The sequence below is a fragment of the Cannabis sativa genome, chromosome 5 (genome assembly GCF_029168945.1).
Source record: "Cannabis sativa cultivar Pink pepper isolate KNU-18-1 chromosome 5, ASM2916894v1, whole genome shotgun sequence".
Lineage (NCBI taxonomy): Eukaryota > Viridiplantae > Streptophyta > Magnoliopsida > Rosales > Cannabaceae > Cannabis > Cannabis sativa.
In genome coordinates this window covers 41,133,810-41,205,898 of record NC_083605.1, presented here as the reverse complement: position 1 = coordinate 41,205,898, position 72,089 = coordinate 41,133,810, and the positions used below count along the sequence as shown (strand labels likewise).

The 72,089-nt window shown below is 35.7% G+C and overlaps 2 protein-coding genes, 2 long non-coding RNA genes and 1 other non-coding gene across 5 annotated transcripts; 2 read left to right on the top strand and 3 right to left on the bottom strand.

Annotated features, from left to right (window-relative positions):
- Positions 1–13,490: 13,490 nt before the first annotated feature.
- Positions 13,491–14,579, top strand: LOC133038591 (uncharacterized). Its single transcript, XR_009688089.1, has 2 exons — positions 13,491–14,192; positions 14,311–14,579. It is a non-coding gene; the product is annotated as an uncharacterized LOC133038591 (long non-coding RNA).
- Positions 14,580–31,055: 16,476 nt separating this feature from the next.
- LOC115717189 (protein PARALOG OF AIPP2) lies at positions 31,056–32,325 on the bottom strand. The gene is made up of 2 exons (XM_030646149.2): positions 32,028–32,325; positions 31,056–31,584 (listed from the first exon to the last, which is right to left on the bottom strand). Exons 1-2 carry the CDS (start codon positions 32,123–32,125, stop codon positions 31,302–31,304), a joined length of 381 nt encoding a protein of 126 aa, XP_030502009.1. The 5' UTR covers positions 32,126–32,325; the 3' UTR covers positions 31,056–31,301.
- Positions 32,326–34,511: 2,186 nt separating this feature from the next.
- On the top strand, positions 34,512–34,640 carry LOC115718280 (U11 spliceosomal RNA). Its single transcript, XR_004011862.1, has one exon. It is a non-coding gene; the product is annotated as a U11 spliceosomal RNA (small nuclear RNA).
- A 449-nt stretch (positions 34,641–35,089) lies between these two features.
- LOC115724722 (uncharacterized) lies at positions 35,090–35,864 on the bottom strand. Its single transcript, XR_009688088.1, has 2 exons — positions 35,558–35,864; positions 35,090–35,372 (listed from the first exon to the last, which is right to left on the bottom strand). It is a non-coding gene; the product is annotated as an uncharacterized LOC115724722 (long non-coding RNA).
- A 10,221-nt stretch (positions 35,865–46,085) lies between these two features.
- LOC115716964 (uncharacterized) lies at positions 46,086–47,194 on the bottom strand. The gene is made up of 3 exons (XM_061116458.1): positions 46,542–47,194; positions 46,341–46,434; positions 46,086–46,249 (listed from the first exon to the last, which is right to left on the bottom strand). The coding sequence occupies exons 1-3, from the start codon at positions 46,662–46,664 to the stop codon at positions 46,086–46,088; spliced, it is 381 nt and encodes a 126-aa protein (XP_060972441.1). The 5' UTR covers positions 46,665–47,194.
- Between the last annotated feature and the right edge of the window lie 24,895 nt (positions 47,195–72,089).

The window sequence follows — 72,089 nt, the reverse complement described above, 5'->3', positions numbered from 1 at the left end:
CCAGACCTCTGCACTCACCCAGATGGTGCCTTTTACAACTGGGGCACTCTGGGTACGAAAACCGGGTCTCAGCACCACCCTGACGGCTACCTCTACTCTGGTTCCCCCGGAACCTCTTGTTCTACCCTGAGCCACCGGATGCAGTGGATGTTCTCTTCTTTTGGTCCATCGCCGAACCACTACCTCCCCTGCTAAATCGTGATGCAGGAGGGGTAGGAGCCCTGCAACTACCTGGAGTACTAGCCGACTCCGACATACATCCAACTGCGCCCTCAGCTCGCAGTGCCTTCTCCACCATCTCAGCATAGGTGGTCTTGTCTTCGGTGGTGATCATAAGGTCATGTCGAACCTTTGGATTTAATCCGTCCAGATACTTTTCCTTCTTGCTGAAATCAGTTGGCACTATTCCCGGGGCCAACCTCGCCAACCGATTGAACTTGGTGGTATACTCAGTCACGCTCATATTTTCCCGCTGGGTTAGGTGGGTGAACTCTTTCCTCTTGGCACTTCTAACTGCCTCGTTATAATACTTCGCGTTGAAGAGTTCCCGGAACCTTTCCCAGGTCATGGTGGTGACATCATGAATCTGAGACACCATGTCCCACAAGACTAGAACGTCCTCTTGAAACTGAAAGGAGTCACACACCACCCTGTCATTTCCGGTGACACCCATAAAGTTCAGTATCTTGATGATCACCGTTAGCCACTGTTCGGCTTTCATGACATCCGGACCTCCCAGAAAAACTTGAGGTGCTTGCTTCCGGAACCTTTCATACAGGGGTTCCATTCTGTTCGTCGCCACCATTATCTCGGCCTAAGCAGCAGGGGCAGGTGCCACAGGAACTTCTGGCACCGGCACCGCAGGAGCACCCTGCTGCCTCAATCTCTGAATCTCTAGATCTTGCTCCTCTATCCTGGCTTGCATTTCAGCAAACCTAGTTTCGCAATTTCGGGCTTCCTGATCGGCTTGGGCAGCCTGTGGCGGGTTATCATCGCCCCGACCACGGGCCCTGCCCCTGGAACCTCTACCACGACCCCTAGCATGCGGGGGAAACTAGGCTCCCTGACCCTGATTTGACCCTACTGATTTGCCCTGGCTCCTGGTATTCCGCCTGGCGTCCATCTAGTCTGAACAGCCTGCGAAACCAAGAGTTGGCACATCAGGTCATGATCAAAGAGAGCTTACTAATGCCGCTTAATTTGAAAATTAAAAACAAAGCATGCGCCTATTCTACTATCAGGCTTTTCTTATTTCAAAATAAATAATAAGCTACTAAAGCAATAAAAGCTTACTGAACCGTAGAACAAGCTAACTGCTGATGATGATTGTACATGTCGTGACGATCTTCGGAAGACAACCTGGCGGCTCTGATACCAAATTGTAACACCCTAACTAGCATAGGCGTATTACGTGATTTTTAAACAAACTGTGCAGCTCGTTGCTAATCAACGAGGTTTATGGAAATCGTGATTAATTAAAATTTTTACCTTTTAATTAAACTTATAAAATATTTATACAAAAATACTCGGGATCCCGATTACAAAACACTTTAGAAAAGTTTATTGACTAAACAAAAAACTTGTCGCCTAGCGACTAATTACGAAAAGCACCGTTGTCCCGAGGATCGTACGCTCCAGGCCTAACCGCCCCGACATGTACAATCTTCACCGGCTCGCTCTCACGGTCCTTCAGCTTTAGCCTTGCCTTTACCTACACATAAACATAGCAATGTGAGTCGATAGACTTAGTAAGAAAAGCATAAATCATAAAAATACATAAATCCCGGGTTATGATCAGACGCCCATACCCCTGACCATAACCCTAACTGTCGTGTCCCACACGATACTGAGTCCCGAACGTTCATAAGACGGTACTATTTACAAGTAACAGCCTATACTTGGTACAATTTTCATACTCCAGCTGCTAGTCATACTCTAGCCCGTACCGATGTGTTACAGTATTAGCCTATACTCGGTTCACTGATCACACTCCAGCTGCTAGTCATACTCTAGCCTAACCGATGTGATACGGTCACATAGCACTGTACCACCAACCCTAGTATCAACCTATACTCGGTATACTGGTCATACTCCAGTTGCTAGTCATACTCTAGCCTACCCGATGTGATATGGTCAGATGGTACGAAGCCAACATACATATATAATGTAATCTAACAGGCTTCCTAACATGCACGCTAAACATGTAATACATATGCATACTGTTATACTAATCTTACCTCAATTCCAAATTCAGGTGTGCCGATCAACCTGACTGGAACGAACTGCACGGCGGTTAACAGGCTCCTAAACCATAACAATCACAACACTGATAAGTGATACGCTAAATCACTTCCCAGGGACTTAAACTAGAAACTAAAAGTTTCCCTATGGATAAAAAAAATGGCAATACCCCAAATAACATAAAAACGAGAAAATCTAGGGTTCCTGAAAATTTCCCATCCGGCAGACCGGTTGCACAACCGGAATTCCGGTTCTGGAAAATCCTGAACCCCATCTGGAATTCCAGATGCACAACAGGAATTCTGGTTCCTCGCAGGAAACTTTCAAAAATTCATACTTTGCTCAAATCAATTCCAAACCATAGCAAAACTTCCAGACCTGTTCTAAATACCCCTAAGAACAAATCTAAAGCAACAAAACCAAGCTTCAATCACAGAAACTCCATTCACCATTGGAGGTTCAAGATTGAGTTCAAAAACTCAAAACTTGACTAATCCTCCAAACAGCAACTAAATCATGCATAACTCAACATATTCCAACATCATTTAACACCAGAAAACACTACTCAACCATAGCAGCAACCACAGCAACGAAAATCAAGAATTTGCTTTGAAAACCATAGCTTTTGTACTAAAATTTCACAAACTTAAACAAGGGTAACAGGCATGCATTACAACCTATCTAATCCATTCAATTCAAGCATTTTAAACATAGAAACAACAACAACAACTAACAACAGCAACAACATCAAAAACCATACATGCGTTACTCATTTTTTCATCATTTTCAACAAACTTAAAGAGGAAATGATTAGAAGCTAACCTAGCTTGATTAGAACACCAAAAAGAGTTGAAATCACAAGAAAAAATCCAAGAACGCTTGCTGCACAATGAGGCGAAAAGAGAGAGAGAGGCTAGAGAGAAAATGGTTGATTTTTTTCTTTTTCTAAATTTTTCTAAGTTTTGAAAATATAATAAAATAAGCATGAATCCCTTATATTCAGCCAACATAAAATAAATTAACATTTAAATTTCCAATTTCTAAGTCCACTAAAGGACAAAACATAAACGGGGCAAAATGACCATTTTGCCCCTTCACACTAAAATAACATAAAGAGCACTATAGGGGTATTTTGGGAAAACTCTGAATTCCCGGCCAAACCCGACATCCCCAAAGTCTAATAAACCATCCCACAATACTAACATATTAAGTTGTGATTTTACTGAGCCAAACACCGAGTTCCATGTTACCGGGCACCGGAAATGCAAACTTATGAAAATCACTATATGACATAAAATGGATTTCAGAATTCAATAATAACAGTATAAATAATTATTTAAATATCTATAAATAATTTTCCTTAATTAAACATAAATAACTGCTAATTTCCAAATTAAACTAAGCGGTCTTTACAATTTATAGGTGGCTAAGTGTTTTAAGAATAAAATACATTGAAGGGTGTAATGGTAGATTAATCCCTATACAATGTAGATCATCCATAGAGCATTATTAATTATTTGGATTATGATAACTAATAGCGTATCTATATTTTGGAACATATAGAGCGTTCTATATAACTGAGAGTGCAATTCCAAGTTCTATGGTGGATGCAAAGAGGAATTAATAAGTTAGTAAGTTTACTTGGTAAATTCTAGATCTGCTTATTCGAAACTCAGATATATAGGCCCATGGTCCCCATACTAGTTGATACAATACTACTTGTAAGACTCAGTTAATTGATTTTAATTAATCAATTATAATTCTATAACTAGACTATGTCTAGTTTATGAATTTTCACTAAGCTAGAGCTTAATTGTGAAGATAAGAGATTCTAGGATTTTATTTGTTAATTAAGAGACTTTGTTAAGTCTAATTAATAAATATATTAAATGGCAATATTATTTAATAATTAATTGTAGTTATTAAATAATTAGAATTGGCATTTAAGTGGTTAAATTAGAAAAATGGCATTTTTGAGAAAATATGATGGAAAATTTGAAAAATGACAAAATTGTAAAGTGGGGCCTAATATCAATCCATGGCCGCCCACTCCATAGTAATTTACCATTTAATATTTTCATTATTTTAATGCCAAATAAATCTAACCTAACCCTAGGTTGTTTCCTATAAATAGGTAGTGATGGCTTCAAAGAAAAAGATAATGCAACACTTTCCTTCAGTAAAATTTTAAGCATTCTTTCCTATACAAAAATCGAACCTCTCTCTCTCTCTCTCTCTCTCTCTCTCTCTCTCTCTCTCTCTCTCTCTCTCTCTCTCTCTCTCTCTCTCTCTCTCTCTCTCTCTCTCTTCCTCTCTTCAAATCAAACCCTAGAGTGATTAGAGTAACTGCCCACACACATCAAGCGGTACTCAATCATAGTGTGTAAGGTTGTGAAGAATCCAGTTTCACGAGAAGGAGATTCGGGCTCAGATTTTGGTGATACTCTGCTACAGAAACGATACAAGGGTTAGAGATCTGAGTGAAAAGAGACATTATATTCTGCTGCCAGTACTACAAATAACATCTTTTATGTCCATTTTTCTAGTCCAACAAAAATAGTGTTGGACATGAAAACTTTTTAGGAAGATTTCAAGTCTAGTAATAATGGACTAGAAAAAAATTGTATGATGTCTTTTAATGTTGGACTAAAAAGAATAGATGGACGTTATAAGTTTAAAGATATAATTAAATAATTATTATTTTTAATTTTGGATCCACTTTTTCGTCCAAGGTGCTATGCTGGACGTGAGTTTTAATTTAATTTTTTTTTTCTAGAAAAAAATCTACTTTCTGGCTTGGAAATGAACAAAAAAGGTAAGTTTTTTTTAATTACTATATTAATATTATAATTATAATTACATATCTTTTCAAAAGAAAAATTATTTTAGTCAACCTAAAAAACCGTGTATCAATAAATTCTCATAGTTATATATTAACTTTTATTATTATTATTAAAACTTTCTCTCTCTTCCATTTAAAAAGGGAAATTTGACAATACATGCTTAAAAATAGCATGTGTTGTTTTAATATGCTAGCCAAAAAATAGTTCAAAAAATAACCTCCAATTAAGATTAATCCCAATAATACCCTCCCCATTTCAAATTACCACTCTCTCTCTAACTCTCTCTTTTCTCTCTCTCTCTCTCGTTCTCACACAACCCAAACGACACCCACCCTCCCCTAACCGGACCACCACCTTAAGTCACCGGACCACCAATGACAACCCACCAAGCTGGCTACGAAACCCCACCCGACCCCAACAAAACCACCACCTCCAGACGAAATCGCGAAATCGCGAAACCCACCACCTCCAGACGACATCGCGACATCGCGAAAACTTTGAAGACCAAATCGTGGAAGCCCGTTACATATCGTGAAACCCAAAGAGACGAGCACCAGACCACCGGAGACGATATCGTGAAACCCCAAACTCGCGACACCCCCTACACAAAACCCAGATCCGAAACAGTAAAAAAGGTATTTGTCTAAACTTTTTTATTGTTTTGATTAGTTTTTAATTGTTTGTGCTTCATTTTAAAGAAATGTATTTACTTTATTTTAAAAAAAAATTGATTTCGTTTGAATTTCATTGATGTCGATCTGTGTTCTGGTTTTTGCACAATTTGCGACGTGTCGCGACTATGTTCACGACATAGCGCGACATCGTCTTGGAGAAGTTCAAAATTTATTAGAAACCGTCTGTTTATCAACATTTTAGCGATACATTAGCGACCCACTTCGCGATATATAGTGTTGAGTGCGTAGGTTTCATGATTTTATCGACTTGTATGTGTTTGGCGACATGTTTGCGATGATAGGCGATTCGGTTAGCGATATATGACAGTCGTACCTAGGATTCATGTTTTTTATCGTCCTGTTTGTTGTTAGCGATATGGTAGCGACATATTAGCGACATAATTGGCGATATGATTAGCAGCAACCAGGATTATGTTTCACGATAATTAGCGACATACTGCGACATCTTTCGCGACATACTTCTAACAAATTTGTTGACAATTTTGCAGATGGCACCTGAACTTAAACTTCCAATTTCCTCTCATTTCACGGGATGTCTTACCTATCGGGGTACAGATAGGTTCAGATATATCAAGGCCAAGTTTACTGAGATGGATTTGGTTGAGACAGTGAAGGCTAGTCCTTTCGGACACTTTTGGGAAGCTAGAGAGTTGACTTTCTCCGGCGCGTTGGTCCACAGCCTCCTCTTAAGAAAAATGAAAGTGGACACAGAAAAGGAGGATGAGGTTTGGTTTCATGTAGGGAGAAATGACATGAGATTCGGACGGATAGAGTTTGGACTCATTACTGGCTTACCTATGGGTAGTGCCCCTACAGACGAGGAAATACACGCCAAGTCCAACGACCATCTAGTTCGGACTTATTTTGAAGGGAAGAGTTCTGTTCAGTTGGACTCCCTTATGCTCGAACTTGAGAGGTGCGAAGATAAAGATGATGCCTACAAGCTTGGACTGATCGCTTTCATTGAAGGTGTATTAGTATCAAAGGAGGGCAATGTCCAACTTTGGCCTGAGATGTTGAATTTTGTTAACGATCTCGAATTCTTCTTTAAGTATCCGTGGGGCGAGCGCGCTTTTCGTAAGCTGATGGAGACATTAGGAAAGAATATGCAACATTACAAGGATAATGTTGACAAGAAGAAGGGGAAGAAGATTGCTCAGGAGGCAAAGTACACTGTTAGTGGCTATGTGCCTGCCTTTCAGTACTAGGCATACGAAGCAATTGAGAAGTTGGGGAAGAAGTATGCCCACTGCAACGGGACTAAGTTCCCCAGAATGTTGAGCTGGAAAACACCGGAGGGCCAGCGGAAACAAGATGTCAAGGCAACCGACATTGCACTGTTATTCAACAGTCGGGTATCTTTCTTTACTGTTCAGTATTTTATTTAAATTTATTGAAAATGAACATTCGCGACATTGTTCGCGATGTGTTAGCGACATTATGCGATGTCGCAAAAGAAATTGCTGCATCGCTTATCGCGACATATGTCGCGACATGTTATCAACATTTAGCGACATTGTGCTGCTTGTTTACAATTATCATAATTTTTGACTTCTTCTCACAGTTTTTAATTATTCTGTGTTTTCTTTTTTGTTTCAGTTGGTGGTGAAGAAGTGCTTGTTACCCCGACCCAGTGAAGAGGCATACTTCAAGAGTATTAATGAGGGTAAAGCCCCTCTTTGCTTTGAGATGGACGTAGAACAAACGGTGGACGTTGATGGTACACAGGAGTCTGTGTTTGAAACTCAAGCGAAGACCATCAACGAGGCCGTGACAAAGGCAAATTTAGTTCCACCACCACCGGCACCTGAAGTACACGAGCCATCTACTTCAGCAGGTCCTTCTGCTCCAACCAGAACAACTGTGGAAACTGACCTTGTAAAGAGGTTGGATAGCATTGAGGCCCGGCTGGAGAAGCTTGAGTCCCAGCAGGAAGCCGTCATGTTGGCACAGACGGGGCTAGTAAATAGCCATCTCAGCATGAGGCGGTCCTTCACAGATAGTTTGAAAGATCTGAAGGAGACTCTACTGGCTAAGATGGACGAGTTGATGGCTATGGTAAAAGAGGTGGTTGATTGGAGACATTCCCAATGCCCGACCTAGGAATGTGCACACCGGTGTTGGCGATGTCAAGTTCTTCACAACTTTGTTTCTTAGGTCGGAGTGGCTTCACGATGATGTAAGTATTTAATCATTAATTAGTTTTTTTTTTTGCAACATATATGTTATTGTCGATGTGTTGGCGACAATGTCGCGACATTTTCGCGACATTGCTGCTGATACAGATGTTTTTTCTTTCTGTTTTATTTGTGACATGTCGCGACATTGTCACGACATTCTCGCGACATGGGCACTTTTTTTTGTGCGTTCTGTTTAACGACATGTCGCGACATTGTCACGACATTGTCGCGACATTCGGCAAATTTTTCTGGCGACATTGTTCGCGACGTTTCGCGACTTTATTTACGACATTGATTAATCTTCTCTTTTTTTTATGCAGCACATAGATGCCATATTACACTTCATGAGGAGGAGACGCCATCATTTTCCAGAGTTGTACCCTCAGCCAGGTGTGATTTTGGACACAACACTTCCACAATTCCTCATAGGCATTTGGAGCTGCCAGACTGGTGACAGAAGTACGTTCGAATGGCCAGATGCAGTGAACCAGTACTATCTGGGTATGGAGAGCCGTTACATGCCATGTTGGAAGGATTTGAACTTCATATACTTCGTCCTGTACTTCGATCATCAAAAACATTGGGTTGCTGTTGAGGTAGATATTGATATGTGGCAGATTCGGGTGTACGATAATGATTTATCATGCACCACCGACGCACAGTTTGATGCCATCATGCTACCTTGGACTGAGTTGTTTCCACATCTGCTGAGGTCTACTGGCTATTATGATCAAGTCAACAACAACATTCTGAATGTGGACTTAGGGGACAGTAGCCAACTCAGATCAATGAATGCTAGACGCATGCCAAGTGAGGTGGTTCCCCAAAGTAAAACAAGGTATTTGTTAATATAGTATATTATTATTTCATTTGCCATTACTCTTTAAATGCAGTTCAGTCTCTAAATGTGTTTGTTGTTAATTTTTCAGTGGTGATTGCGGGGTGTATGCACTTGAGTACATCGAACACCTAATGCTGAATCGGTCCTTGGACAACATTACAGACGATAGCATGAGAATGTTCAGAGATCAGTGGTGTGTAGACTTGTTTTATCAGAACTTAACTTGGTGAAATATAATTTAAAAGGGTTGTAATTTTTTTGTATTATAGACGATAGTTGTTTTTAGTACTGTACAGTTTTTATATATGGAAAAGTGTTCAAATTTAAAACTTTTACTTACATGTTGCTACAAAATCGTTAACATGTCGTTTAATGTCAAAAATTTTTAGTTTCTGAGTGTTTGGTTTCATATCGCTAAAGCACCGCGAACATGTCGTTAAAATTTCGATAGTAAAATCATGTTTTGACTCTTCAGTTGATGTCGTTAACATGTCGCAATTATGTCGCGAAAAGTCGATACAAAAGACGTTTCCACATTAAATGGTAATTAATGTGACATTTATTATCCCGCCTAACCAACTACTTGACTATGTCGATAACATGTCGCGACATGTCGCGAAAATTGCCCAGATTGCTTTGTGCATGACAAACATGTGTACAATTGTGTAATTCAATTTTTACATTTACTATCCCACCTTCCCAACTACTAGTTTTCTCTATAAAAGCCAATTGTCTATCTCATAAGTTACATATTTTCTTAATTTTTTCCCTCTTAAGATAATTTTCTTAGCAATGTCTACTAGAAGGAACAAGGGTAAATATCCGATTCGTACTCCTGAAGAGATCAAGCAGGAGCCTGATTGTGGGGAAATTACGCCTCAAATGCAAAAAGTGCTTGACGACATGAATCGTTTTGAAGATGAACGGCTTATGAAAGAGTGGAGGTTTCTAAAACTTGAAAAAAAAATTAACAAAACATGTGTATGGCCGGCTCCACCACCAGGGTTCCCCGAAGGCTGCCGTCACTGCAAGTTAGATTATTTAAATGGTAAACAGGTGAAGCCTGGATCTCTATGCAAATATTGCAAGGCTACATGTCGCTTCATGTCGCAAATGTAATCGTTAAACGTCGCTAAATATCGACTTTTCACTGAATAAATAAAAGTTCCATTAATGTCGCAAAATGTCGCTAACATAATCGTGAAACGTCGCTATTTTTAAATTTTTCCAGAATTGATAAAAGTTCTTCCTACATCGCACCATGTCGCTAGTGTAATCGTGGAAAGTCGCAGTTTTTAAATTTTTCCATAATTGATAAAAGTTCTTCCTATATCGCGACATGTCGCTAGTGTAGTCGTGGAAAGTCGCATTTTCAGGACCTTATCCAGAATAAAATAAATTTCCAATAATGTCGTGAAAGTGTCGCTACATATCGCAAAATGTCGTGAAATACACAATTATATACAAAAATCTGAGATAGTGAGAGTAAACAACCACATACACAGAAAATAATGTCGATAAAACATAGTCATACATAAAAAAATACAAGTAACATGTCATAAACCATAATAATAATAATGCATGCAATTTCAAAACGAAAATGCTGCTCAAACCCTGGCCTTGCAAGTAGCTTTGTTGTGTCCCAATGCGCCACAGTTTGAACATTTGCGTGGTTCCTTGACTTTTTGACCGTTCGATGGAAATCGGTTAGTCCGTAGTCTTCCTGCATTGCTCTTTCTTGGACGACCTACAGGTTTCTTCTCCACTGGTACACCGATTCTCATGTTCTGCATGTGTTCTGGAAGCACCCATTCATCCTCCTCGCCCACAACATTAATTGTTGCATCGTAAGTATTCTTCCAAGTCTCCTTTGTGTAATAGGGGGATGACAGAGCGTAGACACTGACATTCTGAGTAAGCGCTGCGGCACATGCATGGGGACAAGGAATTTTCAACAATTGGAACATGCCGCAAGTGCAAGTTCTCTCAACTAAGTTCACATCTCCGCCTTTTTCAAAGTCAGAACCGTCAGCACCTCTTCCAACATTAAGCAATTGTGCACCGTTACGTAGGACACTTCTACGTCTACCATCCTCGTGTTGCTTTATCAAATCTTCCTCAAAATGAGTTGCCAAAGGGGTAACACACTTACTTGCCTTCTCCAGACGGTTAGCAAACCAATTTTGTAGTGTGAACCTTATGAACTCAACTAGAGTAGTTATTGGATATGCCCGGAATTCTTCAGTCACGTTGTTAAGGCTTTCTGCAGCGTTGTTTGTCATTATGTTGTACCTGTCTCCTAGACAATAAGGACGAGCCCATTTTTCTAATCCTATATTGTCAACATAAGCAGCGATGGGAGGATCCATCTGTCGGAGCACCTGCAAATGTCTATCACATTCCCTCTTCGACCATGCGTAAGCGGCCAACCATATTTGCGTGTTACATACATCAGTCTTGAACTTGTGGGTGACATTCATAGAAATATGTTTGTAGCATGCACAGTGGCATGCTTTGGGGAAAATAACCTCGACAGCATGTTCAATGCTTTGATGCCTATCCGATACAAACACTAAGTTTTCAACCTCCCCAATCGCTTCCTTTAACTTCTGCAAGAAATACTTCCAAGAGTCATGATTCTCGCTGTCAACAATTGCAAAGGCAATCGGAAACAGTTGGTTATTTGCATCGTACGCTACAGCAACTAGCACTGTGCCCCCAAACCTTGTCTTCAAGAACGTGCCGTCGATACTAATCACAGGACGACAAAACTTAAATCCCCTCCTACAAGCAACAAAGGACTGTAAACAAAAGATTTCTGAACCTGTTATCCTCTGTGATAATGTTTGTAATAGTACCTGGATTCTTTTGTTCCAGCACGTAAAAGTAACCAGGTAACTCACTATAAGCTGCTGCTGGCGTACCCATCGAATACATAAGTCCCTTCTCTCGGCACCTCCAAGCCTTCTCATAGCTCATCTTGATCCCATACGCCTGAAACATATCCCTTTGTATGTCTTTAGCTTTGTACTTAGTTCCATCCGATTTGAACTTGTTCTTAATGAGGTGGCCAACAACCCACGGTGCTGCTTGACGGTTATCAGCATGTCTAGAATCCAGGCTACATGTGTGTTCGTTGTGGAATACAGTAACCTCAAACATGTCACAACGTGCCCTCTTCCTCCCCCTCACTCTCCATTTGCAATCTGAACCCCTGCAAGTTCCATAAAAAACATCGGTCCCAGACTTCTTCACCATGAACTCAAAATTCATTTTCAATGCAAACCTTCCAACCACATTTTTCAATTCAGTCTTATTTGTATACAGCTTGCCAACATATATTTCCCCTGAATGTGTACCAGTAAAAGAAGTTGTATAAACATTATTTTCCTCTATGTCTTCCCTTGTCCAGACAATAGGTTTGAATTTTGTACAAACTTCAAAATCAGATGGTACAGTACTACGAGGAGGACCTGGGCGGCTGCTACTGGTGCCTGGTGTTTCGTGATTTTCACTCCGAGGGGTTCTTCTTTCTTGGTCTTTCCTTTGCTCCCTTGGACGTGGTGGAGATGGTGGAGGTAGTTCTAACCTTAAAGAAGGTACTTCTATAGGTTCATGAACTTCCAACTCCGCATCACCATCCTCGTTCAAATCTACTATAGGATCATTGTTGTAAAATGCACCATCAAACTCATTGAACTGGTCAAATCCATAGTCAACCCTATTATCCTCCTATATATTAGTAGGGGCCTGCTCATTCATCCCTACGGTTGGATCTGTTTCTGGGAAAAAACTCCCAACAACACTTCTTGGGAGGACAGTTGGCGGAGTAGGCCCCAAAAGCGCATGCCTTTTAACCTTAGTCACAAACAGTGGCAGCAAGTTCTCCACACTCATTTTTGCCTTCATTATTAAGAACAATCTTACTTGACTATCTTTCACTAAAACTTCTGGCGGTATCATATTGCCTTTCATGTACATATAACACACCTCTATTTTCAGTTCATACACAATAGGGTCTATATCCAACTCTTCATACAAAATATCATTCATCTTTTCTAAAGTAGTGTCAACCTCAAACATTAACATCTTACTTTTTGGATTATTGAATATCCAGTTGAAACCTTCAACTGCCCAAGCCCCATTATATAGTACAACTACAAACACATTTGAATCTGCAAACCAAAATGACCACAAATTATAACAAACCAATATGTCGCAAGATATCGCGAACCTATCGCTACTTATCGCGAAATAATTACAAAAAACAGTAAGTCGACAAACGTCGCGAACTTGTCGAGAAAAATAAAAATTTCCACAATATAACACAATAATTCTATGTGTCGCGACTTGTGTCGCGACATGTCGATACATGTCGCTAAATGTCATCCCTAACCTCTTGTCAGCTCGTAATCGCTAAATGTCGCTAACCATGTGGAAAAATATCGCTAAAATTGCAAAAAAAAAAACAAGTAAACTCGCAGACTTGCTGCATTTCGTGTTTCATTGACAAAGGGTGTCAAAAGGGTACATAAAAACCACGGATATGTGTAGATCTATTACTTTCAACATAAATACATCTAAATCAAACAATAATTACTAAAGAAATTACATACCCATTATTGTTTAAAGGAATGACTTTCTTAGGGCTTTGGTTGGGTTTCAAGTTCCCTTTGAGTAAGGCGGCCGAACACTAGCTCCGGTGGTGGCAATGTGTGTATTGTAGAGAGAGAGAGAGAGAGAGAGAGAGAGAGAGAGAGAGAGAGAGAGAGAGAGAGAGAGAGAGAGAGAGAGAGAGAGAAATCCGAGAGATAGAGAGAGAGAAAGTGTTATGAATATTTTTTATTTGTTTTAGGGGTAAAATTGTAAGGGAAAAATGTTTTAAGTATAGTTTCCATAATGTAAAAAATGCTAGCATAGTTTTAGTGTATTATTTATTTTTAAGCATATATTGTCAAATTTCCCTTTAAAAATAACAAACCTAATAGATAATATTTTATTCTACATCATCAGCCAGCCGCACCCCATTTTATTTAGCAAAAAACAAATCACAGATCTCTCTCTTTCACTCTCGATTCTTAGGTGGTGGTTTGCAGTGAACCACGAAACAGACAGCCACGGGTTCGGGTGGTTCACGGCAAGGGGTGGGGTTAAAGGTTCGCGGTGAACCTCATATCTTGTTCGCTCCATCTCCTTCGGGGCTCAAATCTCCAGCAATCTCTCTAGCTCTTCAGTTCTTTCTATCCCCGACTTTATTTCTCATGCGGATTTGGTGTGCACGACATTGACAATGCCAGTAGCACCGAAGTTTTTGTCGAGAAGTGGCGTGTCGATTTCCAGGTGGCAGAGATGGCGGAGGTGGTCATGATAGTTTTGGGTATTGGATTTCTCGGTGCGTAATCAGATTAGAAATCATGGGGCTAGACTTAGATTATAATAATGAAACCCACCCATTTTGTATTTAGCTTTTTCAAGTTTTGGATAATAATTAGTTTTTGCTTTTTTCTTAGGCTAGAGCTCAAGAGGGATATTCTTCAAGGAAAGAAGCTGAGTCGCTTGTTGATGAGGAAAATTATCAAGAGGAAGTTTATGATAATAATAATAATAAGCATATTATTTTTAATGATCAAGTTGTGCAGAGATTTCCTGTTTGTAAAACTTTTATTATATTAAAATATTTTAATCTGTTATTATTTTTTTAACTTGGAATGTAATAATAATGGATTATTAATTTTTTTTTATTTCTATATAATTGTTGATATGTATTGAATCTCAAATTGGTATTTATTAATTATGTGGTTGAATCTAAATTGGTATTATTAATTATATTAATTATCATAGTAAATTTTAAATTTGAAAATAATTTTATATTTATTAATTTATATAAAAACTATTTAATATTAAAAAAAAAGGTGTGTTTTATGTCTAGTATTGTTGGACTAAGAAAAGACCCTTTTTATGTCCCAGGCTATTATGTCCAACACAAAAGGGACTCGAAAGATTTATCTAGTCCAATGTTGATGGACTTAAAATGGGGTTTTTCTAGTAGTGTGCAACCACTGTAAGATTCCTGAAACTTTATATGTGTTTATTTCATATCGTTTTAGAAGTTCATGTTTAGGATGTTAATAACATACTTGTTAGTAAATCTACATCCTAGTAAAATAATTCCAACAGTCATCTATAGAGGATCCTTGACTATTAGGATTGTAACAATGGATAATCATAACGTATCTATATCATGGTATATATAGAGCGTTCTATATAACTGAGAGTGTATTCAATTCCAAGTTCTATAGTGGTTCAATGAGGAATTAATAAGTTGAGAATTTGCTTGGTAAATTCTAGATCTGCTTATTGGAAGCTCAATTATATAGTTTCATGGTCCCCTCACAAGTTGAGATAATACTGCTTCTTGACTCAGTCAATTGATTTTAATTAATCAATTATAATTCTAAAATTAAACTATGTCTTATTTAAGAATTTTCACTAAGCAAGGGCTTAATTGTGAAGAAAAGAGGTTTTGGGGTCAATTTGTTAATTAAGAGACTTTGTATGGTCTAATTAATAAATTACATAAATGACAATTTTATTTAGTAATTAATTATAATTATTGAATAAATAGTTTTGGCATTTAAAGGTTTTAATTAGAAAATATGGTATTATTGAAAAGAAGAATAAGTGGTTGAAAAAAGTTGAAAAATTGTAACTAGAGATTGGCCTCTAAAGTGTACGGCCAACAAGTGATTTTTTACCCAATTTTTTATTCTTTTTTAAGGCTCTGCTATAGAAAGGAATGATGGGCTAGAGATCTTGAACGGAAGGAGTCATTATATTTTGCTGCAACCAATGTAAGGTTTTCTTAAACCCTTATGTGTTTATTTCATTATTTTAGAGAATTCATACTTAGGATGTTGATTCAACATACTTGTTACTAAATCTAGATCCTGGTAAAATATTCACAATAACTTCATCTTCTTCTTCTTCTTCTAATTTCGAAATCATATAGCCATCTTCACAAACTAAATTCTAGCCTTAATGATTGAGTGCATGCCCACACATAACAAGTGAGTCCTCAATCATATTGTGTGAGACTGTGAAGAATCCAATTCAAGTGAAGGAGAATCAGGCTCAAATCTGAGCGATTTGAGCGAAAGGAGTCATTTAATTCTGCTCCACACAATGTAAGGTTTCTCAAACTTTATATGTGTTTAAATTACATTGTTCTAGAAATTTATATTTAGGATGTTAAATAACATACGTGGTAGTAAATCTAGATCCTGGTCTCAGAGCCATGGTAATGATTTACTTTCATGAAATATGGATGTAAAACAATGTTTGTGTTGATTTGGATTGTTTCATGGTCGTTTATGTGCATGTTTGATGATTGTATGGAAATCACAATGTATACTGTAAAATATTTTTTGTTTTGTTTTGGAAATATTTTTACTGGAAAGTAAACAAAAAATTTATGAATTTAGGCTTTTAGAGAACCTAATTTTGATATTTTATGAATTAGTTATGATTTTTTAAATTTGGATGAAAATATTTGGTTTTGGGTTACACACTTGCACCACTATAGATTTGGAATTCCACTCTCAGTTGTATAGAACGCTCTATATGTTCCATGATATAGATACGCTATAAATTATCCATTTGTTATAATCCTAAAAATCAATGATCCTCTATAGATGATTTACATTGAGTAAGGACAAATTTACCGTTACACCCTTCAATGTATTGTATCCTTAAAACACTTAGCTACATATAAATGATATTTCAATTAACTAAAATAATCACTGTAATATGAGTACTCAATCATTTATCTCTATTAAACAAAGCTCGAAGGAAATCATCGTTTCACTTCTATGTCCAGATAGAAGCTATAGATTCTAAATCTATGATTAGCGCTCCCACTCAATTGAACTGCCATGTCTTTTATCTATATGTTACGAGAAGAACCATTGGTCGACTTTAACGAACAGAATGAAGAACACAAATAATACAATTGAACTAGAACCTAACCATCTCAGGATTAAGATCATTTGCTCTAAGATCAACTAGGTGATATTGAATTGAATGGATATTACAGTAAGTTTATTATATATCTGATCCAAGTTCAATATCGGTCCCTTTCAATGCATACTCCATACATCTAACTCAAGCTTACTTTAACCAATGCCCTGGAAAGGACATGGCACTTATTCAAGGTGCAAGTAAATTACATTGTAGATTATCCCATCAGTTAAACCATGTGTATTGATAAATCATAGGAATACATTTTATCACACAATCTTGATTACTTACAACTATGCTGACAACACAATAACCAAGAATACTAATGCGATAAGGGTTTGGATAAATTTATAATTAAAATAAACAAATAAATGATGACATGAACCAAATAACACATTAAATAAGTAATGAAAACAAATTTATTTCTTTATTGATAATTGAATAGAAAAGATTACATTGAAATAGAGTTTAATTTAGGGCACAAAGTCCAACTGTTCTGCAGGTTGAGGTCTGGTCGGCCATGCTCATGCTAAGACCTGGCAGGTCATGTGCCTACCAAGATCATGCAGGTCATTGTAGCTCTACCAAGATAAGGCCATCTTTAGAATGTGGAAGCTAGCCTTTGGCAAGTGGAAGATAACTTTGTACACTGTTTCCTTGTAGAGGTCAGTTTCCCTTAGTCGAACGAAAGCTCCCTTAGTCTGAAAGTCACCTTTTCGCTGGCCAGCTTGTGCCCAGATCCTAGCCTGCCATACAACCTCACTCTTGACGGCCTATAGGCTTCTCTTGGCTAGCCAGACATGTTGGTACAGCCCTTTGATGGCTCGCTTCACTCTTTTCAATTACTGCTTTATAGTTTTGCCATGTCTTGTATGGATGCCATGTCTTGCCTTTGGCAAGGTTGTACTCCACCTGTACTTTGTCATGGCTTATGTGGACATGAGGAGAATAGGTATGCCTTACCCACATGTCTGCTATAAATACCTCCATTTTTTATGTAGAGGGGGTGAACAATTTTTACTTACAAAAGCTCTGCTGAAATGTTGAAAATATTTTACCAGGATCTAGGTTTACTACCAAGTATGTTTCATTAACATCCTAATATGAATTCTAAAACAATGAAATAAACACATATAAAGTTTAGTAAACCTTACATTGGGTGCAGCGGAATATAATGACTCCTTCCATTAAGATCTCGAGCCCATGATTCCTTTCTGTAGCAGAGCATTATCAAGATCTGAATCTGGATCTCTTTCTCTCCTTCCTTTGATGTTGATTCTCCTTCTTGTTGTTTGGATTCTTCACAGTCTTACACACTATGTGTAAAGACCGCTTAGTTTAATTTGGAAATTAGCAGTTAATCACGTTTAATTATGAAATTATTTATAGCTATTTAAATAATTATTTATACTGTTATTATTGAATTCAGAGATGCATTTTTATGTCATTCAGTAGTTTTCATAATTTTGCATTTTCGGTGCCCGGTATTTTGGAACTCGGTGTTTGGCTCAGTAAAATCACAACTTAGTATGTTAGTAGTTTGGGACGGGTTATTAGACATTGGGAATGTCGGGAAGGGCCGAGAATTTAGAATTTCCCAAAAATACCCCTTTAGTGTTAATTATGTTATTTTAGTGTGGAGGGGCAAAATGGTCTTTTTACCCCAATGATATTTTGTCCTTTAGTAGGCTTTATTTAATTGAATTAAGTGTTTTATTTTGTATGTGTTGGCTGAAATAATAAGGGATTTAATGGTTATTTCATTTTAATTCAAAAGTTTCAAAAATTAGAAAGAAAAGCAAAACTTTTTCTCTCAAAGCTCTCTCTCTTTTCGGCCCTCCTTGAGCAGCAAGGAAGTGGAGTTTTTCTTGGTGATTCAAGCTCATTCTGACCAGATTTAGTGATCTCTAATTGTTGGTAAAGTTTCTTCATCTTTCTCTTATGTTTCTTGAAAGTTTTTAAAGAGAAATGGTAGGTTGCATGCTAGTTTTGGGGTGGCTGTTGTTGCTGTGTTTATATGTTGTTTTCAGGGATTTAAGCATGTTAAATTAAGGATATTTGAGCTGTTTGTGAAGCATGATAGTTAGGTTGAGTAAAGCTAAAGTTTTTCTATGCAAAAGTTTGGTTTTCAACATGAAATTGTGTGTTTTGTTGCTGTGTTTGTTGAGGTCGAATTCTTGTGTTTTCAGAAGCTTTTATATGCATGATTAAGTAGGTTTAATCTGATCTGGATGCATGTTAGTTGATTTTAACCAAGTTTGAGTTTTGGAACTCAAAGCTTGGGCTTTAATGGCACTTTTCATTTCTGTACATTCTGGGTGGATTTAATGCTTTAGAAATGTTATTTGGGTTATATGGAATAGGTCTGGAAGGTTTGAGGTGATTTGGGTTGGATTTGTTTGAGTGGTGAATTTTTGAAAAATTCCTGCGAGGAACCGGAATTCCGGTTGTGCAACCGGAATTCCGGATGAGGGTCCAGGAATTCTCAGAACCGGAATTCCGGTTGCAGAACCGGTCTACCGGTTGGGGAATTTTCTGAAACCCTAGTTTCCTTGTTTTTATGTTATTTGGGGTATTTCCATGCTTTTTTATCGATAGGGAAACTTTTAGTTCCTAGTTTAAGTCCCCGGGAAGTGATTTAGCGTATCACTTATAGTGTTGTGATTTTTATGGTTTAGGAGCCTGTAATCCGCCGCGCAGATAGTTCCAGTCAGGTTGACCGGCACACCTGAATTCGGAATCCAGGTAAGATTAGTATAACAGTATGCATATGTAGATTACATGTTTAGCGTGCATGTAGGAAGCCTGTTAGATTACATTAGATATGTATGTTGGCTTCGAACCATCCAACTGTGTCACGTCGGTACAGGCTGGAGTATGACCAGCAGCCGGAGTATGACCGGTTCGACCGATTAGGCTGACACTGTATCACGTCGGTACAGGCTGGAGTATGACCAGCAGCCGGAGTATGACCGGTTCGACCGATTAGGCTGATACTTAGGTTGGTGGTTCCGTACTATTTGACGTATCACGTCGGTACAGGCTGGAGTATGACCAGCAGCCGGAGTATGACCAGTTCGACCGATCAGGCTGATACTGTAACACGTCGGTACAGGCTGGAGTATGACCAGCAGCCGGAGTATGACCGGTTCGACCGATCAGGCTGTTACTTGTCAATAGTACCGTCCCTATGAACGTTCAGAACTCAGTACCGTGTTGGACACGGCAGTTAGGGGGACTCAGTATCGTGTTGGACACGGCAGTTAGGGTTATGATCAGGGGTATGGGCGTCTGATCATGACCGGGATTTATGTATGAGTATTATTATGCTTTTCTTACTGAGTCTGTCGACTCACAGTGCTATGTTTATGTGTAGGTAAAGGCAAGGCTAGAGCTGATGGACCGTGAACGAGCCTATGAAGATTGTACATGTCGGGGCGGTTAGGCCTGGAGCGTACGATCCTCGGGACAGCAAGGCTATTTTTGTAATTAGTCGCTAGGCGACAAGTATTTTATATAGACAGTAAACTTTTGTAAATGATTTTGTAATCGGGATCCCGAGTCTTTTGTATAAATATTTTATAAGTTTAATTAAAAAGCAAAAATTTTAATTAATCACGTTTTCCATAAACCTCGTTGATTAGCAACGAGCTGCACAGCATGTTTAAAAATCACGTAATACGCCTATGTTAGTTAGGGTGTTACACTATGATTGAGATACCACTTGATGTGTGTGGGCACTACTCTATCACTCAAAGGAATTTCGAAATTTGAAGAGAAGAAAAGAGAGAGAGGGGCGGCTATGGCTTTTTCTGAAAGAAACAAAATGCAAGTCATAGTTTCCTGAAGCCAACACTTTTTATTTATAGAATGCCAACTAGGTTTAGGTAAGAATTGTATGTCATTAAAATAATAGAAAAATAAATGGTAAAAGGCTTGCATAGTGGCCGGCCATATAAGGAAATTGGGCCTCACTTTGCAACTTTCCCATTTTGTTATTTTTCAATCCCATTTTCTCAAAAAAGTCAATTTTCCAATTTAACCATTTAAATGCCAATTCTAATTATTTAATAACTAAAAATTAATTATTAAATAATATTATCATTTAATATATTTATTAATTTAGACATATAAAGTCTCTTAATTAATAAATAAACCTAGAATCTCTTTTCTTTACAATTTCACCCTTGCTTAGTGAAAATTCATAAACTAGACATAGTCTAACTTTAGAATTATAATTGATTAATTAAAATCAATTAAATGAGTCTTACAAGCAGTATGGTCTGAACTAGTATGGTAACCATGGGCCTATATTAACCGAGCTTCTAATAAGTCGAACCAAATTTACCAAGTAAATTCCCTAACTTATTAATTCCTTATTGAATCCACACTTAGAACTTGGAATTGCACTCTCAGTCATATAGAACGATCTATATGTTCCACGATATAGATACGCTATTAGTTATCCATTGTTATAATCCTAATTTGATGAATGACCCTCTAATAGATGATCTACATTGAATAGGAACTAAATTACCGTTACACCTTCAATGTATTTTATCCTTAAAACACTTAGCTCTGTATAAATGATATTTCAGCGAAGTGAAATGAGATCTTTACCATTTATCTCTGTTTAGCCAAGCTCGAAGGATATCATCGTTTCACTTCTAACTTCCTATAGAAGTTATAGACTCCATATTTATGTTAGCGCTCCAACTCAATTATACTATCATGTTCCCAAAATGTACGTATCACCCTGACCAAAAAGTAGGCTTAACTAACAAATCAAAGAACATGTATAGTACTCTTGAGATCGAACCTAATCATATCAGGATTAAGATCATTTGATCTAGGATCAACGAGTGATATTGAATTGAATAGATATTACGGTAAATTTTAATATATCTAATCAAAGTTCAATATCGGTCTCTTCCGATGTATACTCCATACATCCGATACTGGTAAACTTTGCCAATGCCCTGGAAAGGACATAATACTTATCCAAGGTGTAAGAATACCTATTGCTGATTATCATGTCAGTCTAAATCTAGTGAACTGACAAATTAGGGAATAAACTTTCGAACATATAATTAAGATTATATTCCACTGTCCTAACAACAATATAATCATTAACAAATTCATATGTTCTGGACTTAAATAGAATTCATACATAATATATATATAATCATGAAATAAATCATGTGAACCATGCAACATAAAATGTTATTTTTGATCTTTATTAATAAGTAAATCTGATTATATTGAAATGGGTTTTATTTGGGGCACAAAACCCAACATGAAATTCCTGAGAACTTTCTTCTTAGAGAGAAACAAAAGGAATATAGAGATTATCATTGTAAACACTTTTAGTACGCAAACATTTTCCAAAGAAGGATAATACTACAGACTCGTGGACTAAGGATCATTAACGCCTCAACCACGTAAAAAATCTATTTATCTATTATTTAATATTTTTCATTTCCTTAAGCTCCTATTAATCAATTTCCGAAAATCTCGGTAAACAAATAGTGATTCCTGTACAGCTCACCGTACAGGAATTAGTATAAAAAAGCTAAGTTTCCACCACTCTTTAGTGGTGGCCCTTGTTCGGTATGTCGTGCAGGGGTAGCCAAAATGACGAATGAAAGCAGACTTTCTAACTATAAGCTTTTATTATCAAAAAATGTACATTGTACAACAACAACACATATTTAAGACCAATAAATGGATAAAAGAGTTTATCTTTCCAAATTGTGTCAAACAACTTGCTAACAAGATAACTTCTTAAAATCGATATTTACTTTTAGTTCAACATGCATACAAATAGGTCCCTCCAAGAAAATACATAGGCAAAGGTCTATGGTATTTTTTGAGTTTCAAGTGACCAAGAGACCATAAGTCTACTCAATCACTTGAGGGGCACCCTCACTATACAGCATCAAACAAGCACCGCTAAACTTAAGCAAAATGTAAAGCTTTGTTAAGCGAAAAATTGAAAGCTCAGTAAGTGCAAATGGCATACTTCAGATTAGACATAAAAAACATAAGTCTGGATTAAAAGCTATCCATTAAGCTACATGTTTAGCAAGAGAAGTTAAAGCGAAGATTAAAGATTGTCTTGTTAGTCGTCTGTTCAAAAGTAAAAGGCACTAAGGCCATACACAAACATTATTCAAAAGTAAAGGTTCATAAGGCCATACAAGAACAAACATATCATCTGTCCAAAAGTAAAAGGCCTAAAGGCCATACAAGAAAAAAAAAATAAAGTATGTGAAATAAAAGCATAAGAACAAACCACAAAGTCATCAAAGGTCTTTAAAATAACAACTGGAATCAGCGGGTTCAAAGTTGTATCAGAAGGATAAGTTTTCTAGACTAAGTAATTCTTCATCAATCTGGTTATCACCACCCCAAAAGTCGTTCCAGTTCATTTATGTAAAAGGTAGTGGGAGGTGAACAATCGGAGAACTGTTGGGAATATTTTACAAGGATCTAAATTTCTTAACAAGTGTGTTGATTTAACATCCTAAATATAAATTCTCTAAAATAATGAAATAAAAACATAAGGGTTTAAGAAAACCTTACATTGATTGTAGCAAAATATAATAACTTCTTCTGTTCAAGATCTCTAGCACTTGAATCCTTTGTGTAGCAGAGCATTATCAAGATCTGAACTTGGATCTCTTTCTCTCCTTTAGGTTTGATTACAACTGTCTTACTCACTATGATTAAGTACTTGACTTGCTATGTGGGGGCATAGAACTCATTCACCATGGGTTTTGAACAATGAAGGAGATGAAATCACTATGCAAGGAACTCTCTCATCTAGGTTAGTTGAATAGTCAAGTTGACATTAGTTGAAAAGTTGTCAAGAGGATGAGTGAGAGTATCATGTTCCTTTTATAGTGTTTCAACTAGGGCTTAGGGCTGAATTATATGGATTAAAAAAGAATAAAATATTGAGAAAAAATCTACATCATGGCGGTACACTATATGACCAATTTCTAGTTAGATTTTTGCCACTTTATTTCAACCACTTATTCTTCTTTTCAATAATACCATATTTTCTAATTCAATCCTACAAATGCCAAAATAATTTATTTAATAATGATAATTAATTACTAAATAAAATTGTCATTTATATAATTTATTAATTAGACCATGCAAAGTCTCTTAATTAACAAATGGACCCTAAAACCTCTTTTCTTAACAATTAAGCCCTTGCTTAGTGAAAATTCTTAAATAAGACATAGTCTAATTTTAGAATTATAATTGATTAAGCAATATTATCTCAACTAGTGAAGGGACCTTAAGCCTATATAACTAAGCTTTCAATAAGCAGATTTAGAATTCACTAAGTAAATTCTCAACTTATTAATTCTACCTTGCACCAATATAGATTTGGAATTGAATAGCACTCTCAATTATATAGAACGCTCTACATGTACCACGATTTGTATACGTGATGATTATCCATTGTTAAAATCCTAATAGTCAAAGATCCTCTATAGATGATCTACAATGAATAGGGACAAATTTACCGTTCTACCCTTCAATGTATTTTATCCTTAAAACACTTAGCTACCTATAAATGATATTTCAGTAAATTAATATAATTAGTGAAATGAGATCTCAATCATTTATCTCTATTCTGTCAAGCTCGAAGAAAATCATTGTTTCACTTCTAAAAACTTATAAAAGCTATAGATTCCATATCTATGATCAGCGCTCCCACTCAATTGAACTACCATGTCCTTAATCTGTATGTCACGAGAAGATCTAATTTGTCGACTTTAACAAACAAATTGAAGAACATAAATAATACAACTATGTTGAACCTAATCGTATCAGAATTAAGATCCATAGAACTAAGATCAACCATTGATATTGACTTAGAAAGATATTATGGTAAGTTAATGATATTTTATCTAAGATCAATATCCTTCTCTTCCAATGTATACTCCATACATCCAATACTGGTAACTTTGTCAATGTCCTGGAAAGGACATAACACTTATCGAAGGTGTAAGTTTACCTTATCGCTGATTATTATGCCAGTCTAAATACAGTGAACTAACAAATCATGGGAATTAAACTTTTGAACATATAATCATGATTGTATTCCACTGTGCTGACGATACTATAATCATGAACAAATATATATACATATTTATATATGTTCTGGACTTAATAGAATTTATACATTAAATATAATCATGAAATAAATCATGTGAACCATGCAACGTAAAAGTGATTTCTGATCTTTTATTAATTAGTAAATCTGATTATATGGAAATGAGTTTTATTTAGGGCGCAAAATCCAACAAGAACATCAAAAGACTTAGACAAAAATGGGTTAAGCGGCCAAAATCAAAGAGTATTAACCAGAAATCCTTGAAATACAAAGTCAATAATCTACAAAGTACAAAATCAAGACTCATGAACCGGACAGAGCACCTAAAAGGGGCTAAGTATCGGAAAGGGGTCTACAATGGGCTCAAGTGTTGGACAGAGTTCTTAGACAAGATCTAAGTGCTGGACAAAGTTCCCAAGCATGATCTAAGTAATGGATAGAGCTCCTAGACAGGAGCTAAGTACCAGACACAGTTTCTAGACAAAATCTAAGACTCGGACGGGGTCTCTAACAGACCTAAGGTACATGTCCAAGACTTGATTTTGTTCATGTTAAAGTCATACCTTATGCATCATACAGCTATCGAGCAGATTCTATTGTAGAAAGACTAATCTAAAATGTGGGAACCAAAAAGTTATTAAAAGCTTTAAAAAGCTTGAAACTCATCAATGATAGACTCAAAGAAAAAGAGAAATGTCAAAGAAGAGAAGATGAGGAAAGTAAAGGCATACATGGGAGAGAGAAAATTAGAAGTTCACATATGGGAAAACCCTTATATAATGATTGGAAATAAAGTCATTATTTCTCATAAAAATAAGTCATCTGAAGAGTCCAATAGCTAGCGAGACAAGGCTGCCCGGTAAAGGCTCCTATAGTCAAAATAAGAGCTAAAAAGCCTTTATCCGTATAGACGTCGCAACAGGGACTTGGGTGGCAAATGTTATCCTATTTTTTGCCCATCCAACGTGGCATGTATACATAGTCAAAACAGAAGACATGTAGAATACAACCTATCAACAACATCCCATACATTCCGTGACGCTTCCAAGTTAAGAACATTGCAAGTCATTAGACACTAGCCTGCCAAGGAAAGTTGTCCGACCAAGGAAGGCTTGCCAACAAAGGTAGGATGGCCGACCAAGGAAGGCTATCCAACCAGGAAAGCTATTCGACCAAGGAAGGCTATATGGCCAAGGAAGGTTGTCCGACCAAGGAAGGTTGTCCGACCAAGGAAGGTTATCTGACCAAGGAAGGTTGTTCGACCAACGAGGTCTGTCCGACAAAGGAGGCCCTACACTATTTAAAAGGCATTAGATCACATGAAAAAAGACTCCAATTCTAAGTATGACACACTTATATTTCTCTCTCTTTCAAACCTCACATGCCTCTTAATGCCTCCTAGACATTAGGTCAAGTTTCTTCATAAGTTCTTCATAAGATCTCACCAGTTCTTTATCTGTAACACATTGTTCTCACAATTGTAATATTGAAGAAAGTCATAGATAGAAATCATTAAGTTTTAACATGTGATTTGTATGGTATCATCTCAAGAGTGAATACAACTAAAAGAGGAGTAGGTAGTCATTATTCGTTCCACAAGGGGGTCGAACCTCTATAAATTCCTGTGTTATTTTTACTATTTTTTATTCTTATTTACACTTGGTGATTATCAACAATTAATAAGGCTCCGTTGTCAGTTGGCTAAATCTCAAGTCAACACCAACTTTCTAAAAGTTATTACGCTACTAAAATACTTGTAGCTTTCTGGAGAATATCAAGAACCTCACCTCTCGGGACTTTTGCTCTCTCATTAGTAATACAACAGAAAAGAGAGTAATACTTGTGTTGTTATTGTTTTATTATTTTAATAATTTTATAAGTAGATCATTTAATTTTATCGCTTTAAAAAGTCAATATCGTTCGTAAAAAGCAAGGTCAACAAAGACAAAGTGCAGCAAGCTATGTTGCTATAATAACATGAATTAATTTAATTAAATTAATGTCTACACATTCGTGAGTAAATTAAATTCATTTATCTTAACAATGCAAAAAAAGATCACGCATGTGCTTTAAATGAACTAATTAATAAGGTTTTTGAAGATGCTAATTAATAAACTATACAAACGATTAGTGATCCAAAAATCAAAGATATATCGAAGGGACATGCAAAGAGACACGTGATAATGCTATTATATTGCATGTGATTGTGTTGGATGTTACACTCACTACAAAAAGACGTTGCTTGTAAGTTGGATGACAATTAAAAAATGTTCAGGGATATGAAGCTCAAGTAACCATGTGAGTCACCTTCATGATACCTTGATAATAAAGGAAACTCTATATATACAAATATTTATTATGTAAGTGGACCTTATGAAGAGGAGACCCACTTATGGGTCATGATGTCTCATTTATAGTACTCAGTTTTCTTAAGCCTCAGCAAACTCGGTTTCACATGAGACGGTTCGACAGGAAATAAAGAGTCACAGAAACTGTACAAGTAGAGCTACATAGATTGAAATATCTCAACAGAGAGTGCTAACTGGCTAGCTAGCTAGCTAGAGATAGAGAGAGTAATGAAAAATATCTATTACTTCTAATAATAATAAAATATTTAGTTATTTGTTTGTATTATATATAATACGGGTACGTCTTTGGGGCCGTTCCAAACTAGTACTGTTGCAAAAGAAATAGATAAACTGAGCAGATAAAAAACAAAATGACGACTTTAGGTGAATATATATATATATATATATATATATATATAGCGAGAGAGGCTTAATTGGACTGAATTATTGTGTGGAGCAAGAGTCTAAGGCGTTCCTTTGATTGTTTCTCATTAATGGTCAAAACAAATACAGTAGTACTGAAGTGTATACTAATATCATCCTATCAGATCAGCTATGTACTTTGGTGATATTTCATAGAATGGGTCGACATGAACGCTGTACAACCAAGCATTACATGATGTAAAATAAAATATCAACAATATTTTTAATCAATTAAATGAATGGCCAAGAATTAACATCAGCCATTATGAACAATGAAAGCAGCTACCACTCTTACTTTATATTTTATAATCTGTCCTTGAATGTTAGGTCTGTCTCTTTGATAATTTGGTTTTTCTTTTTCTTTTTGTTAATTTGAATGAAAAAGGAAAAATTGTAAAGAATCATATCAAGAAATTATAGCCAGTATTACATGGTTAAGCCATATTTTAGCTGCACATAGATTCTGTCATTTAAAGTGAATTTTCTAATTTTGCTCTTACTTTTTTTTTTTAAAAAAATAAAGAATATATACCCACGTGGCCACGTCCCTATAAATAACACAAATATACAATTGAGGTTTCGTTAGTTTTATTTAAAAAATTAATTTTACTTTTTGTAACAGTTTAAATTTCGACTGTTAACATTAATGAAAAAAAAGTATTAAAAATCCATTAAACTAACCATTTCCCTTAAAATATAGGTAGTCACACTTTATATATATTAAAAACATTATAATTCAAGATTTCAAATAAAAAATTCAATTTATTATAACAAAATATACTTAAAAAAAATAAAAGAATATTCTGTTAAATTTAACGATTACATTTGATATCCCGTTAATAAATAAACTCAATAATTAAACCAAAAAATTAAACAATCTTTTAAATATTAATAATCTCTTTTTAAATTAAAAAAATCATCTTACCCCATCTCTCTCTAACAAACCTATCTTGGGAGAATATTAATAATTTTTTTTATTTATCTTTTAAAAAAGAAAAATATAGATAAAAAATCTAGAGAAGATAATATAAATGTGAGATTGTATATGAGTATTTATCTTATATGTTTGTGCTTATTTTTAGTTTTATTTTTAATTTTACCACCAAGAGGAGAAGGTTGAAAAATATTAGAATATGAAAATATTATTGGTGCTTATTAGTAATTTGCAAAGAATGTGAAAGTCTATAAATATATAGTTGTGTAGCTATTATTAGATATGAAATGAGATAATAGAACTTTTTTCAATTAGAAGATTAATGTACATTTTACTATTAATAACATACATTATTATAACACAACTATGTTTTACTTACTAAATATACTGACACATATTTTATTTTTATAAAACAAATTGTTCAAATAATTATACTATTTTAATTATTAATTAAAATAAAAAACTAAAATATTAAATAAAACTAACACTACGTGGCTTGGCACGTAACAATCACCTAGTATATATATATATAAATATATATAATGATCAACAAAGCTGAATTAACATGCCATTAAGAATTATATATAAATATTTATAGATTAAGGTTTTTTTTTACAAATATACATATAATTAAGTTAATAAATGTAAATATAAAAATATTATATGTAAATAAAAAATTATAATTTAAATTAAATTTTAAAAAAATTTATTTACACCTCAAAAATTTCTAAACACACCTCATTTTAATAATTCTTATTTTATATAAAATTTATATGTTTAATTGTAGTAAATTTTTTTAACTTTTTTCTTCTAATTAATATTCTAAAAAAATATACCTATAAAAAAAATAAACTATATTTTAAATATTATGACAAAAAACTTAAAATAAAAAATTATATGAATTTTCTTAGAAAAAAATAAAAATATATATACAAGAGTTAGAAAAAATTATAGAAATGAAATCAAAATAAGTATTAAAATTATTAACATAAAATAATGTGATAAAGAAATTTTAAAAAATATATTAAGAGTAATTTTTAAAAATTATTTAAGTTTATATTTTTTTAATAATGGGGTGTATTTATGATTTTATGGGGTACAAATAAAACCTTAATTTTAATTTGTAAATATTATATCTTCAAGTTAAAAAATTTACTATTTTTTTTAATAAATATATAGGCTATGATATGTGTTTGACATCTTGATATAACGAATATGAAAAAAAAAATATTTTACTAAAAGTTTTATGAATTTTTTTTTATTAAATTTCCAAATGTACCTAATTAATATACATAAAAATTACTACACCCAATAATAAAATAAATTTTTCTTGAATAAATCACTTTATTAAAAAAACAATTAATTAGATTATAATAATAAATTAAATTATATGATTATTTATTGAATCACTTTATTATTTTTAATCACATCATATTGTGTTTCTTATTTATGAAAATAAGACTATCAAAAGTTATAAATAAGATACTTAGATGTGTTGTTTATTTATTTAAAAAGTAATTTACATAAATTCAAACTGATAATACTATGTTCAATAAAGAAATTTCTGTTAAAACTGATAATTTATTAAACCAAGAGTTGTTAGATAGAAACTTTTAATATATAGAAATATGCATATTTAGTGTCCATATATTGGTCCGTTTTTATGTCATTTACGGGTGTAGTTCCACTCTTTCTTTTTTGAAGTTGTAGTTCCACTCTTATTGTGGTCATTCCTTTTTATTCTCAAGTAATTTACTAATTTCCTCTAATGTTAAAACAATTTAGAAATAGCATTATATTAATGTTACAATACACCAGTCCAGTACTACATCAGCATCTTTTTCATATACATGTATTCTAAGTTTATTCGGATTTATGTTATCGTTGCTTAATGTGAACTATTAGTTTTTTCCCATGGGGAACGACGAATAGGGGACCTAGCTATTAAAGGCCTTTCAATGAATCTGCAAAAGTTAGCAGGCTTTAGTCCTTTGAATTGTTTGGCCGAAGACCAAATGCATTCAATTCGATCTTCTTAATTAAGACACTCAACTAAGTTATATACTGTGACTCCAGAATCCAACAGATAACTTCTCTAAAGCACTCGATCACAACCACGTTTACCTACCAACAAGCCCTCAGGGCCCAAATACATCACCGGACAAAAAAAAAACTAATGTTTAAACCACTAAATTATGAGTTATTTATATATGCATCTTTAGTACCATAAAACAGTTTAAAGTATATGTTGGTAATTTTAAGCTTTTATTTCTTGAATTGATGAAAAATCCAGACTATTCGTGTTTCATTCTAAATAATAATGATTGATGACACCATACATAAATAATAATACTTTTCTCTTATATTTAATTGTTGCGAAAAAAGGGGGATCAATATATATAGAGCCTGATCATTATCCTGCTATTTATAATCTGGGTAAACAAAACACGCGTAAATTACATTATTTGTAAACAATTTACTGAGAAAAGTGAAATTCCATTAGGTAGATGGATAGACATTAGAGACCCATAAAAAGAAACGAGAACAAAAGAAGGAAAAATATTAAGCACTCAAATATAGAATTAAGGAAACTCCTACTATATAATTAGATTAATAATATTTCTACCTACAACTAAATATAATCTTTTAACACATAACATCCTTGAGAAGCTTGTACCTGCGAGTGGCTGGTCTTGGTGACGGAGCGCCACTGGTGCTCCTTCCGGCGCTATCATCGCGGTCGTGTTGCTTGATTTTATCCCCGTTGTACTCGGACCTGCTTGAAACTCTCGATTCGTTTGCCGCTGTGGCCGTAGCCACCGTCGACTTTTTAGAAGAACCACCATATCTTGTGCTTTTCGCTTCACTTTGGCACCAATCGCACACTTCCGTCGCCTCAGCGTATTCGCTGTAGTAGTTACTGCAGTACCTATATATAAATAAATAATTCATTATTAGTTAATGAAAAAAAGTATTATTATCCTAAAAAATTGTTTAGATAATATATATGATTTAATTACCATGTGGGTCGAAGTAAAAAATTAGATAAAATATCAATTAGCTTGATAATATGTGTTGATGACTCACGTATACGCTTGATATAATGATGCCGTGTGTGTTGGGTATGTGCCAATATTATATAGGTTGGTTGGTTGTTTGCTTCAGAGCGATTTAGTTTTCATTATATGATAGATCAGTTAAATGTAACTATCGATGGAGATGATGATACGTTTTGTATATGCATACATAAATTATACATGTATACATATATATGTACATACTTGTAGTACTCATACATATTAAAAGTGCTTTATGAATTTGTGTGCGCATGTCTACATATGATGATGATGATGAGGATGAAGAAATCCATACGAGTGTTGGAAGCGGTGGCGGCATTTGTTGCAGCGGAAAAGCTTGTCAGGGAAACCCACATCACCGCACATGCAGCATACCGTCTGTATATCCACCATTGCTGACCGATAAAAGAATCCCCTAAATCTCCTTCAAAAAGTTTTATTTAACAACTTATACTGGTATAAATATCTATTCTACTCATGAAATAACACAAAGAAACTAAGAGAAAGAGGAGAGAGGTGACTAGAGTTAGCTAGGGAGGAGGAAAGGGAAAATAGGGAGAGGCAGACTTAAATATAAAGAGTAATGGTTTGAGTCGGTGTACAAATTCCAAATTTATCTTATTTTATTGAAATAATTTATTATTATAATTTTTATTATATTATTGTATATTCATTTCGGATATATACACAGGTAGACCCACAGGTTGCTTGCAGTCGTTTTCAGTTAGGGCAGAGTGAGAGATATGAACCTTAAAAAATGAGGGAGTGTAAATTACATTTATATCCTTGCATTCATTTTTTTTTTTTTGATGGAACTCCTAACTCTCTTTTAATTAATTTATTTATTGCATTTTTCTTTATGCCTTTCCATGTCCTTTTCTTGGCTTGGTCTGGCCTCTACAATCTTGTATAATTGGCAAAGTTAATACGTTACACCACACCACTACGCGATGCGAACCACGCTCCGAATTCTCTAGAAAGAATAATTTGTCACTCTCATTAATTATTCTTTTTTTTTTATATATATATATATAACTCTTATTAATGAACTCACTATATACTATAATAAGGATTTTGATGATTTAAAAAAATAATAATAAGAATTTTGAAATAGGGCGAATAATTATAATAATTAGTTAATTATCTTTTTTATATATAAAACTTAGTAAGTATCTCACGCGACGGATATATAAAATATAAATTGTGTATTGTAATTAATAATAATTACTTAATAAAATTATATTAAAATTTTAACTTTACTATTAAAAAATTTGTAAGATAAATACTTAAAATATTAAATTTGTTACTTATAAATACCGAAATTCGAAAAATAGTAACATAAATCCTCATTTATGGTTTTACTAGATAACTAATTAGCCGCCTTTCGTGCGGCGAATTAAATAAAAAATAAAACTTTAATATAATAAAAAAGAGAAGAAAGTTTTATTAATACAAATTATCTTAAAAATAATAATTTTAATTTATAAAATTTTGAAATAAGATTTTTTTTTTAGTACAAAATCAATTTATCTAATTATATATTATTATTGATTATTGATTTAGCTTTTTTCAATAAAATAAAATAAAATTGTATACCAAAGAAATAGAAGAACTAATAAAATCAATTAATTAGTATCGTACTATTATTCTATTCACATAAATATATATTCAATAGATTAATTTATTGTATATATGACATTTAACATTTATATTTGAATTTTATAATATATTAATTATTAATATAGATATTTTTGTTTAAACTTAATTTGAAAACTTAATCATAAAACCTTTATTCATTGTTGCTACCACATTACATTATCATATATACAATGTTATTATTTTTTTACACAAAATCACACCAAACATAATATTTATCAAATTTCTAAAATCTTGTCATCATAGGTTAAAAATAATAAAAATTAGATATTTCTATGAGATTATCATGGGGTAACCTACAAAATAAGAATGAAAAATACTAAAATTTAAAAAAATTGTAAAGAAACTCATGGAAAGAGAAATCTATAGAAAACTTACCATGGAATGTTGGATCTGATGAAATTCATAAAAGAAAAAGAAACTAATCACTATACAATGTTATATCTACAAAAGAAAAAGAGATATAGTATAATGATTAATAAAAATTGAGAACTTTGTAATGAATTCATAAAAAGAGAGTTCTATAAAAATGTATAATAAAATATGCAAAGAAAATATATACCCAATAGAAAATTGAGATCTTGATGTTGTCTATTGATGTCATTGTTATGCTCATTATGATATTTTAAACAACAAAAGAAAAAACATTAAAAAAAAACATATAAGATTAGAGAATGAGAAAGATGAAGAATGTATGCTCTAAAAGACTAAAGAAACGAAAAAATAAAAAAATTAAAAAGAAAAGAAAGAAAGAGCAGCCAAATTAATAAAACATATATAGCTTTAGGGTTATTAATTAGTAGTGTTGCTTAATTAATAGAAAAAGAATATTTTAAGAATTTTGATATGAAAAACACAAATTTCGTGATGTACTATTGATTTATTATATGTATATAGACTAATTAGAAATTACGTGCCGAGGCACGTAAATATTAGTTTCATTTAAAGTTTAGTTCTTTATTTTTATTTAGATTTTTATAACTAAAGGTATGATTATGCGAATGATTTGTTGTATTAAAGTAATATTTGTGTTATTATATTTAGTTAGTAAAATATAATTGTGTATATATAAGTCATAACAAAATAATATTTATTATTTACTTATAGAAAATTTAGAGGAACAAAAAAGGGTCAGTTGGCTAAATATGCCACGCTCACCCTAGTTTTGGTGAGTGTTGTATGGCTATCAAGACATATGGCTGACATAATTTGTGTAAACTTATACGGTAGGCTCGCTGCCGACCCTCCATTAAAAAAATTTTTTAGAAGAACAAGATATAGGTTTTGCAAAATTTAAAGCAAACATTATGTAACAAAAATTAAAGAAAATGTGCATGACACATATACTTAGTTTTATTTTAAGTTATTTATAAAAGAAATGATAAGTTAAAAATAAATAATATATCCCCATCCAAGGACATAATAGCCATCTTTCTAAACTAACATTTTTAAGCAATAAAAGTGCACACTACCATTCCAAACGAGCATGTTTAGTTTAGTATAATGGAGATTGTATTGGAATCATTATTACCATTACATTGTTTGCTTTCATTTTTAAAGTTATCACCACATAATTTCTTTGAAATAACACTGAATTTGATTCTATTGAAACACGGCACCTCTTTGCAAATTCAGTTGGAAGTATGTCAACAGATGAACATATGAAACCACTAGAGTATGAGTTGTTACGAGGATCATATCTTAGGAGAAACATGATTGCAAAAACATAGTTTATCGTACTATTCTCTCTTAAATATACCATAATTGATAAAATAGTGTAACTTGAATTATGTCACAGAATAATAACTAAACCTGAAAAAAGGTGAGTCAATGGAAGTTGTTTGATTGACACATTCTAGTGAACCGCCTATGTCACAAGTTATATCACACAGTCTAACCAGAGAGCATCCTTTCCTCATTAACTCCTGAAGCTGTTCATTACTTAACCATCGAGGAAATCTTTACTCCCAGTACATGCAATTCACTGCCCAAGAAAACATACAATTTGACTTTAAGAACAAAATGAACATCCCAAACCAAACATATATCAATATAGATGATATATGGATACTAAAACCAACCTTCCAAGATTAACAGCAAAAGCAATCAACATGAACATGAAATGTGCTAGAACCTAATCAGGATTGAAGGTGGAAATCAAGGGCGTACCAATTACAGACGCATACAGGGCGATTCTTTCATGAAAAATAGGGTTGTAGTGTTCCAAATGTGCATAGTAGTCAGCTTGACATACAATAATATACAACAACTTTGAGGCTAGTGAATGTTGAGTTATTAGACTGTTTCAACTTGCAATGCTTACATATTCAAATCATTTCAAAGTGTGCAATAGATAGAATATATGTAGAATTTGTCTTTATCTTAATACTTTTAAGTTTTCATTTGGAAACAGAGAAAATGTACTAACACAATACTTCTCAAGTAAATTAATGCACTACATATTTATACTGTCAACATGAGGATTGTTGGGAATTATTTTACCAGGATCTTAGATCTACTCACAAGTATGTTTATTAACATCCTAAATATGAACTTTCTAAAACGATAAAATAAACACATATAAAGTTAAGAAAACCTTACATTGATGCAGCGGAATAAATGTCTCCTTCCACTCAGATCTCTAACCCTTGATTCCTTTCTGTAGCAGAGTATAATCAAGATCTGAGCCCGAATCTCCTTCTTCTTCAAGCTTTGATCCTTCACAGTCTTCCAATCTATGATTGAGTTACTGCTTACTGTGTGTGGGCACTTACTCTTTCACTAGGGTCACGAAAAAGATGAAGGAAAAGAGGGAGAGAGGTTTCGGCCAAGGTAGAGAGTGAGGGAAGGCTCAGTTTTTCTGAAGAGAGAAGTTTCTGTCAGAAAGCTTATGAAAGCATGTGTTGTGAATGAGCCATCACTTTCTATTTATAGGCAACTTACTAGGTTTAGGTTTAGAATTATTTGGCATTAAAATAATGAAAATATTAATTTGAAAAAGCCTTATAAGTGGCCGGCCATAGGTGTTGTAATGGGCCCCACTTAATTTTGCAATTTTATCAAATTTTATCTCTATTTTCTTAAAAATGCCAATTTTCCAATTCTAACCTTTTAAATGCCAAAACTAATTATTTAATAATTAAAATACATTATTAAATAATATTGTCATTTAATTTAATTATTAATTAGACATATAAAGTCTATTAATAAATAAATAAACCTAGAAAACTCTTTTCCTTACAATTTCACCCCTGAATAGTGAAAATTCATAAAATCAGACATAGTCTAACTTTAGAATTATAATTGATCAATCACGAATCAATTAATGAGTCTTATAAGCAGAATGTTCTCAACTAGAATGGGGACCATGGATCTATATGCTGAGCTTCCAATAAGTGAACCAAATTTACCAAGTAAATTCCTACTTATTAATTCTTCGTTGAATCCACTCTTAGAACTTAGAATTGCACTCTCAGACTTATATAGAGCATATTGTATGTTTCACGATACCAATATACTATCTCATTTAACCATTGTTATAATCTTATTGTGATTTAAAGATCCTCTATATAGATGATTTACATCGAGATGGGATTTCTTTACCGTTCTCACCCCTCAATGTATTTTGCCCCTTAAAACACTTAGCTACCTGTAAATGGTGTTTAGTGATCTAATAATTAGTCAGTTAAACAAGAGCTCATCCATTTACTTCTATTTGCTAAGCTCGAAGGGAATCATCACTTAACTTCTATACACCAGTAGAAGCTATAGATTCCATATTTATGTTCAAGCACTCCCACTCAATCATACTATCATGTTCCCAAAATATACGTATCACCCTGACCCAAAAGTAGGCTTAACTAATAAATCAAAGAACATGAATAGCACTCCTGAGTTGAGCCCAAGCATATCAGGATTTAGATTCTTTTCAATCTTAAGATCAACTACTGATATTGACTTGGAAAGATATGTATAACGGTAAGTTTGTAATATCTTAACTTAGTTGCAATATCGGTCCAGTCCCATGTATACTCCATACATTCGAAACTAGTATACTTTGCTAATGTCTGGAAAGAACATAACACTTACTCCAAGTGTAAGTACACATCATCGCTGATTATCACATTAGTGTAAATCCAATAACACTGATGAAACAGGGACCAAAACTTTTGATTCATATGATCACAATCACATTCCACTATGTTGACGATACTGCAATTGTGAATAAACATATGATCTGGATTTAACTGATTTTGTGTGTATGAATGTAATAAACATATTAAACATATTAAACCATTAGCATGTAAAATTCATGCAAACATCAATCACTTCAAATTTCTTATATTGATAACTAATCAGATTGTAAAGAATTTTATTTAGGGCATAAAACCTAACAAACTCCCACTTGCACTAATATAAAACAACCGCGCAAATTGGTCAATCTGATGTCTTGATCTTCAGATCAAGTGTAGTGTATTTTAATCCACCCAAACTTCTGGAAACTAGTTCATAAATACTCTTATGAAACATCCTTTACTATATGCTTTACTCATCAAGGGATACTCGAAATCTTTCTTGTTTTAAAAGTACATCTGAATTAACAGAGGACATATCTCTCATATTGAAAAATATGTAATTGAGATAATACAGTGTAGACTTTTCTTCAGTGATATAACTTTCTGGTATTTTCGAATAGACCAAGTTATAGTTCTTCTCTGGTAGAGCTTGAATTATTATACAATAATTCCTCCACCCCCAAAGTAAACACCATCTTAAGAATTTCGAAATTAGATGGTGTGATACAAAGACAATCGATACACGGTTCCTTAATATACCGACATATAGATCACTTTCATAAATCTTTCTTGAATATCTTCTAATGTTCCCTATTTGATTACATCTCAGATAGCTCCCACTCAATAGCAGATGTCTGGTTAAATAATACTTTTAACCTCTGATTGTTTAGAGAGTTACATAGTTGTGACTTTTGTATTAGTCTGAAACTTTAAGTTAAGACTAAGTCATCAACATAGCAGACTAGTATTTGAAGTGAAAAATACATGCCAGAGATAAAGTAATCAAAATTAAGATACCATCAAATTTTATGAGGATTAAGAATTCTATGTTCAAGTCATTTGAATGGACTGAACTAGAGTTCTTTATCTTATTCTCATAATTCTGATAAGCTATACCTATCCATGTGAATGGTTAGATTTGCTTTTCAGTAGTGTTCTTAAGTACCTATCACAATTATCAACCTAATGAAGATGGGTATAGAACTTTAAAATTCTCCCACTCAATTAAGGTAGTGTGAAACTTTAACAAAGAACTTTCAAAGGTATCAAACTCTTACTTACAACAGTAAAATTGAAATGGAACATACAATCAAGATCAAGAATTTATATTGACAATAGCTGACTCATTATATTACTTCTATGTTTAAACAAGATATGTGTTTCATAGGGAATTTTGGGATAACCTCCACCCCTAAGTATATAGAGATTATGATCCACCCCTAAAGGTTGTAAAGATCATGATTCTCTAAGTGTGATAGAGTTTATGTGGAGTTGAATACTATCCAGAGTTCATTAGATATAAAAGATCGTTGAACTGCATAGTTTTCTTAACTTTTCTCCACCCCTATCAGATCATAAGATCCTTTTATTAAACAAATTCTTAATAATTGTATGAGAATGAACAATTATTGATAAACATAGAAATAATTTCTAGTGTTTATATAATATAACTCTATGAAGAGTTGTAAATATTATAGAATTTGTATCAATAATAAAAACACTTACACATACAAACATATAAATATAATGTGGTAATAATTGATGAAGATAGAATTAAATGAAGCTCAATCTCATAAATTGCAATAGGGAATTTCGAAAAAAAATAAAACTTTATTAATAAAAAAAATTGCAACAATATGAGAGAAACAGGGATAAATATCCCTAACTAAAATTTGAAATCCAAATTGTCTTTAAACTAAAACAATTAATTCAAAAATTGAAGAGCTTCATCTTCATCTGGACGATTTCACCCTTGGTCCAGCTTGCTGATCCAACTCAATTGAGTTCAAGTAGCTTGGCCTATAAGAAGAAGAAAACATATAAACAAAGTTAGTCCAGAATTATAAATCCAATTGGATAATAATTCACTAAAACTCTTAAAGTTTATGAAAGGAAATACCTTGTTTCTTTGCAAGAAGTTTAGGACATTGGGGTTTCCAATGGCCTTTTTCATTGCAGTGGAAACACTTTCCTTTAAGTGTAGCATCACCAGAAGGAGCAGTCTTTTTCATGACTTTTGTTCGCTTCTTGGTGTTCTTCCACTTCTTCTTCGATTTGGGCTTTGAAGCAGAGGCGACATTTGCTTCAGGTTTCATCGTCCCATTACCATTACCAGGATGAGGTTTACTCCCTTTCTTCTTGGGTCCTCCAATCAAATTTTCATAAGTTTGAAGGTCATTGACTAATTCATGAAAGTCAATTTCCTTCTTATTCATGACATAATTTGATGTGTATGGTAGAAATGCTTTGAGTCGAGCCGTTCAAGATAAGACTTACTTGAGTAGCACTGTCCATGTCAGCACCATGATCCTGGGCTTCTTGGAAATAACTGGACATGAGGAGAACATGATCACGCACGTTTTGATGAGGTTCCATCCGTGCGTTAATGTACTTCTTAGTCGCGTCAAAGCGTGGCCCGAAGTGATGCCTTACCGAATAGCTCATTTAACTTCGTCATAACTTCGGCGGCCTTCTCGGTTTTAGAAAACCGAGTTTTGAGGGTGTCAACCATGCTAGAAAGCATAAAGTATAGAGCTTTGTCATTTGCCTTCGCCAACGCTCATACTTTTCTTTCACGGCTTTGGATGCATTATCCCTGTGCACTTCGGTGACGGCTCGGTTAAAACAAACAAGGCACTTTCTCCTATGAGAGCAATATTAATGTTCTCATTCCATTTATTAAAGTTAGATCCATTCAGCTTATTTTCAGTTAACAGTGATAACATGGGATTCATTTTGACAAACAGGATACTACAAAATAATAGAAATCAACAAATAGAAATTAATAATGGTTTAACACACAAAATCAATTCAGAAATTATAAGCACATAGCAAGTAGGAATGATATGAGAAAATACTTAAAAATTCAATCCTAAATAATTTCCAAGGTTTTCAACAAACTGATATCAGTGTCCCGTTTAGGCGAGAGTCAAAGCTACCATCCATTGAATAGAGTTGTCAGCTCATCTAAAATGTTAAACATTCTAGCAACCTTTTATTCGATCAAGATCAGAATCCAGCGTTGTCCCGTTTAGGCGAGAGTCAAGGCTATTCTATCTCATGAGCTTCTACCATTGTTTCGCAATTTGCAAGTCAAATATGGTCGCCACCATTAGGGTGATCTATACCATATAAAACACTTGCAAACCACTTATCATGCGAGATTAAACGGTGCGAAATTGCTAATGAACGTTCCTCCATTAGGGAGGATTACTCACTAAAACAAACGCGGTGTAAAACCCACAATGGAGATCGAATATCTTAATAATAATAAAGCTCATTATTTAAAATGTATTTTCTTTATTATTCTAATAAATAAATCTCATTAAATTCAAAATTTAAGAATTAAAATTCAAAATTAAGAATTTAATATAATATTTATAAAATTATACTAGATGGTGATTGAAATAAAATTAATTATTTCCATCTTAGTAATAATTTTAAATATAAATATTAAGGAAATTAATTTAAGTTGAATTAAATAAATAATTAGCAACTTAAAAATTTCCTTTGAGAATATATTTATTGGGTTTCGAAAAATTAAAGTATATAAAAATACAATTTTCGAAAATAATAAAAATAGAAAAGAAATACTTCAAGCAAAAATATCACCTATCTAGATTTTCTTTTGACTAGTTAATTCAATTTCTAATAATATATATATATATATATTTTAAATTCATTTATTTTTAAATTAATCAATTAAATGAAAAAATCATTGACTTGAGTTGGTCCAAGAATTAATTAAAATAAATAATTAATTTACAACTCAATCTATTTTTCAAAAAAAAATTCGAAAATATTGCATAATTAAAATGCAATTTTCGAAATTGATTAATAAAATAAAGAAAAATATATATTTTGAAAATTATTTAAATTTAAGTTGAAAAATTAGATTTCAACCTAAAATTAATTTTCTATTTAATTAAGTGTCATGAAAAATCAATAAATATTTAAGTATCATGATGAAAATCAACTTAGATATTTAGATTTTCAAGTTAATTAAATATATTAAATTCAAGAAATAATAATTAAGTTTAGAGAAGCCTTAATTATTAATTTCTATTTAATACTAGGAAAAATATACTTAATAAAATTGTACCAAAATTAATTATTTAAATAATTAATTTCACAAAAGTATAATATTTTCCTATATAAGTATTAGAAATAATAAGTAGTCTAGAAATTACTATCTAGAAAATATCTTATTTGACTAAGTATCTTTTCAAAAATTTGAAAAAATATCTAATTTAAGTTATATAGAAAAAATCTAAAACTTAAATAATTTCAAATCTAGATTTAATTAAATATCACAAATTAAGTTGTAACCACTTAATTTGAAGATATCTTTTGAAGTTAATATTTGAAAAAATATCAACCAAAAAATATCTAAAATATTCCATTTTAAGTTAATATTTGAAAAGATATTAACTTAAAAAATATCTTAAGAATCTTTAATAACTAATGCCTAAGATTCCTCAACTTGATTTAAAATTTAAATCAAATATTCAAATTTAAGTTTGTTAAGAAAAATCAGTTGATACAACTAATTTATAACTTAAATAGGAATATTTAATTAAATAAGTTCCAGAAAGAATCTTAGTTAGTTAAAATTCTATATTTAATTAAATACAAGAAAAATACAAATAGTTTATCTAGAAATAATATCTAAACTAAAAGTGTTTTTCTTAAAATTAACTTTAAAATATTAAAATGAAAATAAATTTTCATATATTTTAAAAGTTAATTATGTTGCTAATTCAATTTTATTAGGTCAAACTATTATAATTAACCTAGTACGAGTTATTCAAATCGAGCAAATGGGCCTTCACAATTGGGGTAGTTCATGTGAGGGGTCTTTGGGTTCAGTATGTCGTACCCACTTCTATGGCACCCAACTCTCACACAAGGCCCAAAAGAGAGGAATTTAACCTTAAAATGAATAACTGTTATTAATTGAATAGGTCCAATAACTAAATGGACCTAAATAAAATCTATCATGGTGTGACATTTTATTTAGCAACAACCTATATGCATCTATATAATAAAATAAACATATAGGCTCACACAGGCACACTTTGGATGGATCCTATCATGTTGCTAGGTCATACACAGATGAAGAAGATTGTAAAATTTACCTGTTACAAATTATTTACTTGACCAAGGGAGCCCATCAGATCATTAGATCTGGCAAAAAGTAACCATGGCTATTTGCAATCAAGTAATAATAGGTTTTTAAAACTTACATACAAGCTAAAAACACATACTCCTGCAACAAGGTTAGCTGGATAGTTGGAAGTAGGATTTATTTAATTTTAAATAAATAATTTCGAAAAATAAATAATTAAATAAAATATTTTAATTAATTTCGAAAAAATAAAAAAATAATTAATTTCGAAAAAAAATAAAAAAAATATTTAAAATTTCGAAATTATTTTTCAAAAAAAATTTAAAAATAAACCTACTATTTGAAAAATTAGGTTTCAACCAACCTAAATATCATTTCAAAATTTGCTAACTACTTTTTAAAAATTAAATGTTATTTTAAAAATAAAAATTAAATAAAAAATTAGAAAAGATAAATAAAATATCTTTTCAAATTTTTAAATTTAATTTAAATAAATAAAATAACAAAATTTAAAAGTTAGCAAAATATCTTATATCTATTTAAAATTACATGATTATAAATATCTTATTTTAAATTTAAATAAGGTCAAAATATCTAAAAAGATTTAAAAAAATCTTAATAGATAAGATATTTTTAAAATATCTTAAAAGATAAGATATTTTTAAATATTTTAAAAGATATTATAAATATCTTTAAAAGATATTATAAATATCTTAAAAGATAAGATATTTTTAAATATCTTAAAAAATATTATAAATATCTTAAAAGATATTTTAAATATCAAAAAAATATCTGACCTTAAATTTAAAAAAAATATAATCAAATTTAAAAATAAGATAGATTTTTAAGCAAAAAGATAAATACTAGTTCTATTCAAATTCAAATTACACTAATATCTTGAATTAAATTAAAAAAAATTAAATTAATTCAAAATGATAATTAGAATTGAATTAGGAATAGTAATAGTATATATATAAAACCATACAAAAAATTGGAAGTTAATTCCATGAAAAGGTATGAAAAATTGAAGAAAATTGAAAAAATTCGAAACTGTACGGACAGCTCTGCGATCGCAGGAAACTATCAGCACAGCCCCGATTTTGTCAAATCTTCCAAAAATCATAACTAATTCAAATAAAATCCAAATTGAGTTCTGTAAAAGGCTAACTTGCTTAATTTTTTTCATACTATCCAATAAAAATAATTCCAGAACCGAAATAACAATTATTTTTCACGAAAATTTCATAATCATCAATCAATCATCAAATAACACTCAATACAACATAATACCATCCAAAGAACATACAAACAATCGTTTTAAAGTCCAAATTACATGTAAGTAAATCAATTACCATGGCTCTGAGGCCAGTTGTTGGGAATTATTTTACCAGGATCTTAGATCTACTCACAAGTATGTTTATTAACATCCTAAATATGAACTTTCTAAAACGATAAAATAAACACATATAAAGTTAAGAAAACCTTACATTGATGCAGCGGAATAAATGTCTCCTTCCACTCAGATCTCTAACCCTTGATTCCTTTACGTAGCGAGTATAATCAAGATCCGAGCCCGAATCTCCTTCTTCTTCAAGCTTTGATCCTTCACGGTCTTCCAATCTATGATTGAGTTACGCTTCTTGTGTGTGGGCACTTACTCTTTCACTAGGGTCACGAAAAAGATGAAGGAAAAGAGGGAGAGAGGTTTCGGCCAAGGTAGAGAGTGAGGGAAGGCTCAGTTTTTCTGAAGAGAGAAGTTTCTGTCAGAAAGCTTATGAAAGCATGTGTTGTGAATGAGCCATCACTTTCTATTTATAGGCAACTTACTAGGTTTAGGTTTAGAATTATTTGGCATTAAAATAATGAAAATATTAATTTGAAAAAGCCTTATAAGTGGCCGGCCATAGGTGTTGTAATGGGCCCCACTTAATTTTGCAATTTTATCAAATTTTATCTCTATTTTCTTAAAAATGCCAATTTTCCAATTCTAACCTTTTAAATGCCAAAACTAATTATTTAATAATTAAAATACATTATTAAATAATATTGTCATTTAATTTAATTATTAATTAGACATATAAAGTCTATTAATAAATAAATAAACCTAGAAAACTCTTTTCCTTACAATTTCACCCCTGAATAGTGAAAATTCATAAAATCAGACATAGTCTAACTTTAGAATTATAATTGATCAATCACGAATCAATTAATGAGTCTTATAAGCAGAATGTTCTCAACTAGAATGGGGACCATGGATCTATATGCTGAGCTTCCAATAAGTGAACCAAATTTACCAAGTAAATTCCTACTTATTAATTCTTCGTTGAATCCACTCTTAGAACTTAGAATTGCACTCTCAGACTTATATAGAGCATATTGTATGTTTCACGATACCAATATACTATCTCATTTAACCATTGTTATAATCTTATTGTGATTTAAAGATCCTCTATATAGATGATTTACATCGAGATGGGATTTCTTTACCGTTCTCACCCCTCAATGTATTTTGCCCCTTAAAACACTTAGCTACCTGTAAATGGTGTTTAGTGATCTAATAATTAGTCAGTTAAACAAGAGCTCATCCATTTACTTCTATTTGCTAAGCTCGAAGGGAATCATCACTTAACTTCTATACACCAGTAGAAGCTATAGATTCCATATTTATGTTCAGCACTCCCACTCAATCATACTATCATGTTCCCAAAATATACGTATCACCCTGACCCAAAAGTAGGCTTAACTAATAAATCAAAGAACATGAATAGCACTCCTGAGTTGAGCCCAAGCATATCAGGATTTAGATTCTTTTCAATCTTAAGATCAACTACTGATATTGACTTGGAAAGATATGTATAACGGTAAGTTTGTAATATCTTAACTTAGTTGCAATATCGGTCCAGTCCAATGTATACTCCATACATTCGAAACTAGTATACTTTGCTAATGTCCTGGAAAGAACATAACACTTACTCCAAGTGTAAGTACACATCATCGCTGATTATCACATTAGTGTAAATCCAATAACACTGATGAAACAGGGACCAAAACTTTTGATTCATATGATCACAATCACATTCCACTATGTTGACGATACTGCAATTGTGAATAAACATATGATCTGGATTTAACTGATTTTGTGTGTATGAATGTAATAAACATATTAAACATATTAAACCATTAGCATGTAAAATTCATGCAAACATCAATCACTTCAAATTTCTTATATTGATAACTAATCAGATTGTAAAGAATTTTATTTAGGGCATAAAACCTAACAAGGATAGCCCAGAAACAAGATTCGATAATGTAGAATGTACTTTATCAAATGACTTTGTTGAATCCTTGTTTTGAACCATGTCTTGGCAAGTGACAACACATCTATAAACTTGAAACACCCTATTTGATGCCCTTGCTGGTTGAGATACATCCTTACCCCTTACCAAAAGAAACACACATAAATTGCAAACTAAGAAAACTTAATTTCTGACATTGTTTTATAGATAGGGAATGTTGGACCATATGTAACCTGAAATTAACCATTTTAAATAGCTTTGGAAGCTTGTTCGGATCCACAAAACTGTGAGGAAGAAGTTTAAATATCTCTCGTGCTCCAAGAGAAACTACATAGCACAAAATTTATTTAAAATTTGCATTATCACAATAGTATAGAATAGAATATGGTTACAATAGGTGGTGAAATTGGAGTAAGTTTCAATGTTAAAAATACCATTTCCTGAGCTAGTAAATACAAAACCAAAGGACAAATTCCTGCTGGCAAGCCCAGCTGAGATGCTATCTCTTCACCCACTGAAATTACTGCAGCTTTGGCCGCAGCCAAAGATGAATACATATAAGATTCACCCAAAGAAAGAAAAGGTGTTGAATATCCAAGACTCAAATACCTTGAAAACAAAAACAAACAATAAAGACTAAACAAATAGTTTTAAATAATAATTATTCAGTGCCAGAATTTCCAAAATGGTTTCAGTAAAAATGGTACATACGCAGTCCAAGCCCGATTAATTATCTAATAGAATAAATGACCAGAGATTCAGAAGAACCATTAATATGAAAAATTCTAAAAATCATTAAAACCTACAATTTGCTCAGTTGGAACCAGATTAGTTAATGAAATAAGAAGGAAAAAAGGAAAAACAAACTCACTGGAAAATTCGCATACCAGATTCGTTAGCGAGTTCCCAAACTGGATTTGATTCTTTACCACCAACTCCAACGATCCAACTTGCTCCAAGCGCTACTTACACTCCACCAAAATCCTCTTTCTGTATTCTCCAGTTTCGAATCATGATCTTCTTGCTGCTAAAAAAAGCATGAAAACCATAAATTGTTTGATTGAAAAATTCAGATTCAAGTGGAAACTTTCACCATCGATTGAAAGAAAAACTCACCACTAAGAGTTGTTACCTATTAAAAATTTAGAAAAGAATGTCTGTGATTTTTAGGAAGAAAAACTCACCATCGATTGAAAGAAAAACTCACCACTGAGAAATACTATAGAGAGAGAGAGAGATAGCGAGAAGGAAGCCAAAAAAAAAAGTCGATAGTCCCTGAACAAAATTATGCAGATTTTCTTCGACGGAAAAAGGTCGATTTCAATCGATTAAAAATACTATAGGGATTTCTAGAGATGTTATTGCATATGGCATCCTAGGGGATGAGCAATTCATATTTAGAAATTAGATTTGGCTTTCCCTGTTAGAGTTATACGATTAAAATTAATTTTAATTTTTAAAACATTAATATTAATATATTTAGATAATAATAATGCTAACCTTCTCTAGTCTCTGTTAAAAGTAATATTAATTTATTTTAAAATTAATATTAAAATACATCTTAATAAAAAAAATATTATTTTTGAATAGAAAATTATTTTAAGAAAAAGTTACCCATGAATTTCTTATAAACCAAGAATTCAGTTATATAGGCACACTTTATATAGAATAGATACTTAAAATCAAATATATAAATATATATAGATTAATAATTTTTAAAAAATTAGGAAAAAACAGATAAATATTAAAAAAAAAATTAAAAAATGATATATGTATACGATTAGTATTAATTTTACTTAGTTTGAAATTTTTTTGAATTGTATAAATATATTTCTTATTAATTATTCAATTATTATATATAAAAATAATTAAAAATTAAAAATTAGATAAAAAGTGATTTTAGAGTATTATTTTATTACTTTAAATGAGAGAATAAATAGAGTTAATTGGAGTGTTTTTAGAGTGCCATGTCACCGGCTCATACTTCTCCTTTATATATATATAGATTTTTATTCTAATGTGTGTTTTAAGTTCTTGGTTCGAATTTTATTGTGTTTGTTAAGTTCTCGTTTCGAATTTTATTATGTGTGTTTTTAATGTTTGAGTTTTAGTATTGTACTGGAGTTCTAATGTTTGAATTTGTGTTTATGAGATCTGTTTTTATTTGATTATTTATTTTTTTAGTTATATTTATAGATTTTGAGAACTTAAAATTTGATGTTGTTTATATTGATCATTGGTATTGAAAGTTCGATTTTTCATACAGGAGTTAAAGTTTGTCTTTTCGTTTCACTGATTGAAAAATATTAGTAGAAAGTTTATGGAATGAGAATTTTGAATATATGAAAATAGAATTGAAAAAGAACATTTGAATCGAGAATCAAAGTTTATTGTCAATCTCCTTACAAAAAAAAAATTATTGTTAATCTGTAAAGATAATATGGCTGGACGAAGATGGAAAATTAATTTTTATTTCATTTAATATGGGTTAATTTTTTTTTTTTGAATAATATTAATTTATTTTAATTATTTTTTGTTTTTTAAAATTATTTTTTCTAAAAGAATTATTAGTTTGACCAATACTATATTTTTTCTAAAAGAAATATTAGTTTGACCAATACAAACCTTTTCAACAAAGCCTAAGTTACACTTTTGGGCTATTGGTAATATTTTCTGAGGTGATCGGCGTTCCAGGCCCATGGCACAATGTGTAACACCCTAACTAACATAGGCGTATTACGTCATTTTTAAACATGTTGTGCAGCTCGTTGCTAATCAGCGAGGTTTATGGAAAACGTGATTAATTAAAATTTTTCCTTTTTAATTAAACTTATAAAATAATATTACAAAAGGCTCGGGATCCCGATTACAAAATCATTTACAAAAAGATTTAACTGCTTATACAAAATAAATGTCGCCTAGCGACCAGTTACAAAATCAGCCTCGCTGTCCCGATGATCGTACGCTCCAGGCCTAACCGCCCCGACATGTACAACCTTCATAAGCTGGTTCACGGTCCATCAGCTTTAGCCTTGCCTTTACCTACACATAAACGTAGAACTGTGAGTCGACAGACTCAGTAAGAAAAGCATAATAATATTCATACATAATCCCGGTCATGATCAGACGCTCATACCCCTGATCATAGCCCTAACTGCCGTGTCCAACACGATACTGAGTCCCGCTACTGCCGTGTCCAACACGGTACTGAGCCACTACTGCCATGTCCAACATGGTACTGAGTTCTGAACGTTCACAGGGACGGTACTATTGACAAGTATCCTCCTGATTGGTCGAACCGGTCATACTTCGGCTGCTGGTCATACTCCAGCCTGTACCGACGGGATACGTCAATAGTACGGAACCACCAACCAAGTGTCAGCCTGATCGGCCGAACCGGTCATACTCTGGCTGCTGGTCATACTCCAGCCTGTACCGACGTGACAGGGTTGGATGGTTCGAAGGCAACATACATAACTAAAGTAATCTAACAGGTTTCCTACATGCACGCTAAACATGTAATCTACATATGCATACTGTTATACTAATCTTACCTGGATTCCGAATTCAGGTGTGCCGGTCAACCTGACTGGAACTTTAGCTGAGCGGCGGATTACAGGCTCCTAAACCATAAAAATCACAACACTATAAGTGACACGCTAAATCACTTCCCGGGGACTTAAACTAGGAACTAAAAGTTTTCCTATCGATAAAAAGCATGGCAATACCCCCTAAAACATAAAAACGAGGAAAACTAGGGTCCCTGAATTTTCCCCAACCGGTAGACCGGTTGCCCAACCGGAATTCCGGTTCTGGAAAATTCAGAACCCTCATCCGGAATTCCGGATGCACAACCGGAATTCCGGTTCCTCGCAGGCAGCAAACCCAAATTTTCATAACTTGCACAAATCAACCCCAAATCACATGAAACCTTCCAGACCTGTTCTATACCTCCCCTAGAACATTTCCAAAGCATTAAAACGACCCAAAAATCACAGATACGAAAAATGCCATTGGAGCTCAAGCTTTGAGTTCTAAACTCAAACTTGAGCAAATCTAAACAACATGCAACCAAACTAGCTAATCAAGCTTAGAATAACCTCAGAAAACAATAACAAACATCAATAACATTCCAGCAACAAAACATAACCATTTCCTTCAAAAATCACATATTTTACATAGAAAACCCATAGCTTTAAACAAGATAGCAAGCATGCATTAAAACCTAGATAATCCATTCATTTTAAACCTAATTAAGCTTCTGAAAACAACATATAAACACAGCAACAATCATCCAACCAAAACTAACATGCAACCTACCATTTTCATCTTAAAAACTTCAAGAACATTAAGAAAGGATGAAGAAGACTTACTAGGAACTAGAGATCACAAAATCTGCTCAAAATGAGCTTGAATCACCAAGGAAAATTCCACTTCCTTGCTGCTCAAGGAGGGCCGAAAAAGGAGAGAGTGTTTGAGAGAAAAGAGCTTTGAAATTTCTATTTTTTTTTCTAAGTATAATTTTGTAAGGAGAATAGAATGAAATAAAATCCACCTATATCATTTTATTTCAGCCAACATTTAGTAAAATAAACATTTATTTTTCAATAATAAACTCACTAGAAGACAAAATACTAATGGGGCAAAAAGACCAATTTGCCCCTCCACACTAAAACCACATAAAAATCACTAAAGGGGTATTTTTCGGAAATTCTAAATTCCCGGCCATTCCTGACATTCCCAATGTCTAATAAACCGCCCCAAACTACTAACATACTAAGTTGTGATTTCTACTCAGCCAAACACCGAGTTCCAAAAATACCGGGCACCGGAAATGCAAAATATGAAAACTACTGAATGACATAAAAATGCATTTCTGAATTCCATAAATAACAGTATAATAAATTATTTAAATAGCTATCAATAATTTCATAATTAATCATAATTAACTGCTAATTTCCAAATTAAACTAAGCGGGCTTTACAACTATCCCCCCTTAAAAGGATTTCGTCCCCGAAATCTAACCTGAACAACTCTGGATATTGAGCTCTCATATCTGACTATAGCTCCCAGGTGGCTTCCTCCACCTTGCTGTTTCTCCAGAGAACCTTGACCAATGCTATGGTCTTATTTCGAAGGACTTTATCCTTTCTATCTAGGATCTGCACTGGCTGTTCCTCATAAGTCATGTCTGGCTGTAGCTCAAGGCTCTCATAACTGAGTATATGAGAGGGATCTGAAACGTATTTTCTCAACATCGAGACATGGAATACGTTGTGAACTGCTGATAAGGCTGGAGGCAATGCTAACCGATATGCCACTTGACCTATCTTCTCGAGAATCTCGAAAGGTCCTGTAAATCTAGGGCATAACTTGCCTCTTTTCCCGAAACGTTTAATCCCCTTCATCGGAGATACCCGTAAAAACACATGGTCCCCTACTTGGAACTCAACATCTCTGCGTTTCGGATCTGCGTAACTCTTCTGTCTGCTCTGTGAGGCAAGCATTCTAGCTTTTATCTTCTCTATCGCCTCATTGGTCCGCTGCACTGACTCTGGACCTACGTATTTCCTCTCCCCTGTCTCATCCCAGTGGATGGGAGATCTACACTTCCTACCTTATAACAGTTCATAGGGAGTCATCCCTATTGTACTCTGATAACTGTTGTTGTAAGAAAATTCTATCAACGGTAGATACTTATTCCATGAGCCTTCAAAGTCCATAACACAGGCTCTCAACATGTCCTCCAATATCTGAATTGTCCTTTCGGACTGACCATCTGTCTGAGGATGGAATGCTGTACTGAATTTCAGCTTTGTACCCATTGCTCGTTGCAAACTTTGCCAAAATTTGGAGGTGAACTTCGGATCCCTGTCCGAAACTATAGACTTCGGTACCCCGTGAAGTCTTACTATTTCTCTGACATACAACTCTGCCAACTGATCCACTGTAAAAGTTGTTCTAACCGGCAGAAAATGAGCAGATTTCGTAAATCGATCCACCACTACCCAGATGGAATCAAATAAACCCCTGGTCCTAGGCAACCCGACCACAAAATCCATCGTGATATCTTCCCATTTCCATTCTGGTAGGGTTAGAGGCTGCAACAACCCTGCTGGTCTCTGATGTTCAGCCTTAATCTACTGACAAGTGAGGCATCTCGATATGAATTCTACCAAATTCTACTTCATACCGCTCCACCAGAAGTACGGTTTCAAATCTTAGTACATCTTAGTGGTGCCGGGATGCAGAGAATACGGGGTAGAATGAGCCTCCTCAAAGATCTCATTCCTAAGTTCCACACTATTCGGAACACAAACCCTGGCTTTATACAAAAGCATCCCACTGTCTGACACTGAAAAGTCCTTGGCTTGACTAGCCAACACCTCATCTCGGATCTTCACTAACTCTGGATCTGTCATCTGAGCAATTTTTATTCTTTTCAACAGATCAGATTGCAGCGTTAAGTTGTGAAGCTGACCTACCACAAACTCAATGCTGGATCTAACCATATCCTCTGCTAGCTGAGGTGAGATCTGAACCATACTAGCTACTTGCCCGGGACCCTTTCTGCTCAGGGCATCGGCCACTACATTGGCTTTTCCGGGGTGATAGAGGATCTCACAATCGTAATCTTTCACTAATTCCAACCAACGCCTTTGTCTCATATTCAAATCCTTCTGAGTAAAGAAATACTTGAGACTTTTATGGTCGGTACAGATTTCACACTTTTCCCCGTAAAGATAATGCCGCCAAATCTTTAATGCGAAAACCACCGTGGCCAACTCTAGGTCATGAGTCGGGGATCGCTGCTCATAATCCTTTAACTGACGGGAGGCATAAGCGATAACCCGATCGGCTTGCATCAACACACACCCCAAACCCTGTTTGGATGCGTCACAATAAACTACGAACTTCTCCTTGTCTGAAGGCAAAGCTAGCACTGGAGCAGTAATGAACCTCCGCTTTAACTCCTGAAAACTATCTTCACACTTGTCTGACCAAATAAATCGCTGATTTTTCTTTGTAAGTTCGGTTAGGGGCATTGAAATTTTAGAGAACCCTTCGACGAACCTACGGTAGTACCCAGCTAAACCTAAGAAGCTTCTAATCTCTGTCACTGTCTTTGGTCTCGGCCAATCCCTGACGGATTCGATCTTCCCGGGATCCACCTTGATCCCATCTTTGCTCACAATGTGCCCTAGGAAAGACACCTGAGATAGCCAGAACTCACATTTCTTGAACTTGGCATAAAGCTTATGTTCTCGAAGTCGTTGCAGTACCATCTGAAGATGTAACTCATGCTCCTCTTCTGATTGAGAGTACACGAGGATGTCGTCGATAAACAAAATCACACAGATATCGAGGAAATCCTTGAATACTCTATTCATCAAGTCCATGAATGCTGCAGGAGCATTGGTTAGTCCGAATGACATAACCAGAAATTCGTAATGTCCATACCTAGTGTTGAAAGCCGTCTTCGGAATGTCCTCCTCTCGGATTCTCAACTGATGATAACCCGAACGGAGATCAATTTTAGAAAAGACCGTCTTCCCCTGAAGCTGATCGAACAAATCATCGATCCTAGGTAATGGATATTTATTCTTCACCGTCAGCTTGTTCAATTCCCTGTAGTCGATGCACATCCTCATAGATCAATCTTTCTTCTTGACGAATAAAACCGGGGCTCCCCAGGGTGACACACTGGGCCGAATAAACCCTATGTCAAGCAACCCTTGGAGCTGAATCTTTAATTCCTTAAGTTCAGCTGGAGCCATTCTATACGGGGCTTTGGAAACCGGTTCCACCCCTGGTGCCAAGTCTATCACGAAGTCAATCTCCCGCTGAGGTGGTAACCCTGGAAGTTCTTCGGGAAAAACATCCAAAAATTCCCGAACCACCTTGATGTCCTCTGGCCGAATGGTATCTGGCCGAGTGGTGTCCACCACCACGGCCAGAAACCCTAAACAACCGCCGTGCAACAATTCTCTAGCTGACATAGCCGAGATCACCGGGATCCGAGATCCCTGAACTGAACCAACAAACAAAAATGGTTCCTCACTTTCCGGTTCGAAGATCACCATCTTCCTTTTACAATCAATGCTCGCCGAATATTTAGATAGGAAATCCATTCCTAAAATAATGTCGAACTCTACTAAACTCATCTCTATCAAGTCAGCACTTAACTCTCTACCATCTATCCTGATCGGCATAGACCTAATCCACCTATTGGAGATAACCAATTCTCCGCCAGGTAATAGGGTTCCAAACCCTGATTCATATCTATCGTACGGTCTATCCAATTTACTAAAGACTCTGGCCGCCACATAAGAATGTGTAGCCCTAGAATCAAACAGCACTGAATATAGCGAGTTATTAATAGAAAGCTGACCTGTGACAACTGATGGGTTGGCATCTGCATCAGCCTGAGTGATGGCGAACACCCTGGCTGGAGTGGGTATCTTCGGAGCTCTCGGTGCCTCTGATCGGAGCTGGGGACAGTCCCTCTTGAAGTGTCCGGGCATGCCACAGTGAAAGCATCCCTGACCTTTGCACTCACCCCAATGGTGCCTTTTGCAGCTAGGGCACTCGGGATAGGAGAATCGGGTCTCAGTACCACCCGGACGACTCCCTCTGTTCTGGTTCCCCTGGAACCTCTTGTTATGACTCGAGCCACCGGAAGCAGTGGGTGCTCTCTTCCTCTGATCAATGGCCGAACCACTACTCCCCCTGCTAAAACCTGATGCAGGAGGGGTAGGAGCCCCGCCACTCACCGGAGTACTAGCTGACTCCGACATACACCCAACTGCGCCCTCAGCTCGCAGTGCCTTCTCCACCATCTGAGCATAGGTGGTGCTGTCGTCCGTGGTAATCATCAAATCGTGTTTGATCTTCGCATTCAACCCATCCAGGTACTTCTCTTTCTTGCTGAAGTCGGTCGGCACAATTCCCGAGGCTAACCTCGCCAACCGATCAAACTGAGTAGTATACTCGGTGACGCTCATATTCTCACGCTGGGTCAGGTGAGCGAACTCTTTCCTCTTGGCGCTTCTGACCGCCTCGTTGTAGTACTTTGCGTTGAAGAGTTCTTGGAACCTTTCCCAGGTCATGGTGGTGACGTCATTGATCTGAGACACCATGTCCCACCACACCAGAGCGTCCTCCTGGAACTGGAAAGTGGCACACACCACTCTGTCATTACCGGTGACACCCATGAAGTTCAGGATCTTGGTAATCACCGTCAGCCACTGCTCGGCTTTCATTACGTCTGGACCTCCCAAGAAAACCGGAGGTGCTTGCTTCCGGAACCGTTCATACAAAGGTTCCAATCTATTGGCCGCCACCACTATCTCGACCTGGGCAGCAGCGGCAGGTGCCACTGGAACTGCAGGAGCACCCTGATGTCTCAACCTCTGAATCTCGAGGTCTTGTTCTTCTATCCGGGCTTGCATTTCCGCAAACCGTACCTCCCAATTCTAGGCTCCCTGATCGGCAGGGGGAGCCTGGGCAGCCTGTGGCGAGTTCTCATCACCCCGACCACGAGCCCTGCCTCGGGGACCTCTACCTCGGCCCCTAACAGGTGGGGGAAACTGAGCTCCCTGACCTTGATTCGACCCCACTGAGTTGCTCTGACTCCTGGTAGTCCGCCTGGCGTCCATCTGATTAGAACCGCCTGCGAAACCAAGAGTTGGCATATCAGGTCGTATTCAAGGAGAGCTTACTAATGCCGCTTAATTTGGAAATTAAAAACAAAATATGCGCCTATTCTACTATCAGGCTACTAACATGCTTCCTAACAAGCTTTTCTTTTGCATAACTGAATAAAATAAACTACTAAAGCAATAAAGGCTTACTGAACCGTGAAACGAGCTGACTGCTGATGATGATTGTACATGTCGTGACGATCTTCGGAAGACAACCTGGAGGCTCTGATACCAAATTGTAACACCCTAACTAACATAGGCTTATTACGTGATTTTTAAATATGCTGTGCAGCTCGTTCCTAATCAACGAGGTTTATGGAAAACGTGATTAATTGAAATTTTTCCTTTTTAATTAAACTTATAAAATAATATTACAAAAGGCTCGGGATCCCGATTACAAAATCATTCACAAAAAGATTTAACTGCTTATACAAAATAAATGTCGCCTAGCGACCAGTTACAAAATCAGCCTCGCTGTCCTGATGATCGTACGCTCCAGGCCTAACTGCCCCGACATGTACAACCTTCATAAGCTGGTTCACGGTCCATCAGCTTTAGCCTTGCCTTTACCTACACATAAACGTAGAACTGTGAGTCGACAGACTCAGTAAGAAAAGCATAATAATATTCATACATAATCCTGGTCATGATCAGACGCCCATACCCCTGATCATAACCCTAACTGCTGTGTCCAACACGATACTGAGTCCCGCTACTGCCGTGTCCAACACGGTACTGAGCCACTACTGCCATGTCCAACATGGTACTGAGTTCTGAACGTTCACAGGGACAGTACTATTGACAAGTATCCTCCTGATCGGTCAAACCAGTCATACTCCGGCTGCTGGTCATACTCCAGCCTGTACCGACGGGATACGTCTATAGTACGGAACCACCAACCAAGTGTCAGCCTGATCGGTCGAACCGGTCATACTCCGGCTGCTGGTCATACTCCAGCCTGTACCGACGTGACAGGGTTGGATGGTTCGAAGCCAACATACATAACTAATGTAATCTAACAGGCTTCTGTTGGGTTTTATGTCCTAAATAAAACTCATTTCATATAATCAGATTTACTTATTAATAAAGATCAGAAATAACATTTTATGTTGCATGGTTCACATGATTTATTTCATGATTATATGTATATAATGTATGAATTCTTTTTAAGTCCAGAACATATGGGTTGGTTAAAGATTATAGTGTTGTCAGCACAGTCTAATATAATCTTTATTATATGTTCAAAAGTAGATTCCCTGATTTGTCAGAACACTGGATTTAGACTGACATGGTATAATCAGCGATAGGTATTCTTACACCTTGGAAAAGTGTTATGTCCTTTCCAGGACATTGGCAAAGTTTACCAGTATCGGATGCATGGAGTATGCATTGGAATGGACCGATATTGAACTTTGAATTAGATTTTGAAACTTACCGTAAACATCTATTCAATTCAATATCATAAGTTGATCCTAGATCACATGATCGAAATCCTGATATGGTTAGGCTCAATTTCAAGAGTATTATTCGTGTTCTTTGATTTGTTAGTTAAGCCTAATCTTTAGTCTGGGCAATACGTACATTTTGGGAACACGGTAGTGCAATTGAGTGGGGGAGCGCGAACATAAATATGGAATCTATAGCTTCTATTTGGCAAATAGAAGTAAAGGATGATTTCCTTCGAGCTTAACCAAACGAAGATAAATGGTGGAGATCTCATTTCACTTAGGTGAAATATCATTTATACAGGGTTAAGTGTTTTAAGGATAAAATACATTGTAGGGTGTTACGGTAATTTAATCCCTGTACAGTGTAAATCATCTATATAGAGGATCATTGATCACATTAGGGTTATAACAATGGATAACTAATGACGTGTCTATATCGTGGACCATGTTATTTTCTGTTATTAAATTGTAGTTTAATTTCGAATCTTCATTGTTGGTCTAACTTGATTTGTTTTTCTAATGAGATAAATCCCTAATGGATTTTCACCATTAGACTAACATAATAGTGTTAGATCTCGAAAGATAAATATTGTATATGCAACATCTAGCTGTTCATCAATTGATGACACCCTAGACTAGTATTTTACAATATGAAACAAGAAGATTGTATAAATAATATTACTTTGACTCTCGCTAATCGGAGCATAGTTGGATTCTTATTTAAAACGAAATTATCCTAATTCCTCTTAGCTTATTCATTTCAAATTAGCTTAATGACATATCATTGGATGAATGGTCTATAAATCATATAAAGTCTTATTTTCTCTTAAGAAATTAGATGACACATATGATTATATTCCCAGAATTCTATCCCTAAATGATATAAATCCTCAATCTTAGATATCTCCTACTTGTATAGGCAAATCATAGAGTTAGATTAGTAGTGGTGGTCCAAGAAAGAGTTACTAATTATACAGTTACACTTTCACAAGTGTTTCATGACCATTTTCTTTCAATGGATTCAAACTGTATGAGTTTAGTATTCTGTGACCAGAATCCACTTGCACTATTCTAAGAACTCTTTGTTGTAACTAAAAGATACAACCACATATTTTATAAATCTATGGCATTTGTATCTTGTTCAGGCCCGGCCCTGGGCATAGGCGGGCTAGGCCTGTGCCTAGGGCCCACCCAGCCCAGGGGCCCAAATTTTTTTTTTCCTCTTTTAAAATAATACATTTTTTTTTACTGATTTTGAAAAATACCACATTTTTTCTAACATAAGGGCCCAAATTTTTTTTTCTCCCTATGGCCCACTTTGTTTCAGGGCCGGCCCTGATCTTGTTCATAGTGGTTTTGACAAGATCATTCTCTGCAAAGAGTTAATATGCTTATATCCACTGAAAGTAATTTCATCTCATTCGCAGATGGATGTACATTCAAGGGTGGATATGAGTTTTCGTTGTGTTCTTAAAACGATCACTCTAGATTTTACCTTATGCAAAAGAAATTTGAAATGTTTGAAAAATTTCATGAATTTCTAGCAGTGGTGAAGGTAAGTGGTTAAAGATCTTGTGAACTGATAGGGGTGGAGAAAAAGTTAGTAGATATGCAGTTCAAAGATCATTAATTTGATTTTGAATTATATCCAAACTTACCTCCCCAGAAATTCGAGTTGCATATTGATGATTAGTTACTAGTTGTTGCCTAAATCTTTATATGGTAATGAAATTTCAGAATGATGTAATGGTTGTATACTTAATGTAAATCATTACTAGATTCATGGATGACCTAATCGAAATCTTAAGAAAAGTTAGAACTGCTAACCCTGGTTTGCATGTTTGTTAGCCATTCTAAGTGATTAGGGGTGGAGCATTCCATAGTCATTAGATAAGAAAGTGTTTGTTTAAACAAATACTACTTTTCTAAGAAAATGACTAAGTTTGAAAATAAAGTAGCAAATAAAGGAGATATTTTTTCTTGATTCCAAAAGTGTTCTATCATCTTATTTTACAAGATGATCCCACTGCCTCTGTTGTCTTAACACAACTGAAAGAGGTCTATACCATTTAGTTTTCTTAGACATAGTTCACGGTACCTTGTCGTAGTGGGAGAGTTTTAAGGAACTTTACCTTCTTATGACTTGGAAGACACTAGTGATTAAAATCCATTGTGAGTTTAAACAAGTAATGGATTGTCAAGATAAGAAACTAAGAAGAAAGCCAAGAGAACTATGGTTTGATCCATTCACATGGAGTAACCTTAAGTTTTCTGTTACAAGGACATGAAAGGAAATTTTCGTTAATAAGTCTATTCAATGGACTTAACAAAACTTCTTGTTCCTAGTATTATAGGTTTGAGTTTATCTAAACCTATGGCTTGTGGTATACCTGGAAATTACTTACTCTAATGCAAGCATGAGATGTTGATGCATATTCTTTCCAATGGAAATCTATAGAAGCTTCACAACTTCTTAGATATAGATTTTATTTATCTAAGGAAAAGTCTCAACTATTCCAGAAAAGATAAAGCCATGAAAGAATTTCTTAAATCAATAGTGAAAGGTCTCAGATATGCTTTAGTATGCCTTAGACCAGACACCTGCTGTTGAGTGGGAGTAATGAGTAGGTATGAGATTAATCCAGGAGAGGAACATTGGAAGACAATCAAGTAAATCTTAAGATTAAGAAGAGGAACTATATGTTAGTCAACAAGGGTGGTTTTGAAACTCTTAGACTACACCACATCAGATTTCAAGACTTGCCTTTGTGCTAGAAAGTCTACTGATGAGATGGTGATTACTTTGGGGGTGGAGTAGTGATTTTGGAGGAGTGTAAAAACCTATCTGAAATCTCTTGGTCTAGCAGAAAGAGACTGAATGTTAAAAGTTGCAGGAAAGATACTTTTTCAGTCTAAGGAAAGTTCTATACATTTGTGGCAGTGTTCCAACTTGCCTTAACTACTAGGGTTACTTCCTGAATAATGAAAGAGTAGTTGCCCAAAAGTATAGAATCCAGTATCCCAAAAGAGTAGACATATAAAGAGGAATTTCACATTATCAAGGATTTTGTGATTAAGGAAGAGTAATGGTGGAGAAGAGATTGTGTTTAATTCAATCTGTCAGATCCTATTACGAGGAGTTTACTACTATTACACTTGATTGGTATATCAAGGTGTTAATGATTATTTGAAATGCACTTTTTGTTTTATATTAGTGCAAGTGGGAGTTTGTTGGGTTTTATGCCCTAAATAAAACTCATTTCATATAATCAGATTTACTTATTAATAAAGATCAGAAATAACATTTTATGTTGCATGGTTCACATGATTTATTTCATGATTATATGTATATAATGTATGAATTCTTTTTAAGTCCAGAACATATGGGTTGGTTAAAGATTATAGTGTTGTCAGCACAGTGGAATATAATCTTTATTATATGTTCAAAAGTAGATTCCCTGATTTGTCAGAACACTGGATTTAGACTGACATGGTATAATCAGCGATAGGTATTCTTACACCTTGGAAAAGTGTTATGTCCTTTCCAGGACATTGGCAAAGTTTACCAGTATCGGATGCATGGAGTATGCATTGGAATGGACCGATATTGAACTTTGAATTAGATTTTGAAACTTACCGTAAACATCTATTCAATTCAATATCATAAGTTGATCCTAGATCACATGATCGAAATCCTGATATGGTTAGGCTCAATTTCAAGAGTATTATTCGTGTTCTTTGATTTGTTAGTTAAGCCTAATCTTTAGTCTGGGCAATACGTACATTTTGGGAACACGGTAGTGCAATTGAGTGGGGGAGCGCTAACATAAATATGGAATCTATAGCTTCTATTTGGCAAATAGAAGTAAAGGATGATTTCCTTCGAGCTTAACCAAACGAAGATAAATGGTGGAGATCTCATTTCACTTAGGTGAAATATCATTTATACAGGGTTAAGTGTTTTAAGGATAAAATACATTGTAGGGTGTTACGGTAATTTAATCCCTGTACAGTGTAAATCATCTATATAGAGGATCATTGATCACATTAGGGTTATAACAATGGATAACTAATGACGTGTCTATATTGTGGAACATATAGAGCGTTTCTATATGACTGAGAGTGCAATTCCAAGTTCTAAGTGTGGATTCAATGAGGAATTAATAAGTTAGGGAATTTACTTGGTAAATTCGGTTCGACTTATTGGAAGCTGGGTTATATAGACCCATGGTCCCCATACTAGTTGAGGCCATACTGCTTGTAAGACTCAGTTAATTGATTTTAATTAATCAATTATAATTCTAAAAGTTAGACTATGTCTACTTTATGAATTCTCACAGTTTAAGGATGAAATCGTAAAGAAAAGGGTTTCTAGGTTTAATTATTAATTAAGAGACTTTGTATGTCTAATTAATAATTATTTTAAATGAAAATATTATTTAATAATCTATTTTAGTTATTAAATAATTAGTTTTGGCATTTAAATGATTAGAATTGGAAAAATGGCATTTTTGGAGAAATAGAAATAAAATTGAGGAAACTGCAAAATCCAAGTGAGGCCCATTTCCCTCTATGGCCGAGCACTCCCTTTGTGTTTCCCAATTATTATTTTTATTTTTTAATTGCCATGTAATTGCTAATCAAAGCCTAGCAAAAATAGGAAAGTGGTGGAGCACACTAAATAAGGCAGTTGATTGATTACACAGTAATTAAGGAAACTGTTTTATTTGGAAAGTTGTGCTCTCCCTTCTCCCTATATATAGCAGCCCTTGTTCTCTTCTCTTGCATGTCTTTGCATGTATGATCAGCCACGAAATTGAGAGAGAAAAAGAGAGAAAATTTCGAAATCCTTGTGAGATGAGTAGTGCCCACACACATCAAGTGGTATCTCAATCATAGTATGGAAGACTATGGAATTTCTGCATCAAAGAAGGAGAAAAGAAGATCCAGGTTCAGATCTTGGTGATGCTCTGCTACAGAAAGGAATCAAGGGCTAGAGATCTGAACGGAAGGAGTCATATTATTCCGCTGCACCCACTGTAAGGTTTTCTAACTTTATATGTGTTTATTTTCATTGTTTTAGAATTCATATTAGGTTGTTAATCCAACATACTTGTTAGTAAATCTAGATCCTGGTAAAATAATTTCCAATAGCTTCCTACATGCACGCTAAACAACATGCAACCAAACTAGCTTAATTCTACTTAATCAAGCTTAGAATAACCTCAGAAAACAATAAGAAACATCAATAACATTCCAGCAACAAAAAATAACCATTTCCTTCAAAAATCACATATTTTACATAGAAAACCCATAGCTTTAAACAAGATAGCAAGGATTCATTAAAACCTAGATAATCCATTCATTTTAAACCTAATTAAGCTTCTGAAAACAACATATAAACACAGCAACAATCAGCCAACCAAAACTAACATGCAACCTACCATTTTCATCTTAAAAACTTCAAGAACATTAAGAAAGGATGAAGAAGACTTACTAGGAACTAGAGATCACAAAATCTGCTCAAAATGAGCTTGAATCACCAAGGAAAATTCCACTTCCTTGCTGCTCAAGGAGGGCCGAAAAAGGAGAGAGTGTTTGAGAGAAAAGAGCTTTGAAATTTCTATTTTTTTTTTCTAAGTGTAATTTTGTAAGGAGAAAAGAATGAAATAAAAGCCACCTATATCATTTTATTTCAGCCAACATTTAATAAAATAAACATTTATTTTTCAATAATAAACTCACTAGAAGACAAAATACTAATGGGGCAAAAAGACCAATTTGCCCCTCCACACTAAAACCACATAAAAATCACTAAAGGGGTATTTTTGGGAAATTCTAAATTCCCGGCCATTCCCGACATTCCCAATGTCTAATAAACCGCCCCAAACTACTAACATACTAAGTTGTGATTTCTACTGAGCCAAACACCGAGTTCCAAAAATACCGGGCACCGGAAATGCAAAATATGAAAACTACTGAATGACATAAAAATGCATTTCTGAATTCCATAAATAACAGTATAATAAATTATTTAAATAGCTATAAATAATTTCATAATTAATCATAATTAACTGCTAATTTCCAAATTAAACTAAGCAGGCTTTACAAAATGGTTCCGTCCATCCTTTTTAGCTTATAAGTGCCTGAACCGATTTCGTCGTCGATTTCATATGGTCCTTCCCAATTTGGCCCAAGTACCCCCACTTCGGGTTCTTGGGTGGCTAGGAAGACTCTTCTTAAGACCATATCCCCAATAGAAAATTTTCTATTTTTAACTTTCGAGTTTAAATATTTGGTCACCTTCTTTTGATAAGCTGCCATCCGTATTTGTGACTCGTTCCGGAGCTCTTCAACTTGATCCAGAGCTTCTTGAAGTAAAGCTTGATTTGTAACTGGATCGTAATTCGTTCTCCTGTGGGACGGGAATAACGTTTCTACTGGGACCATCGCTTTACAACTGTACGCCATTGAGAAAGGCGAGTGACCGGTCGTGGCTCTGGGGGTCGTCCGGTAGGCCCATAACAGTCTTGGCAACTCTTCGGGCCAGTTATTTTTGCAGGCCATCAGCTTTTTCTTCAGGGAAACCTTTAGGATTTTATTAACTGCTTCTGCTTGTCCGTTTGTTTGCGGCCTTGCCACCGCGTAGAAGCTTTTTACTACTCAGTGTTGGTTGCAGAAGTTAGTAAATTCTTCGCAATCAAATTGCTTTCCATTGTTAGAGACTATTTTGTGAGGCAAGCCATATCGACACACTATGTTTTTGATAACAAAGTCTAGTGCTTTTTTAGCAGTTATAGTCTTCATAGGCTCAGCCTCCGTCCATTTGGTGAAGTAGTCTACTGCTACTATTGCATACTTTACTCCTCCCTTTCCTCTTGGCAGGGACCCAATAAGATCTATTCCCCAAACTGTGAAGGGCCAGGGACTAGTCATTAGGGTAATTTCATTGGGGGGAGCTCTCGGTATGTTCGTGAACCTTTGGCACGAATCACATTTTTGGACGTAGTCTATGCAATCTTTTTTCATTGTTGGCCAGAAGTATCCCTGTCTCAATATTTTCTTTGAGAGACTGGGTCCTCCTGTATGATCTCCACAGAACCCTTCGTGGACCTCTAGCATAATTTTTCTAGCTTAAGGGTCCGATACACACCTTAAATAAGGCATGCTGAGTCCTCTTCGGTAGAGAATTTGATCCATCATTACATAACGATGAGCCTGATACTGAATCTTTCGAGACAGTGCCCTTTCTTGGGGCAACTCACCTTTCGTTATGTATTCTATGATGGGGACCATCCAGCTGGGTTCTTGCCCAACCGTTATTATGGCCTCTTTTACTTTGATGCTTGGCTCTGCCAAGCGTTCCACTGGTACTACCCCCAACCCTTCGATTTCACTATCTGAAGCTAACTTAGCCAGACAGTCCGTGTGAGCGTTCTTTTCCCAGGGGATTCTTTCTACTTTGTAGTCCGTGAACTCGTGGAACAGCTCCCGGACTATTGTTACATATGCGGCCATTCGGTCGCCGCGTGTTTGGTACTCTCCCGATATCTGATTTACGTCCAGCTGGGAGTCGCTGTAGACTTATACTCTTTTGGCCCCTACGGCCTTTGCTAGTCTCAGCTCTGCTATCAAGGCCTCACATTCGACCTCGTTGTTTGAAGCTGAGAAGTCGAACTGTAGGGCTGCCTGGAGTCAAAGTCTTGTCGGGGATATCATTGCCACCCCCGCTCCGGATCCATTCTCATTGGAGGCTCCGTCCACAAATACTCTCCATGTGGGGATTGATGGTGTTGGCGCATTCGCGGTTGCCTCGGCTTCATTGCATTTGGTGATGAAGTCTGCCAAGGCTTGGCCTTTTATGGAGATGCGGGGGATGTATTGTAAGACGAATTGACTTAACTCCATTGCCCATTTGAGGAGCCTTCCGGATGCTTTTGGCTTTTGGAGGACTTGCCAGAGTGGGTGGTTGGTCAATACCTTGATCGGGTGTGCTTGGAAATATGGCCTTAATTTTCTTGAGGCCATTGGGAGGCAGAAAACTAGTTTTTCGATGATGGGGTACCGTGTCTCCGCTCCTATCATGCGCTTGCTGACATAGTACACGGGATGCTGAGTTTTCTCTTCTTCCTGGACTAAGGCAGCGCTGACCGCGTTCTCAGAGACGTCCAGATATAGGAATAGGTCCTCCCCGAGAACGGGTTTTGATAGGATCAGTGGCTTGGCCATGTGTTCTTTCAACTTTCGGAATGCCTCCTCGCACTCGTCTGACAATTCGAACTTTTGGCATTTCTTCAATATGTTGAAGAAGGGGATGCACTTATCTGTATGCCGGGAGATAAAATGGCTCAGGGCTGCAACCTTTCCGGTTAGGCTCTGCACGTCTTTATGCTTCTTGGGGGACGACATGCTCAGGAGAGCTTGGATTTTTTCTGGGTTTGCCTCAATCCCCCTCTGGCTGACGATGAAGCCCAGGAACTTTCCTGATTTGACCCCAAAGGTGCATTTCTTTGGGTTGAGCTTCATGCCGTATCTCCGGACTACCTCAAAACACTCTTCTAAGTCGTCCGCATGGCTATTACATGCTTTTGACTTGACGAGCATATCGTCCACGTACACTTCCATGTTTTCGCCCTAAGAGGCCTTTGAACATCCGGTTGACCATTCTTTGGTAGGTCGCTCCGGCGTTCTTCAGTCCGAAAGGCATGACCAGGTAGCAGTATACCCCCTTATCAGTCCTGAAGCTAGTGCACTCTTGGTCTGCCGTGTGCATCTTTATTTGGTTGTATTCGGCGTAGGCGTCCATGAAGGACAGTAGTTTGAATCTGAAAGTGGCATCTACCATCTGGTCGATCCTGGGCAGCGGGAAGCAGTCCTTCGAACAAGCTTTGTTTAGATCGGTGAAATCTAAACAAACTCGCCAATTCCCGTTCGGCTTGGGCACCAGGACCGGATTGGCTAGCCACTCTTGGTAGTAACGTCGCGGATCATGCTGTTTGTCAAAAGCTTGTCCACCTCTTTCTCTAGGGCCTCGACCTTTACTGAATCGAGGGGGAGTCGCTTTTTTTGGACTGGCGGTATGTCCGGGTTGACGTTGAGGACGTGGGTGATGACATAGGGACTTATGCCGGTCATGTCCTCTTGGTGCCATGCAAAAATGTCGATGGCGCCCTTCAGTGTTTTTATTATTTTTTCTTTTTCCTCCAGATCTAGGCTCTTTCCCAGTCGGAGTACTTTGGTGGAGTCGAGGTCGCACACTGATATTTCCTCGACATCCTCAATTGGTTCTACAATTTTTTCAGACTCCACTCGGGGATCCAACTCATCTTCTTCAGCCATTTCTGGCTCAATGGTTTCCCGGACCATCAGTACGGGTAGGTGGGTTGCAACATTGTTACATTGCCTTGCCTCCCCCTGATTTCCTCTCACCGTCCCTATTCCAGCTTCCTGGGTAGGTAACTTTAAGCACAGGTGCCGAATGGATGTGACTGCGCCAAAATCTACCTGGGCCGGTCAGCCGAGGATCGCGTTGTAAGCGGTCGGGCAGTCCACCACCACGAAAGTGCAGTATTTGAACGTGCTTTGGGGGGTGTCCGGGCACAAGGCGACGGGAAGTCTCACTTTTCCCATTGGGATAAGCGTCGTTCCGTTAAACCCTGTGAGTTGGGAACCACTGGGTGAGAGGTCTCGGTCCGTCAGGCCTATTGCAGTGAAGACCTCCTTAAAGAGTAGATTCACGGAACTTCCGTTGTCAATCAAGACTCGGGTCACCACTTTATTGGCGATGGGGGTCTCGATGACCAGCGGATCATGGTGGGGAAAACGCACCGTCTTGGCGTATTCTTCTGTGAACGTGATGGGTTGATCCATCAGTCGGGGCCTTTGAGCCGGCAGTTGAGTAACCTCCCAAACCTCATTGTGTTTTACGGCCCCCGCATACCGCTTCAATTCTTTGCGGGTGGTTCCTCCAATATGGGGTCCTCCTAAGATCATGGCCACTCTCCCATTGGGTCTGGGTGGCAGACCGGGGATGTGCTGGGCATCTCCGGCGGGAGCAACTGGAGCCAATACTCCTGCTGCACCCGCTAGTGCTCCCTGCGGTACAACCTCTGTCGCCTGACCCGGATTAAGGTGAGGCAGCCGATTCTTGATCCACTCATAGAGGTGCCCCGGATCAGGTTTTCAATCTCATCCTTGAGATTTTTGCATTCATTGGTGTTGTGCCCAATGTCGTTGTGGTACTCGCATCTTTTGTTAAGATCCCTCCGGGAGCTATCCTTGTACAAGGGAGGTGGTCTCCGGTAGTGCGTATTTTGCCTAGTAGCAAAGTACACACGCTCTTGGGAGTCCGTCAGCTCCGTGTACTGGGTGTACTGTGGAGTGTACCCCCTCTTTTGGCGTTTCTCCTCCGTCCGGGTGCTGCCTTTGGAGGATCGTTTACTCCTCGAGCCCTGGGAAGGACCTGCCAGGCTAGCGGTTGGAGCGGAGTGCGAGGGAGCTTGTCCATTTATCCCTGAGGGATTTCTAAAATGGGACGATGCGGGGGCCAAGGCCTGGCCCTGACTATATCCGGGAGTAGCAGAGAACTGTATCCCGCTCATTCGTGGAGCCGCAGTCGGGACAGTACCCGAGGGCGGTGCTCCGGGCATATACCCTCCTATCCTGGTGCGATAGTATCCTCCATAGGCCACAATTTGGGCCTCTTCAAGGTTGATATACTTTTGGACTCTTTTCTGGAAGTCCTGAAGGCTTGCAGCTCCTTCCTGTTGTAGTTCGTTCCAGAATGGAGTCCCTGTACAGATGCCTGCCTGGAGAAGGGCAAGTTGTTGTCCGTCATCAACTTTCTTGGTCTTCGAGGCTTCCTCTCGAAACCTCTTTATATAGTTTTTCAAGGTCTCTGTGGGCAGCTGCTTGATGTTAGTCAAGGCACTGACCTCCAGGTTGACCTTTCTTGCGGCGACAAACTGTCTCCGGTAGTTGGTCTGTAACTTATTCCAACATCCCACGGATACTGGTTCCAGCTTCTTGAACCATTCCTCCGCGGACCCGCTTAGAGTAAGCGGGAAGCACAGACACTTTGCGTCATTGCTGACTCTCATGACCGTCATGACACGGTTAAACTGCGACAAGTGGTCGCTTGGATCGGAGTTCTCGGTATAAGCTGCCATTTTGGGCATCTTAAAGTTCTTGGGGAGCTCTGCTTCCAAGATATGCTTAGCACATGGCTCCCGGTCCTCATAGTCTGAGTCGGAGTCGTCCCCTTTCTGTCTTCGGGAGACTCGGGCGATATCTTTCCGGAGTATGGCGAGTTCCGCCATGATTCCTTCATTTAACGTTCCCGTGGAGACCGCGGGCCCGTATTTCTTTTGGTCAAGGTGATCCCAGAGGTCACCTTGATTCCCATTGATTCAATTTCTCAAATCAACGGGAGGACATCTCTGTCCTCTTCTTTCTCTACCTCTGGGCTCCTGGTCCACGGAAACGCTTTTTTGGTCCTCTCGATCTTGAGGGCCAAGACTCCCTTTTTGGAGTTTGCCCCTCTGCAGACCTTTCCCTTTCGGGAAATCTGAGCAGACCTTTCGCGGATCCTGCGCCTTTTTCTTTCTCCCAGGGGTAGAGGTAGGGGTTTTCTTTTGGTTCCCTTCAGCGGGATACCTTATGGGGCTAGGTTCCCTAGACTTTTGCTGTTGGGTGCTAGGCGAGGATTCCTCTGGTTCCTTGCCAAGTCCAGCAGTCATTGCCTTGGGATGCATGTGGATGCCAGCCGCCTCCATGGCTTTTTGCATGGCTAGCATTACCTCTTGCATTTTTTGGTTTTGTGCTTTTTGGGCTTCGATGTCAGCTTCGTGATCGATAGCCTTTTGCCTTAGAAGCACCAACTCTGAGTAGCTACCTTCATCGTAGGCATACTCATCGAGGTTTTTCTCATAGTCATCATCCAGGACTCCTTCTTCTTCCTCGGAGCCCTAAGCTGCTCTTGAGGCAACGTCTTCCTCATTCGTGTCTTGAGCATCTTCTAGAGGGCGAGGTTGACGAGTGCTTCTAGTTTCCACCATTGTTGTGATGTAAGGTATATTTGCAGAAGCTTTCTTCAGCTCTCAATGAAAGCACCAAAATGTTGACCGAGGTTTTCGGCAACCAATAAAATAATATAAGATTAGAGAACTGTAAGAAATTAAGAGAAGGATTTTTACGTGGTTGGGGCGTTAATGAGCCTTAGTCCACGAGTCTGTGTATTTATGAGTGTATTAAATACAGAGAATGTTCTTGGTGAGTATTTACTCTTCTTGCACTTATGCAATCCAAAATTCTCGACCCCATTTAATGAGCTTTGGGGGGGTATTTATAGTGTTTTTGGTGGCGTGATTCGCAGGATTATTGTACATGTGTCCCTGTAAATATCCATAAAGTTGGGTATTCCCAATAAATATACCATGGGTAATGCATGGTCAAATCCGTAGGTGTTGTAGGGCTTTTATGTGGAATGTCCTTATTGTCTTTTGACTGATGTGACTCTTCACAGTGTAGCCGTCAATAGAATTAAATGATCATTACTTCGCAGGTGCGAATTGGGGGTTGTGCCGTCAGACTTTATTGCGTGTAGCAGTCCCAACACGTTTCCTCCCATGCGGTATTAAATGCGAAATGACTGCTCAGGGGAAGCCTGACACCTCGCGGAGATGCTTTGATGTTACTTAGGCTTCCGGGAGCATAGGGGGCTCCGTATGCCTTCTCCGGGAGGCACGTCCCAGATGCTGTCTTCTTTCACAAAGTCTTATCAAATAATTCAAGTATTAAGATGTTTTGATCCACGTGTCCCTGTCCGGTTGGTCCACATGTATTGGGCAAAATCAGGGGCAACATTATGTGTTTTTTAAAAAAATAATTAATTTAAGATAGATATTTTTATAGAAAATCTATTAAAATAATAGTAAAATATTAATTTGTAAATTTATGTTTTAATAAAATATTAAAAAATTAAGAGAATTAAGGAGAAAAAAAATAGCTTTCGAGAGATTTTAGACCGCCACGTCACCGCCTCATACTTCTTCTTTATATATATAGATTTAATTTTGAAATTTATTTTTCATTTTATTTATTTAATCAAAATTTGTAGAATGTGACATTAAAATATACCAATGATTATATATCACTTTTTATTTTACTCACTTTAAAATTTTGTTGGAAAAAATAAAGCTAAGCAAAATGTTTGAAAAAAAAATTTATATTTGCTATGAAAATTTGTATTGAATCATCACTTTGTTGACTTCGCTTTTAGCCAACGACAATGAGTCTTTTTTATAAGCGATAAACGATATGTCGTAATGAGAATATATAATAAAGCAATAACAAGACACAGAAATTTTATAGAGGTTCATCCCCGAGCAGTTCGGTAATAGCCTAATCCTCGTTATTTGTATTGACTTAAGAACAAGGAAGAAGTTTCCTTTTCTTATAACTCTTACAATAGTATCTCTGAATATATAATTCTTAGATAGCCTTAGCTTACTGTGTTTCGGCTTATAATTTTTCGGTCCCTTTGCCCAGTGAACATTCCTCACTATTTATAGGGCTGGAAACTTGAGGAGGAAGAGTTTCCTCTCTCGTTACAATGCGCATAAATAGAAAGATCGTGTGATCAATGCTAAATGCAAGGATCGTGGGATTGAGGCTGAATACACCGATAATGGGATCATGTGTGTGCCACATCCACGTAAGTTGATCCCTGAGTTGTAGGGATTGAGGTGGTGATTCATGATGCGTTAAGCTGAATTCGCTAAGTGTTGATCATTCGGCACTGCTCGTTCAGTATTCCATTCTGGATGTGCCAGCGACGCATCCTGCTCGGCATATCCTTCCGAACAGATGCTCCAAGTGGAGTCCACGTGTCATCATTCTCGTGATGCCACGTCAGAGTGTCAATTTTGGGATAACATTTTCCCCCCAAGTCTGTACGGGACCTCCGAGGTTGCCTGTAGACTTATTCCGAGCTGGCTCTGCCATTGGATGGGGACACGTGTCGAGCATGACCGTTCGAGACTCGATGTGAATCTGATTGGGTGTCCCTTCAGTTTTCGGCTAATTAATGCTCTGACAATTAATATTTTGAAAATTCGAATTTCTCTCTCCATGGTTGACGGTTGCACTCGATTACTTTTGATTTCCCATATTCACTTTTGAGGCGGGAAGTCAATGCGTCTAAGATTCCTTTGTATGGAGTTACCCTTTTTGCCTATAAATACTCGAAGTACTGACACATTACTTATTTTATCACCCTTCGTTGTTAAGTAAACTCCAGAGCGAAAAGAGAGAGTTTTCTGGCTTCAAAGTTGTCGAAGTGCCTACAAACGATTGTTGGCTTGCTTGAACTTGAACATTTGAATCTTTGAGTAAGTTTCTGATTTCCTTTACGCTTTCCTTTGCATGTTTACGCTTCGAATGTAGCTATGTTGTAGAAAGAATGCTTAGGAAACCCTAGGGTTAGAAACTTCTGCGACTCTTCTTTTCCAAGTCCTTATGTTGACTTTCAGCCGTAGAGCTTATTTTTGAACTGCATTGTGTCTGTCTTCCATCTTGCTTATTCTAAGTTTCATGAACTTTTTTGCCCTAATTCAAGAAAACTTTCTGACTTCTTGAGTTTTGATTTTTCTTGGAACGTGGTCGTTCTTTAATCTGTTGAGTACTCCTAGTCGGCATATTTGCTTGTTTTTCGTTTGATACTCCGTCCAACACTCATCTTGTGCGTTGTCTTTTGTAGATGAACCCAGGTGAGTCTTGGGAGCTCGAGCGTCAGATCGACCAGGATTTGCTTCAACTTCTACACGAGGTT

What these genes read in the sequence shown, in the direction of transcription:
- LOC115716964 (XM_061116458.1), bottom strand. Translation starts at nt 46,664, where the DNA reads ATGTATTCATCTTTGGCTGCGGCCAAAGCTGCAGTAATTTCAGTGGGT. An exon ending in ATTTACTAGCTCAGGAAATG is followed by an intron (nt 46,435 to 46,541) that starts GTATTTTTAACA and finishes TGTGCTATGTAG; the next exon opens with TTTCTCTTGGAGCACGAGAG. An exon ending in TTTAAAATGGTTAATTTCAG is followed by an intron (nt 46,250 to 46,340) that starts GTTACATATGGT and finishes TCTTTTGGTAAG; the next exon opens with GGGTAAGGATGTATCTCAAC.
- LOC115717189 (XM_030646149.2), bottom strand. Translation starts at nt 32,125, where the DNA reads ATGGTGGATATACAGACGGTATGCTGCATGTGCGGTGATGTGGGTTTC. An exon ending in CGCCACCGCTTCCAACACTC is followed by an intron (nt 31,585 to 32,027) that starts GTATGGATTTCT and finishes ATTTATATATAG; the next exon opens with GTACTGCAGTAACTACTACA.